The sequence below is a fragment of the Gopherus flavomarginatus genome, chromosome 24, assembly GCF_025201925.1.
Source record: "Gopherus flavomarginatus isolate rGopFla2 chromosome 24, rGopFla2.mat.asm, whole genome shotgun sequence".
In the NCBI taxonomy this organism is placed as follows: Eukaryota; Metazoa; Chordata; order Testudines; family Testudinidae; genus Gopherus; species Gopherus flavomarginatus.
The window spans coordinates 1258027-1329640 of NC_066640.1; the positions used below are offsets into that span (position 1 = coordinate 1258027).

The 71614-nt window shown below is 46.3% G+C and overlaps 2 protein-coding genes and 1 pseudogene across 4 annotated transcripts in view; 2 read left to right on the plus strand and 1 right to left on the minus strand.

Moving 5' to 3' along the window:
• Positions 1-48, plus strand: part of LSM7 (LSM7 homolog, U6 small nuclear RNA and mRNA degradation associated) — a 10964-nt gene extending 10916 nt beyond the window's left edge. For both annotated transcript variants that reach the window (XM_050933844.1, XM_050933843.1), the window contains exon 4: positions 1-48. This exon is cut by the window's left edge and continues 344 nt beyond it. The gene's annotated coding sequence lies outside the window, so the exon portion shown is untranslated.
• A 3525-nt stretch (positions 49-3573) lies between these two features.
• On the plus strand, positions 3574-14765 carry LOC127040024 (kelch-like protein 23). Of its 2 annotated transcripts, none has more exons than XM_050933761.1 (3): positions 3574-5871; positions 6915-7326; positions 12844-14765. In XM_050933761.1, exons 1-3 carry the CDS (start codon positions 4950-4952, stop codon positions 13067-13069), a joined length of 1560 nt encoding a protein of 519 aa, XP_050789718.1. In that variant the 5' UTR covers positions 3574-4949; the 3' UTR covers positions 13070-14765. The 2 variants fall into 2 exon arrangements, with proteins under 2 accessions (XP_050789718.1, XP_050789717.1); XM_050933760.1 differs by having other exon boundaries at positions 3575-5871; positions 12394-14765.
• A 1623-nt stretch (positions 14766-16388) lies between these two features.
• LOC127040390 (ceramide synthase 4-like) lies at positions 16389-54878 on the minus strand (annotated as a pseudogene).
• Positions 54879-71614: the final 16736 nt, after the last annotated feature.

The following is a 71614-nucleotide window of genomic DNA, read 5'->3' on the forward strand; positions in this document are numbered from 1 at the left end:
AATAAGATCTAATTTTGTTCAATAAAGAAAAACTTCATTACTGCTCTAGTCAGTGTTCAGATTGAAGTCTTAAATGGTACAGGGATCCCTTTCTCTATTCTGGGTTTAAAATGACTGCTTGGAACTCATAGTAGTGGTAGCCAGCAGGTATGCGTGAAGACTGGGTTTAAAAGACTGACTAAATAGCCCCCAAACCAAGTTTTCATAGTAGGGAGACAAAGTGGGTGAGATCATATCTTTTATTGGACCAATGTCTGTTAGTGAGAGACAAGCTTACACAGCTCTTCTTCAGGTCTGTTTTTTCCATTCTGTTCTTGTTCCTCTAGGCAGCAGAATTCATAGGCAGGGACCATTTCATAGAGCATCTTGGGCTCTGTACTAGTGATTTCTTACCTTCTTGCCCACTCTGATACTTACAGGGAAACAAATCTGAGTGTTTACTGACTTGTTACCATTCTTTATAAACAACAGAGCTAAGAAGGGAATCTATCAGTTTCTGGTTCTTGTTCCAAACCTTGCCTTTGGTGGAATTTCTAAAGTCAGTCTTCCCTAGAAACATCTGTGTTGAGTGCCCCAGAAAATTTCAGGCTTGGCTAAGTGACCTAAAACCTACTGAAGTTACCTGTTTTCTTCTATATGGTAGATTGGACCACGGAGAAGGAACCTTGGTTTTGTCCTGTATGCTTTATTTTAAAATTTAATTTTCTACTGCAGGCAGTCTAGTAGTACTAGGTTACTTTGTACCTTGCACACATACTCCCACTTGTGATTTCTTCTTGTTGACTTTTAACTATGCATTTCTAAACTTTATACATGATATGTGGGAAAACTTAAGAACAACTGTGAATAAATAAAAGCTCTTATGAGGCTAATTTGCTGCTGTTGTGCTTATCATATTAATTTTAATCTGGAAAGCCAGTCTTGTAACTCAGTAGAGCATAGAAAAGTCAGCTAGAGTTCTTTCTGGCTCATGCAGCATCAATAATAACAATGCTGCCCATATATGTGAAAGCACAGCTTGGTCTGGGCAGCTCCATTGAACATAATTTTGCATAGCTCTGAAGGTAAACTTTGTTCTTTAATTAGAACTTGGTTATATAGTATTGCTAAGATAGGAGCTGAAATAGAATTACTCTGGATTTTTGGCTGCGTGGACTCTGTATTTTGAAGGGGGGAGGGTTAAATCTCCCTTTTTTTTGTCACAAGAACGTTGACAGTCTCTGAATACACATGTGAAACTTCAGGGAGAAGAAATTCCCTGTTGGTATACCAGTAAAAGGATGTTTACAGAGGGGTGAAGGGGTTGGATTTTAGTTTTTATAAGCTTTTGCTAGTTCTTGATCAAAGCTGTGCCAATTATTTTTTTAAGTTCTTTTCTGTAATTGTGATACTTTTCAGTAGTTGACAGGAGTTTTACCTATATAACATGCTATGTTCTAGAACTCACAAATGTACTGGGACTTCTGCAGAAAATTCACAAAACTGGTTCTGTCCTACAGACTTATGTAGACTAATACACACACACGACTTTGGAATCATATGTGATGCAAACCTACCAAAGCAAGGACATGAAAAGTTAAGCTACTTAACAGTGCATGCCTGCCTTCTCCAACAACCACCAGGCACCTCCCCTGCTGACTGTGCACCAGAACCTCAACTCTGCCACGTCTCTGCATAGATCTTGGAAGAGCATGCCAACCATGTATGGCAGTGGTGAAGAAGGCATAGAGATGTTTGCGAGAAGAGAGGGTGGAGGGGAAGGTGAAAGACCAAGTCTGATGTACATATGGACTGATGTGGGGCCACCACTCCATTTGGAGATGGAAGTCAGTGGAAAGATGGCTCCTATAGTTGCTGAGAAAACTCCCAGAAATGAGACTTTCCCCGTCTCCTCTGCCCCATCTTCATTCTACATTTGTGGGACTGAGTGAAAGAATAAGAATCACTGCTTCTCCATGACCTTGGCTCTGTTTAATGATGGAAAATTTGGTTTCTGGAAAATCAGCTTTTTCCATGGAAAATGTCAATTTTGCCTACAAGTATCCATTTTTCTAATGGAAAATTAAAACATGTAGTTTCAGGAGGGTTCAGCGTTTATCTATATCCATCTAAACTGCTGCAGTGTCCCATGGTGCATCATGGGAAAGTTAGTCTAGCAGGGGACTTTGGCCTGTAAAGAAGAATAGGAGCATGAGCCAGACTGTCATAGTATAATTCCCAAATCTGAACCTTAGCGTCCAAAATATGGGTACTAGCATGAATTTTCCTAAGCTTAATTACCAGCTTAGATCTGATAGGCTGCCACCAATCAGGACTTAGGTAGAGTGCCTGATAGACTCTGGTCTCCCCAAACCCTTCCCTGGGGACCCCCAAGACCCAGACTCCCTGAGTCTCACAACAAAGGGGAATAAACCATTTCCCTTCCCCCCTCCTTTCTTCCCCGGAGAGAGATACGGAGATAAACGCAGAGAGCAGGTTTTTCTTCCCTCCTCCCTTTCCTTTCTCCCACCAATTCCCTGGTAAGTGCAGACTCCCTTCCCTGGAGTTTTATAAAAGATAACCAAAAAATCAATTAGATTCTAAAAAAGAGGAAAACTTTAATAAAAGAAGAAAAACATAATAACTTGTCTCTGTAATCAAGATGGTAAATACACAGGGTTTCTATAGCTTATAAACAATAGAAAGAAGCTTTCTCCAGCAGAAACACAATTTAAGCTACTTCCAGCAAGTACACATCTGCAAATAAGAAAAACAAGTTAAAAGACTATAACCGCCTTTGTACTTACTAACTATTCTGAATAGATAAGAGACTGTAGCAGGGAGATTAGCAGAAACCTGGTTGCACCTCTAGTCCCCTCCAGGACCCCGAGAGAACAACGCACAAACCCAAAACCCACAAACAAAGGCTTCCCTCCACCTAGATTTGAAAGTATCTTGTTTCCTGATTGGTTCTCTGGTCAGGTGTTTGGGTCCCTGTTTGTTAACCCTTTACAGGTAAAAGAGACATTAACCCTTAACTACCTGTTTATGACACGGACGAACTACACACTTGTAGGAGACTCCAGGGCAACTCAAGCAGGCACCAGTTAATATTGACTCTCAATAATCAGATATTGCCAAATCAAACTTTTTCTGAACTTTTTGTTCTTCTAAAAGTTTTGATAGTTTGACTTTTTGTCCCAATTGAGGCTGAAAACATGATGGAATACTGGAATTTCCCGGGGACAGAAATTGTTTTCCAATCAGCTGTAACCATCCCATCCTGTCCCTTGACATGGATAGATGAAGAAAGTTAGATCAGTGTGTGGAGAACTACCTGCTTCTGGTTCTTTGAAAGGCGCTCATATACCGTGGTGATGAGCCATAGTATAAGTATTTAGGTGGACCTACTACTAGACTAGCAATATGACAGAGAATAATATTATTATTATTCTAGAGAATAATATTGCCTTTGTCAATGCTACGGGCAACAGCCAAATCCACCTCAGGTCACGTATCTTAGAATCTGACCATGTCAGCTGGGAGCTTGTGCACTTTACATTGGTTGACAAATTAGAACTGCTCTCTGGAGCAGCCCTTGTGTTATTAATGAGGGATTGGGTTGGTAGAAATGGATAGCGTCAATGCTAAAGTGCAGAATCCCAGTCTCTCCAAGCTGTAGCAGCCTGGTATGAATTCTGCAGAGCTCAATTTCAAGGATTGTAACAAATCTGGAGGCAGACTTGCATCAGAGCACCCAGCATCATTTAAATCCAAAATGTCAGATTGATTAGTGTGAGGTTCAGAGTAGGAGACAGTTGAGACCTAGTACCAAGGTCCTTAGAAAAGGGCTCTTAACTGCTAAAGAAGCATTATTGTGAACCTCATGCTAGGAGACAGTTTCTCCTTAGCTGGAGGAACAGAGCGGGGACTTTCTACTGCAGCTGACTTTCTGAGCCACATTCACTTTGCAGAAATACCTCCATCTGTGAAGACCTAGGTAATTGGGAACAGTGAGGGAGGGCATATTCACACTACTCTCTGTGAGAAGTAGAGTGGTGCGGGTGGGATCTGGATCCATTCCAGGGCACCTAGATTTGCGCCTCAGTTTAATTGGTTGCTTGTGTTTATCCAGTATTAAGTTGCAGATTGAACTTCTTCATTTAGAGAAAGACCTGGGAGTTATGACTCTTAGTTCTTGTTTTGTTTTACAACAGACTTTCTGCAGTTGAGAAAACCGGCTGGCTCCTTTTGGTTTTACTTTGTGAAGCCCACATCATTCTGAACTTCCTCTGCTTTCCAGAACTGCAGAGAGATCTGATGGTTTAAAATCACACAATTAATTTCTCAGCTGTAGCTTAGTCAAACCATTTAACTGCATTGTGGTGAAAACAAGGACTGGGAGTTCTGGGCTCTCTTGCTGAATCTAAGATTTATCCTGGGGGCCAGGACAAATCACCTCACCTCTCTGTGCCTCAATTTCTTTGGGAGTAGAGATCAGCTGCCTGTCCACCCACAGAGAATGGTTAGGGTTAGTTGAATGAAAACCACTGTATAACTGCCAAGTATTTATTTATTTCTTATTAATTTATGGAATTTGTCTAGGGTGTGCAGGGTTTTTTTCCATTCAGTCACTCACCATTAGGCTTCTGAAATCCATGAGCCCCTTCAGAGAGGCTTATTACCCCTTACTCTCAAGGTTTATAAACTAGCCACAAAACCTCAGTATTGATTTACAGCCTTACTGCGGCAGCTGCTGAGGGGTCTGAGAGAAGTGAGGTGGTGGCAGAATAAGCTTAGTGAGAGTGGGAAAGACAGTGGAGCCAGACAGGGGCGTAGGCAGCATGGTCTATTTTTAGGACAAGCCTGGCATATCCCATATTTATTAAAGTCACAGTTCCAGATTCCTCACATGAGCAGAGGGTGCTGAAGGGCTGAGTTAATTTTAACTCCTCCAGCTGACAACTAACATGGACTGTGCGCAGGAACCAGAAGGGCTGGGACTTCAGGCAGAACCAGTTACCGACACCATTCTTGAGATTGGACAGAGACTTTTCAAGGTCAATCGTGGTGCACTATCTCTCCACAGTCGCTATTTTGAGGCCATGTTTTTTGGGGGCACTAGAGAGAGCTCCGAACACCACATAGTGATCAGAGGAGTAGATGCAGAGGCTTTCCAAGTGCTCCTCGAGTTCACTCGCACAGCCAAGGTGCTCATAACTCTGCACAATGTCACCCGCCTGCTGGAAACAGCTGACTTCCTCCAGTTTGAGAGAGTGAAAAGGATGTGTGAGAAGTTCCTGGAGAGGGAGCTGCATGTTTCCAACTGTCTGAGCCTGATGGCCTATGCCCAATGCTTTGCCTGTCCAGAGCTTCATGCATCAGCTCTCAGTGTGGCTCTCACGCACTGGACGGAAGTGACTTCTCAGGAAGAATTTAAGAAGCTTCCCAAAGAAATTTTACTGCAGCTCCTGCAAAACGATGACCTCTTTGTTCCCCGAGAGGATGTCATTTTTGATACTGTGATGAAATGGATAATGCAGGACCCAGCATCTAGGGAGGAGGCCTTCTTGGACTTGGTCGGGCAGGTCAGGGTAACCTTTCTGAGTCTTTCCTTCCTCGATACCTTGGTGAAACAAAGCAGATGCCCTGGAGAGAAGGATACCTCTGCCAGGCTGCTAAAGAAGTTAGACAGCTGCCCTCCGCTCAGCTGGAGGAATGTGGAGCTGTCTCATTGCACCAGCAGAAGCTATGAGATCCTATATGTTCTGGGAGGGAAGCATGATAAGGAACAGCAAGAATTGTTTCAATTTCAACCTAAATCTGGCACCTGGCATCTTTGCTCCCCACTGCAGCGCAGGAACCTCATCCAGTATGCAGTGGCAGCAGTAGGTAACTCTCCCTGAGATGCATGTGTACTCAAAACTCTTTGCAACAAATGGTGCACCTAGCAAGAACTGGGCAAACTCAGAGGAAGTCAGGGGTTAAAGTCTTGATTGCCATGGGCTCAGATTCTCTCCGCCCCCCATTAAACTAGTGCTGTTAGTGACTTAACTCAGACCTAAAGTTGTCTTTGGTTCAAAGACCTGTTAGTCCTTGTGGTTGGGCTGTAAGGGGTTTGTATGGGGACTTGACTGAAAAAAGGAAATATTCATTCTTTCTGAATTTGATGACCATGGGGCATAAACATTAAAGCTCTGACTCTACTGCCACTTACATCAGTTGTGCAGAGTTAACTCTATTGTATCGCTCCCTTCTTAGGGCCCGAGCCCTCTCTGTCACAGTGACGATCTTCAGAATTAACTGCCCAGACCTGACTCTGTTACACTGAGTGCATTACTCTTACGGGAGACTTGCTTTATTCTGTTAGTCTGACACATCTGAGCAAATACTGAAACAAATGCTGTAAACTGGTATGACATTTAGGGCAAGTTAAAGGGCAGATTAGCTCTGTCTATCTTTGCAGCCATTTTGTGATGGCTTTGGGGTGATCAAGTCGTAATTGGAGGAATACTTATGGAATGCACATTTTAAGCTTAGTTCTCTATAGAACCTTATTTTAAGAGTTAGCTTCCTCCTATCAGGGAAGAGAAACAAGGCCATCTGACTTACATGACCAATCACAATGCAGGCAATGCAGCTAAATTTCAAATACCGAGTGTCAAATATTTGCAGCAAACTGTTCATCATCACTCATCCATATTAGAAGCTGAAGGAGAGATTAAGACTCCAGTCCTGCACTCTGGTCTACACGGGCAGACCTCGTACCTACCACTGAGTCCAAGAACTTGCTCAAGTGCAAGGGACTCCATACATCAGGCTGCAGGAAGGAAACCTAAATGTGCAAATTGCTTGAGGGGAAGTGGGCAGCAGGATATGCATGAGGATGGCTGAGAGATGCCTCTGCCTGACACTTCTTTCCATTCTATCTCCAGGGAATTTCCTTTTTGTGACAGGAGGTTATTTCCGAGATGAGTTTGTGTGGTACAGCGTGGACTGGGTGTTGATCTATGATTGCTGGGAGAACAACTGGCTGGAAGGGCCTGCTATGAAGCAGTCTCGCAACAGTCATTGTGCCGTAGGGGCTGGGCTCTATCTGTATGTGCTTGGAGGGAGCACAGATGAAGGCATAATCCCAGATGTGGAGCGCCTGGCATTAATGGACTCGCAATGGCAAAACATGAGCCCCATGGTTCAGCCTGTGGAGAGAGCAGGTGCAGTCAGTGTGGGGACCAGGCTTTACGTGGTCTGTGGCCTGGATGAAAAGGGAGATGTGTATGGTGGAGTGCAGAGACTGGACTTGGAAAAGGATGTTTGGGATGTCATCTCCTTTTCACCACTTCCCAGGTGAGGAACTCTGCTCTGGAATGTGACTCCCTGCAAAAGATTTCACGGGGATTTCATTGACGTCAATGGCAAAACTCCTACCGACTTCAGCAGAGCTGAATTTCACCTCTGGTTGGTCTAGTATGATCCATCTGATCATGCTGGTTTCTGTTTGTAACCTGTATCTCTTCAAGCTGTTCCATCTCTTGAAGGGATAAGATGATGTCCAGGATAGGTTCCCTAGCAGCATTTAGATTGGCCTCTATTTTCTAGGGTCACAGCTGTTCCTCTTTTTAAAAGACAAAATTAAATTTATTATTGTTCATACTATTCTGACCTTCTTGTAAAGCACTCGCAGATAAAAAGTGCTATATAAGAAATAGGTATTATTGATTGATTTTATTTATAAATTTCTGTTTCAGTGACACCACAGGCTGCACTCAGATCAAGCCTCAATGTGCAGGGTGCAGCTCAAACCTCTAATAAGAGGCAACCTCTGCCCTAAAGAGCGTACACTTAATTTAACTCTAGATGCACCAAGTGAGTGTTACAGACAAATGTGTGGAGGGAGCAGGAAAGAGGGGGCGTGAGTCAGACCCATCTGCTTCTGCCCAGAACAGTGCATGCAGTTTGCTGAGGGTTTATTTACTTCTTTCTTTAGAAATAAACATATCAGTAGTAGAAGTTCCAGCTCAGCCCCCCAGCCATTGTTGTCTGGCTCTCAAATTAGTGTGAATCAGAATCAATATAAAAGGGACAATGCCAAGATGAAAATCACATCACAAAGGTTTGCAAAGTAAAGAATCACATAGCATTTAGTTCAAGGGTCCTCAGACATTTCATTGGCTGCCTTGACAGTATTTTAACAGATTCTCTCGTGGACACATCCTCTATTCACCATCCTGTGAAACACGTCCCCTCCCATTCGTGGGTCCATAAATTTCATGGCCAGAAAGGACCACTATAGTCATGTAGTCTGTCCTCCTGCATTGCATAGACCAGACAACCTCACCACTCCTCTTCATATCTAATCCAGCAACTTTTAGCTGAGCTACAGCGTAGCTTTTAGAATGACAGCAAATCCTGATTTAAAGACTTGAAGTAATGGAGGATTTACAACACCCCTTACTGACTTGTTCCAATGGTTATTCATTCATTGTTAAAGTAGGCATCCTATTTCAGTTAGAACTTTGCTAATTTCAGGCAATGGCTTGCGATTGAATTAGAGCATATTTAATAGAAAGACTGATCCAGTCTTCATTTAAAGGCTTCAAATGAAGGCAAATTGAGCACATTGCTAATTTGTTCCAATGGTTAATTACACTCACTGTTAAAAATGTGCATCTTATTTCCAGTTAGAATGTTGCTGACTTCAACTTCCAGCTTATGTATTTCTGCTAGACTAAAGAACCATTTAGTATCAGGTGTCTTCTCTTTGTATAAGTCCTCGCTAGACTGTAATAAAACACGTAATCACCTTCTCTTTCATAAATTAAATAGACAGAGCTCTTTTGAGTCTCTGAGTGTAAGGAGTATTTTCCAGACCTTGCATAATTCTTGTAGCTCTGCTCTAACCCTTTCCAATTTGTCAACATCCTGTGTAAAGTATGGGCACCAGAACTAGACACAATGTCCAGTAATGGTCTCACTGGTACCATATGGAGAGGTAATATTCTTCATCAATATTCCCTTGTTTATACTCTTTAGCTCTTTTAGCTGGACTATTGCACTGGGAGTTCGTGTTAAGTTGATTATTTATAATGAACCCCTAAATCCTTCTTGCAATTACTGCTTTCCAGGACAGTTCCCAATCCTAGAAGTACAGTCCACATTCTTTGTTTCTAAATGTATGACATTGCATTTAGCTATCATTAAAACATATATTTTTTTAATTGCATCCAGCTAACCAACTGATCCAGACTGCTGTATATCAGTGACCTGTCTTCATTGTATGAACACACTCCAGTACTGTTCTCTGTAAGCTTGCTTGCAAGATAATCCTGTTGTCTTCATACATCAGCAAGTTGGTAGCCATATCAATGGATAATCATTCTTGCACTGTGCTAATCTGTGTGTCCTTTGCTAGATCTTTCGGCACCAAACATAACTCAGAGTCCTTAAGCTGTTCTTGTCAAATGTCCTCACAAGAGTAGGCAGAGTCTATTCTAATTGCCCTCACCCAGCTGAGCGCATCTGCAACCATATTTTGCTTTCCAGGTTTATGGTCAACTGTGAGTGTATATCCAGAGAGTTTGTGAATCCATCTGCACAGGCATCCTTCTGGGTGGTGCTTCATAAGGAGCTGTTACCCAGGGTTTTTTAAATACAAAGCTTTTGGTGACTACTTTTTGTGAGGTGATATTAGGAAATAAATTAATGAAGGCGCAGCATGTTTGTCTGCTAGATGGTTGGCATAAATCATACAAAGGGCTTGTCTACACTTACTGGTGGATCGACACAGGGTGATCGATGCATCAGTGGTCGATTTAATGTGTCTAGTGAAGACCCACTAAATTGATCACAGGTCGCTCTCCTGTTAACTCCTGTACTCCACCTGAATGAGAAGCACAAGGGGAGTCAACAGAAGAGCATATCTAGTCGACATCACGTAATGTGGACCCTGCAGTAAGTAGATCTAAGTACATCGACTTCAGCAACGTTATTCATGTAGCTGAAGTTGCATAACTTAGATCCATCTCACCACGTAGTGAGACAAGGCCAAAGTTAAGTGCTTTTACTTAAAGCCTTTACTTTTATTTTAGTCTTCAGCACTTTTACAGGAATGCCTTTACTTAAAGCTTTTGCTTTGTTTAATCTTAAGGGGATACAAACACAGTAGGTTACAGCATTATCCCACAAGTCTGGAGCAGTTTTTGAGTGTTTTAACAGCAGAGTTTTGGTGGCCAGCCTTCCGTCTGCTGCTGGAGATTTTTTTAATGTGTTCACAAAGCAATCTGCCTGTCTCAGACCCTTAATTTTTTTTATACGTAGAAAGTTACAAAGATATGTTAATCAAAAGTGTTACGTAGCTGACCAAACAAAATCAACTGTTGGGCAAAAAGCAGGTGTTACAAAAACATGTTACTAAGAAAAAAATGGTTAAACAAGCAGTTTGGAGCTGTTTGGCTGGCAGCTAAATTTTCCCATAATGACAGTTTTAAAATATATTCAGACTTCCTGTTTTTTTACAGACACTTATCCTTGCGTATTAGGGAGGACAGAGTTAGGCTAACCTCTGGTGATTGTCTTAACCCCTCCCTCCCAGCTTCGCCTTAGTAATGCTAAGTTCCTGCAAAGGCCGACTAAATGCAATAAGGAGAATAATTGATAGTCCATTTTAATAATTGGCAGTGACTTGGACTCCTGGCTGGTTGCTGAAAATGTCCCTCATCAGAGCCACTGCAGGGCACTGTGCCCTGTGTACACTGTGAATTCTGAGTAGGGAAGATAGGCCTTGAAGGCCTCCACACTAGACACTCCAGTTCTGTAGCCAAATCCTTGATTTCGCTCTCATTTAATTTGTGACCTCCAAAATCCACCAGTCCGTACCTACCGAGCTCATCAATTTGTTTAAGTGCAAATCCCACAGCAAACTTTGAGGCATCACAGGTTACAAGGAATGGATGTGATGGATCTGAGAAGTTAAGCACAGCATGGTTTAGAAGTCCTTCTTTCAGTGACTCAGATGGTTTTTGGTGTTGCTCAGTCCAGGCAAAGTTGTTCTTAATTAGCTGGTATAATGGCGCTGCTGCCCATGCTGCAAAATTTTGTACAAATCTTTGTAGAATCCACAGAGGACTACAAATGGTTGAACCACCTTCTCCTGGTTTGTTGCAACCGTTCAGTCTTTTGTAACATTCAGTTTCCAAGGTGGGGGCTCCTCACTGACTATATGTCCTGGGAAGGTGATGTGACTCCTTGTAAACTGATATTTGTGTCCCAAAAATTTAAACTCTGACTCCTTACAAAGCTTTAAGATCCTTTCCATTCCTACCAGATGTTCCTTCCATGTTTTGTGGGAACAAATGAAGTCATCTAGGTATGTTAGTATGTCTTCAATTACCAAACTTGGGTTAGACTATTTGCTACCCTCTGAAATGTCCTTGATGCATTCATGAGCCTGAAAGGTGTTCTGCAGAACTGAAACACCCCCTACAGTATCACAAAGGCAGTTTTTTCTCTATGCTTAGGTGCCCCTTTAATCTGATGACAAAGGTTGAAATTTACCCCTGTGACGGGCCAGCACAAAGCTGATGCACTGGTGTGAAGGTCTTATGCTGTCCTCTGCACAAGTGAATTTCATTCCTAGAGCAGATCTGTTGAGAGAGATTGTAAAAACAGCCCCAAGTTGCTGTTTTGAACAATCACCACACTTTAAAATATGATCACCAAAGGCTGGCGTTATTTCTATTGTTTACTTTTTTACTTTCACTGGACTTGGACAGTGACACTAGACTGCTCAATTTCTAGTCAGTTTCACTATCTAGTGCTCTTGCCCTAGCATTTCCTCTTGTTTGGGGCTGCAGGGGGATATTTAAATGCAAAATACAAGCAGTATTCATTGAATTAAAGAAGAAAAGATAGGCAATTGCTATTAAATCCCAGGCCCTAAACTACCTGACAGTGTCCTGGGAAAGATTAATAACTATTTGAAGGAGTCAAGTGTCAGAGGGGTAGCCATGTTAGTCTGGATCTGTAAAAAGCGACAAAGAGTCCTGTGGCACCTTATAGACTGACAGACGTATTGGAACATAAGTTTTTGTGGGTGAATACTCACTTTGTCAGATGCATGTCTGACCTCTGATATTTAAAGGAGGTGATTTTTCCCTGAAGTGGATGGTTGTTATTGAAAGCTAAAGAGTAGCAACTTTTCAGTTAACTTCAGATGCAAGTAAAGCAGAGAGTTGATTAGTAAGAATATTACAGAGAGGGTCTGAGATCTTCACTCACCATCATCAAACTGAGTTATTCTCAGCAACAATACAATTTGTTGAATGGTTTTCAGTTTAGAGGAAACTGGATGCATGCTGGGGGTGCTGACCTTTCTCTTTGTGTCCTCCTGAGATCACCAGTTTTCCTTCTCCCTAGGTATGACCTCTGTGTTACAGCTCTGAATGGAGCGCTCTACACCATAGGAGGTGGAGCCTTTCGCTTTGATATGGACACAGATGAATGGACCCAAGTGGATGAAGAGTGCCTGACTCAGAAATTCTTCATGGGATGCAGCACCGCGAATGGCCAAATTTATCTCCTGGGACAGAGGAAGGGGAACATGGCTGTCCCCAACATGGTGCTCTTTGACCCTTACACTGACACATGTCAGGTGGTAGATAGCAAATTCCCTTGCCCCGTTCCTATTTATGGGTGTGTCTCTATACGAAGATTTGACACATGAGCTTAAGCAAGGCTGGACCCAGGCCACTATGCAGAAAGGGAGTCCAGCGTGTTAACGCTTACAAGGGCTGCTATTTATTGTCTGTAGAACTTATAGAATCTTGAAAACATCATTTATTCCTCTCCTGATTTTATCTTTTTCAGTCTGGCAAATGCTGGTGTCCTTTGTCCTCAAGGAGCCAACATGGCAATGGAAGATTTGCTCCTTTCTTTATCAAGATATCGCCACTGGTGTCAGCATGATTCCATGGAAATATTAGTTAGCAAACTTACTAACTTGGCCTCTGCAGCAGCAGAAGGAATAACAGCTTTGCAGGGTCAGTCAGAAACATGGCTGTTGGTTTTTCGTTTTTTTGATTTTTCCAAATGACAGGACAGCAGCTTCTCAAATGCTGAAGAGCACTCCAGGCAGTAGCAGGTGGAAGGCACCTGTCCAAAGAAAACCAAATTTCAGTCATTGAAAATTGATTCTTTTATTTTCAGTCCATAGGGATGACAATACCTAAAATGCAATCAGAGCCATTGGGGAGACTATAGAGACCTGAGCCACTTCATGCTTCACTCCTCTGGGTTCCTAAGGAGCCTGGGCAAGGTGCTGATTATATTTGGAAGGAAAAGAGCAAGCATATGGTAGGATTTAAACTGATTCTTTATTCAAGCCAATGCCCTCATCACCTCTGTGCTGAATCAGCTCTATGTGTAAAGTGTCACTCAGGTTTTAGGAAGAACCTAGGGAACCCTGTTCAGAGATGCTGTTGATGGCTATGGAGATAGTTCTACAAATGACAAGTGGCCATCGGCTAGCAAATAGAAGTTGAGCTGCATACACTTTGCACTGGTCTAATCTTACGACGCTCAGTCGGGATGAAATGCCAGCCATTGATGTCAATGGAATTTTGCAGTTAGCTACAAGAGGCCAAGATTTCACTCAGGATGACTACATTGTCCCTCCCCGCTGCAACATTTCAGTGCATTATTATGCATGAGGCTGCTTGCTTCACAGCTGGGTGACATTTTCTGACTGAAACTGTTTCTCTGCAAAAACTGATTTGGTGTCACTGAAATGTTTCAATAATTTGTGAGACAAGGTGGGTGAGGTAATATCACCAATTTGTGTTAGTTTCACTGAAGTTTTAATTTTGAAAACAAACCCAACAAACTTCAAACAAGTCAAACATTTTCTTTTGACATTTTCAAAACAAAATATTTAATATTTTAAATTCAAAATAACTTTTTGTTACAAAATTTCCTTCAACTGTCTTTTTTAAAAGTTTTATAAAAATGCTCAAAATCAAAGTGAAATGTTTTGTCTGAGGCCAAATGATTTTTTTAACCTCTCAATTTGCCAAAAGTATCAAAAAATTGTTTTTGGGTCAATTCAACATGATTTTAAAAAAAATGGAACTGCCACCAAACCAAAAAATCAGTTATTTGCCCAGCTCTGCCCATGACATGTATAACGAGAGAAATAAGACCTGATTCCTACTCATGTTTGAAAATTTACCTGCACTTTGTGCACCAGCTGCTCCCTAAGAGAGACACTCCAATGATATATGAATATGATAAATGATATAATTTATAATGTTAAACATTATGATCTAGAGCAGCGGTAGGCAACCTATGACTGACTTTCAGTGGCACTCACACTGCCCGGGTCCTGGCCAGCAGTCCAAGGGGCTCTGCATTTTAATTTAATTTTAAATGAAGCTTCTTAAACATTTTAAAAACCTTATTTACTTTACATACAGCACTAGTTTAGTTATATATTATAGACTTAGAGAAAGAGACCTTCTAAAAACATTAAAATGTATTACTGGCACGCAAAACCTTAAATTAGAGTGAATAAATGAAGACTTGGCACAGCACTTCTGAAAGGTTGCCGACCCATGATCTAGAGCTATGCTGGATAGAAAATTAATTAGCCATAGAGCAACGCATGTGACTGTGCATGCATGCAAGCAGACTTCAGGTTGGCTGGGTAAAGTACAAAACCTTTCTTTCTGTATTCTGAATTGTGCTGTATTAATCTTTGGCTAGTAATCTTTGATTAAATACATTCTGGTTGAGATGGTTGTCTGACATCTTGTATTATCATTATTTTTAAAGTTCAACTATGTAACAATGGTTTGGAGGGTGGATAGCAGAATGTGGTTCTTGGCTCTGAACTTTGGGGGCAAGGAGTGCATGTGTGTGAACCTGGGGGCGAGGGGGGGAGGGCACAGATGCTTTGATGTCAGCGATGTGCCTTTCCTTACAAAAATATACCTCCATTTGGCCAAGTTCACACATGCTTAGTAGGGGTTGTTAGAGGCTGGTGCTATGATTACAATTCCACCTCCCGTGAGCACATGCCATTCTCACACAGTTCTTCCAGGGCAGCAAGTGCTGACCAACACTTCCCTTGCAGTTGTGCTTCCTAGTGACCAAAGGCCAATGTGGCGAATTAAGGGGGCTGAATTAAGGTTTCTTGGACAACAGAAAAGCCAAGACCTGCCTGGGCCCTGGACGCTAAACCACCCGTAGAAGGTGTCACCCCAGAATAAGGCTGAGCAGGCAGCCAGGGCAAGGCAATGCTTGCCTCCTGGCAGATGAACAAGAGACTCCATTAGCCAGTGCTAAAGCAACACTTGTTTACAAGCTGCCACTTATGGCTATATGCAAATTATTTGCAAATATAGACTCATAGACTTTAAGGTAAGCATTTCATAGACTCATAGACTCATAGGTCAGAAGGGACCAATCTGATCATCTAGTCTGACCTCCTGCACAAGGCAGGCCACAGAACCCCACCCATCCAATTTTATAACAACCCCTATCCCAGGACCGAGTTATTGAAATCCTCAAAAATGGTTTGAAGACCTCAAGCTGCAGAGACACCACCAGCAAGCGACCCGTGCCCCACGCTGCAGGGGAAGGCGAAAAACCTCCAGGGCACCTGCCAATCTGCCCTGGAGGAAGATTCCTTCCCGACCCCAAATATGGCCATCAGCTCCACACATTCACATAGACTCTAGCCCGCTCCACACATTCACATAGACTCATAGACTTTAATGTCAGAAGGGACCATTATGATCGTCTAGTCCAACCTCCTGCACAATGCAGGCCACAGAATCTCTCCCACCCACTCCTGTAACAAACCTCTAACCTATGTCTGAGCCACTGAAGTCCTCAAATTGTGGTTTGAAGACCTCAAGCTGCAGAGAATCCGCCAGCAAGTGACCCCTGCCCCATGCTGCAGAGGAAGGCAAAAAACCTCCAGGGCCTCTGCCAATCTGCCCTGGAGGAAAATTCCTTCCCGACCCCAAATATGGCCATCAGCTAAACCCTGAGCATGTCGGCAAGACTCACCAGCCAGCACCCAGGAAAGAAGTCTCTGTAGTAACTCAGATCCCATCCCATCTAACATCCCATCACAGACCACTGGGCATACTTACCTGCTGATAATCAAACATTAACTCATGAAGTAATTTTCATAAAATGTCACATGGAGCTGCATAAAGCCAGGCAGCTCTGTGCTGGCCCTCTCCACTGACCTTGGGCACTTTTAAATATCAGCTTATATTGCCTCCCAAATTCATAACCCCTCCCCCATCACTGCACCGATGACACTCAGACAAGAGCTGGACAACACTTTTAGAACAAGTAATTTATTTACTGGAAAATGTAATTTTAATCAGAAGAATGTCCAAGTGATCTTCTCGGAAACCCTTCCTCTTTCATGAGCAAAAGAAGGAAGAAAATTCCAGAAGTGAGCTGCTGGGTAGGTAAGTAGTAGAGTGTGGAGAGTTTTGGTTTTGTGGAACATTGGTCCACCTTCTGCCCCAATCTTCTTGGGGATAGGCCAGCTAGAGTGGTCAGGAGGGTGTTAAACTACCAACAAAAGGGGAGGGTGACAAGAGGGAAGATATTCGCACTATGTAGCACCAAACTGACATGTTTAGAACAAAATTAATCAAGGAACCAAAGAACACAAAGAGAAGAAATTATTTAAGTCCCTATGTACCCATAGTAGGAGCCTGGGTAACAAAACAAGAGGAACTGGAATCACTCATTTCTGTGCATAAATTTGATCTGTTTGGTGTCACTGACACCTGGTGGGATGGTTCAAATGACTGGCAATGTTAAAATCATGGTTGTAACCCAGTTAGGAAGGATAAGGTGGGCAAGGGAAGCGAGGGAGAGGTATTCTGGCAAAAATGGCATTACCTGTTTCTGAGTCACTGACAGCTCAGAAGAAAATGATCTAGCTTGCTTATGAACCAATGTCCTAACAGATAAACCTCAAGATGGGGTATTAGCTGGTGTCTGCTACAGACCATCAAATCACACTCGGGAACAGGATGACCTCTCCTTACACACCTAGTTATAATGTAATAACTTTAATTTGAGTGATATATGATGAAGGTCTTATGCTACCAGGACAAAACATTCTTGGAATTTCTAATTTTTTTTATAGATGACAATTTCCTTACTCACAGAACTAAAACTTACTGGTACCTTAGGTACAAGTGATCACATCTTGAGCACATTGATAATGAAGTCCAGAGCAGAGATATAGATATACTTGGCTCTTTAAAAGGGCCAGTTTCAAAAAGCTGAAAACAGCTGTGAGCTGAATCAGCTGGGAGAAAGAATTTAAACAGAAAAGCATGATAGATAATTGGGAATTGCTTAAGAACACTTACTTCACTAACTACCCAAAACCCACACTCCCACAGGCAAGGAAGAAGGCTCTATTAGTTAAGTAATGGACCTACTTCAGAAGGGAAGTATCTGCCTGAGACATGTGCCTTTCTTCAGCATGGCTCTGGCATTAGTTATGCTCAGTATCAGTTTTGTGGAAAATACTTATCTGTAATAAGAAGACATCATTGTCTTGTGGGTTAAAAGATTTGCAACTTTTAGTTGCTAGTCTTAAAACTAACTAGCCAAATGGCTGTATCTTCACTAGGGTGACCAGAAAGCAAGTGTGAAAAATCAGGACGGGGGGGGTGGGGGCGGTAATAGGAGTCTATACAAGAAAAAAACCCAAAAATCGAGACTGTCCCTATAAAATCGGGACAGCTGGTCACCCTAATCCCCACAGACCTACACAGTGACCATGACAGTTCCTAAGGCCACTGGGCTGGTTTGTTGTGGACGGGGGCAGTCAGCAGTTCTGGAGCCATCAGCGCACCCATTAGTGAGATGGGCTCTGCCAGTTAGTTGTTGGGCCACGTCACTTTGGCTGGTTTCAGAGCAGTAGCCGTTACTTTGGCTGTAATTGTTTGTGACATTGCCGAAATACGGGGTCCCATTTTTCTCTTTTTTGTTCTGTTATTGCACCTCTTCACTCTCATCACTTTCTTCTGTGTCACTTCTTGCATCATTTTTCATCTGCAGGAGAGAGAGATTTTAAATCAGAGGCGATAATACATGGAAAGCTGCACAAGAAACAGCTGAGCCACTGGATGACGAGTCCAGCTGCCATTTCTGGTTGTGAGCTTTAGCAAACTCTTTCTCGTGTCCTCCTGGGCTGCCCTTTGGAGAATCTCTCCTTGAAACTGTCTCTGACTGTCCCTCTGTCTCACTCGAGGGGTGACCCAGGGACAATCCCAGTCGACGCCAGGAATGGCTGTATGGTCATGAAGCAGCCTGAGGTCAAAGGAGCACATTAAGTTCCTAGGTGGGGAGGATTTACCTTCCAAACACTCACAGCTGGGCAGGACCGGCACTAGTGTTTTTAGTGCCCTAGGTGCACGGCCATTTCGCCGCCCCTCGTGCTGGTCCCGAGGCTCCAGTGGAGCTGCCGCAGGAATTCCTGCGGAGAGGGTCCGCTGGTCCGCGGCTCCAGTGAAGCTGCCACAGCCGTGCCTGCGGGAGGTCCACCGGAGCTGTGGGAGCAGCGGACCGTCTGCAGGAATGCCTGCGGCAGCTCCACTGGAGCCGCGGAACCAGGGGACCCTCTGCAGGCACGACTGCGGCAGGTCCACCGGAGCTGCCTGCCACCCCCCGCCGGCAAAATGCCGCCCCCCCGAATAATCCTGGCACCCTAGGTGATTGCCTAGGCAGCCTAAATGGAAGCACCAGCCCTGCAGCTGGGCTAGACGTGAGGAGGGGGCTGAAGGCATGCTGGCCTGTGGTTTTGCTTGGGCTTCCCTGCTGTGACAGCTGGGGCCCCTGAACACATTTCCTTTCTAGGTTCAGAGAAGGGTAACAAATCCCTGTTTAATGGGGCCAGAGGAAAGGAAAAAAGAGCTTTCTGCAGCTGGCTGGGCTATGCAGAGCCTCAATTCCAAGGAGGGGGAAGAATTGTTTGTGCTGGTCTGGGGGTAGAAGAGGAGAGTGGCATGGTTTGGAGCAACAGGATGAAATTCAGCAAACAAAAGGGTTTCCTAGCACTAGGAGCACATGGGCCAAACCCCGAGGTCCTTCCATGGCAAGTCTATTGATTGCGGCACATTGTGTGTGAATAAGGGCTTCAGGAGGCAGTGGATAGAGCATTGGACTGGGTACAGGAGACCTGGCTTCTGCCCATTCCACTCCACGGTGACCACTTCTGTCCCATCCCCAGAAACCTGTTCCAGTCACAGATCATCCCCACTGCTGCCTCCTTGTCCCAGTGTCTTTTCCTCAGCTAGCCAGTACCAGTCTCATTCCAGTCTCCTTGTCCTGCAAGGCTTCATCTCCTTCCACCAGTCCTAGGCTACTTGTCCAGCTATTCCCAATTCCCCTACAAGGCCCCAGCTCACTGTTTCCTTCCCCAGCCAGTGCCAAGCAGTCTCCCCTTTGACTCCTAGGCTCTCTGCCCTGCCAGTTCCAGTCTCCCCTGGTTCCCAGTTTCCTCCTCAGGTTACAGTTCCAGGGTCTTTTCCCACCCAGTTCCAGTCTCTCCTTCACCCCAACTCCTAGTCACAATGTGCATCTCCCCCATCAGCCTCCAGACCCAGTCTCCTCATTCTCCTTTTCCCAGTCTGGCCAACCCCTCCACCCCAGGTCAGGCTATCACCTCTCCATTTGAACTCACAGCTTCCTCCTCCATATTGCCTGGGCCCAGGAGAGAAATCACTGAGATAGCACAGGAGAGACAGGCTCCCTGCTTTCAGTTAAAATGTAAGAACATAAGAATGGCCAGACTGAGTCAGACCAATGGTCCTTCTAGCCCAGTATCCTGTCTTCTGACAGTGGCCAATGCCAGGTGCATCAGAGGAGATGAACAGAACAGGGCAATTTATCAAATAATCCATCCCGTCATCCAGTCCCGGCTTCAGACAGTCAGATGTTTAGGGACACCTAGAGCATGGGGTTGTGACACTCACCATTTTGGCTAATAGCCACTGATGGACCCATCCTCTATGAACTTATCCAATTCTTTTCTGAACTCTATTAATTTCAGTCTTCGCCAGAAGATGTTGTGAAGGCCAAGACTATAACAGGGTTCAAAAAAGAAACAGATAAGTTCATGGAGGATAGGTCCATCAATGGCTATTAGCCAGGATGGGCAGGGATGGTGTCTCTAGGCTCTGTTTGCCAGAAGCGGGGAATGGGTGATAGATCACTTGATGATTCCCTGCTCTGTTCATTCCCTCTGGGGCACCTGGCATTGGCCACTGTAAGACGACAGGATACTGGGCTAGATGGACCTTTAGTCTGTCCCAGTATGGTCGTTCTTATGTTCTTATTGGGTGATCCCTGGTTGCCATGTTAACTGAAAGGTAACTAACACTTCCTTGTCAACTTTCTTCACACTATTCATGATTTTATCCCCTGCTAATAGGCTCTCAGATGAACAGTCCCAGTCTTTTAAATATATCCTTGTAGAAAAGCTGTTCCATAGCCGTAATCATTTTTGTTGCCCTTTACTTTTTCCAATTCTAATACGTATATTTTTGAGCTAGGGCAACCTCAATTGCATGCAGTATTCAAGGTGTGGGCGAATTTATATAGTGGCATTATGATATTTTCTGTCTTATTTTCTTTCCCTTTCATAATGGTTCCTAATATTCTCTTAGCTTTTTTGACTGCTGCTGCACATTGAGTAGACGTTATCAGAGATCTATCCATGTTGTCGCCAAGATCTTTCTTGAGTGGTAACAGCAAATGTAGACTCCACTGTTTGGTATGTATAGTCAGGATTAGGTTTTCCAATGTGCATTACTTTACATTTATCAATATTGAATTTCATCTGACATTTTGTTGCCCAGCCACCAGTTTGATCAGATCCCTTTGCAACTCCTCATACTCTGCTTTGGACTTAACTATGTTGTGTAATTTGTATCATCTGCAAACTTTGCCACCTCCCTGTTTATCCCTTTTTCCAGGTCATTTATGAATATGTTGAAGAGCACTTGTCCCAGTACAGACCCCTGGAGGACACCACTATTTACCTCTCTCCATTCTGAAAACTGACTATTTATTCCTACCCTTTACTACCTTTTAACCAGTTTCTGATCCATGAAAGGACTTTCCCTCTTATGCCTTTGCTTAAGAGCCTTTGGTGTTAAAGGCTTTCTGAAAGTCCAAGCCAGGTCAAAAGCAGCCAGGAGAGGGCTCACAGGGCAGGGGCCCAACATCAAGCTCTGGCAGGCCAAGGGAGATGAGAGGACGGGGAACACCCTGCTGCAGGACTCACTGAAGAAAGCTACAGACGCAGAAGGCAGAGCAGTCTTTTCCTTTGGCAGCACATGGCAGAGGACATGCAGGATGGGCAACCCCATATGCTGGGTGAGCATACCAGACTCCACTCTGTCCTGTAGTCCAGAAGATCTCCAGCTTTGGAAACACCTGACAGGACCAACCTCCGGCGCAACAAGGGGACCTCCACCACCTGTGCCACAAGATATGGATTGTGGAACAGGGATTCAGCAAGGAGCTTTAAACCCTCAGTGGCCACAATGGACTTGGTTTTGGAGATCAACTTCCAGATCCTGAGGCGGTCCTGGCAAAACACCGGCAACAGTGTACCCTTGTTGCTAAGAAGGCTAGTGACATATTGGGCTGCATTAGTAGGAACAGATCGTGGGAAGTGATTATTCCCCTCTATCCAACACTGGTGAGGCCACATCTGGAGTATTGCGTCCAGTTTTGGGCCTACCACTACAGAGAGGATGTGGACAAATTGGAGAGAGTCCAGTGGAGGGCGATGAAAATGATCAGGGATCTGGGGCACATGACTTACAAGGAGAGGCTGAGGGAACTGGGCTAGTTTAGTCTGCAGAAGAGAAGAGTGGGGGGGATTTGATAGCTGCTTTCAACTACCTGAAAGGGGATTCCAAAGGGGATGGAGCTCAGCTGTTCTCAGTGGTGGCAGAAGACAGAACAAGGAGCAATGGTCTCAAGTTGCAGTGGGGGAAGTCTAGGTTGGATAGTAGGAAAAACTATTTCACTAGGAGGGTGGTGAAGCACTGGAATGCGTTACCTAGGGAAGTGGTGGAATCACCATCCTTAGATGGCTTGACAAAGCCCTGGTTGGGATGATCCTGCTTTGAGCAGGAGATTGGACTAGATGACCTCCTGAGGTCTCTTCCAACTCTCAGATTCTATGAACTCAGAGAGGTCTTGAGGGAGAGCTCTTGGATGGAGATAAAAGAGTTGCCGGTCATATCACAGTCTTTGGAGGTAGCGGAGGAAGTCATGCTCTAACTGGCTCATGAAGAGAAGGCTGCCAGGGCCAGGACCAAGGGGTTCCTCCAAAGTAGGGCTGGAGTGAAGTGCAGAAGGAGAATGGGGGGACATCAAAATAAGCTTGGCACCAAGACTGGGATTGGTGGGAAGATGGTCATCCCTGCCTGGGTCAGCTGGTGTCAGACCCAGGTTCCAGATCTCCCCCAAGTTTTTTGGAAGGCTCCCAGTCACAAAGTCCACCCCACTGGCAACCAAGGAAGAAATCTCAAGCTTAGCACCAACTCGGGGGGACTGATGTTGACAACAAGGAAACCCCACTGGCAACTTCCTCTATCATGGGCTCCTTTAATGAGGGGAACAGCAGCAATAACACCCCCCCAAAAAACCTCCTCCTCAGCCAGCTCCACCCAGTGAACTTTCCTGGGGACACTAAATGGGGTGTAGCAGAAACAGCAGCTTCCCCCCAAGAATGGTAAAGGGGAGGCTTCCTCCAAATCTGAAAGCAGCAGCTGCCCCCCAGCCTGGTGCTTCCCCTTAACTCTGCACCTGTCCCCCCTCTCCCTGCCTCCCCCCCACAGACCATCTCCCAAGCAACCTTATCGAGTCAGCAAGCAAGATAGCATTTGCCAGCAGGGCCAGTGGCAGCACCTTTGGGTCTCCATCTTCCTTCCCAAGGGGACACTCTCCATCTCCTGCCACAGCCACCTCCCACTTCAAGCCTGTGCACACCAGCCATAATGCTTGTCGGGGTGCAATGGAAAGGCCATCCCAGGCACTTGAGTTGGCTCAGAAGAAGGCTCTGGGGAGGGGCTGACCCAGATGTCATGGTTACAGTGGCTCTACTGGTGCCTTTCTGCACCATGGGCAGGGTGGGGGGGGGGGGAGAGAAGGGATTGAGAAGCAGGGAGGGAGAAGCAGGGGAAAACCTGTCCCCCTTCCTCCCCCCCAAGGGAAAAGGGCTCCCTGGGCAGGGGCTGAGGAAGCTGAAAAGGGAAGGGAAAGGGAGCACAAGGGAGCTGTCTTCCCAACAAAAGGGAAGGGCAGGAGGAGAAAAAGGGGAATATGGGTGGGACAAACAGACCAAGCAAACACAAGAGGGGAAGGGAGAACATCAACCAAGCCAAAGCTAACCTACAACAGAAGGGGCAACACTGCCAGGACAGGCCTCCTCACACTCCGGAGCTAGAGAACAAGGCAAGAAAGCTGCTGCTGCAGGCAGAATGGAACCAGGTGGGGAGCGAGCAACAGCCACAGCAGCACCACCCTTCCCCTGGAAAAGCAGCAGGAGCAGAACAGCCAGGGACCCTCCTCCAGCTCCAGTAGCCAGCTGCAAGCCAGGCCCAATTGCATAGGATGGACAGTGTATCTGAGTGCTTCACCAACATTCACTTATTTTCACAGATCCCCTGCACGATGAAGGGAATAGGACCCCCAATTTACAGATGGGAGCTTGAGGCACATAGAGATTAAGGTTAAAAAATATCCACTAATTTTAGGTGCCTGATCTGAGATGCTTAGGACCTGATTTTCCAGAGTTATATAGCATTATATAGCACTTTATCTGTGCCATGGACATTAGCTGCACCTGTGAGTGCCCATGTCTGTAAGTCAGACCCCAGGGTCTCAAGCTAGACACCTGAAAAATAGGGAACATTCAATTAGTGACCACCTGTGAAAAGTGGGGCTCCCACAGACAAAAAGTTTTCTTCTGTACACAGACTTGATTCATGCCTTGAGCAACATCCATTCTGTACCCTGAATGCAGCTGGAGATCTTATGGAAAAAGTAGTACAGACTGTACCATATCATAATGCATACAATAAGGGGACTGAATTAAGGTTGCACAGGCACTGGCTATACCGTGCCATTGACGAATTTGTAGAGCATGTGAATGATTAGGCTGGCCCAGAAGACATGCAGCAGCTGCAGAACCATCAGGAGAGCATTCATTAAATAGTATCCGAAGTAGGGCTGGTAGAACTCCATGGAACCATAGAATGAAGTATACAGCACCCTGCAATATAGCAAGAGACAAACACAGTCACGAACAGGCATGAGATCTAAACAGAAAGAGCAAGAGGCAAACCTCAGAGAGTTCAGTTCCAGGTCTGGGTGGAAGTTCAGGTCAGTTTTGTTGTGCCAGTTGTGGTAAGTACACTGGATGAATGTCTTAAATTGTCCAAAGCAAATGAAAGGTAACAGACAATTAGGTCACCCTGACCTATGAAACTATTTATAAAATGAGCAAAAGTTGAAGAAGATACAAAGCCTGATAAAAATGCATTTCTTAGATTTTACTGCCAAAAGGGACCATAATGATCATCCAGTGCATGGGAAGGCCATAGAACCTCACTCAGTAAATCCTGTATCACATCCATAACCGAAGCATGCGCCTCAGAGAGCCCTCCACTCTTGAGTTAAAGACTTTCAGTCACAAAAAATCTATCAACTCTCTAGGCAATTTGTTCCAATGGTTAATTATCACTTAAATATTGGTACCTTATTTTCAGTTTGAATTTGTCTATCTTCAACTTCCAGCCACTGGATATCATTACACCTTGATCTGTGAAATTTAAGAGCCCTTTGCTATCAGAAATCGTTTCCCCATGTAGGCAATTGTAGACTGTGCTCAAGTCATCTCTTCATTTCATCCTTGATTAGATAGATTGAGCTTCTTAAATCTCTTACTGTAAGGCAGATTCTCCAGACCTTGAATCGTTCTTGTGACTCTTTTCTGAACTCTTTCAAATTCTTCAACATCTTTTTGAAGTGAGGACACCAGAACTGGATAGAATATTCCAGGAATGGTCCCATCAATGTTGTGTGCAGAAGCAATACCACCTCCCTACTACCTGACATTCCTATTCATACATCACATTAGCCTTCTTACTCACAGCCAAGGGAGTTTAAGCCAAAGAAATAATTAGGAGTTTTCAAGGCTCTTAGTAAGGGTAGGAAATTGCTGTAGCAACAAACCAAGATGGTGTGAAAATTACACAAAAGTGTCCAGAGATACTGGATGTATGTTTTACTTGGTTAATTTTAATGGGACAAGATTGCTAACCCTTTATGAACATTGATTTTCTGGTGGTCACTTAGGGCTAGTTCCACAACAGGACATAGCTGCTGAAACATCTTATTTTTAGGTACCCTGCGGCCCAGTGGAACTGGTCACCCAGACTCCCTATACAAGGTATGAGGAGAATTAGGCACCTAAGAAAAGGGACACAGAAGACAGCAAGCTGAGTGGGGATCTACCTAAATCAGCCAGGAGGAAATCCCAGAGAGGGGTATGACCAAAATCCCACTCTTAAAGGTAGTTAGGTGCCTAACTCTGGGCTGGAGGGAGGTGCTTTGCTTGGGGCCCACAACCATGAACCTTTTCCTGGAATTAGGAGCCTAAACCAGGTCAGTTCTCTCTCTCCAGAAGCCACAAGAAGAGAGAGATTGTTACCCCTACTCCCCTTATAGCCAACAGCCCAGTGATTAGGGCAGTCATCTGGGATATGGGACACCTGTTTTCGAACATCTGCTCTGCATTATTTGGAGCAGGGACTGTAATTTGGATCTCCGATCTCCTGGCCACCAGGCTATTGGTGCCTCAGAATTGGTTCTGTTTCAATCTCTCCTGTTGAAGTTGTGTTTATACAAACAAACAAGGGACCAGACCTTGGAGCTCCAACATGTCAGTATTAATGGAGAAAAGTCAGAAGTGTTCAATAAATATTCCTGCTCTGTATTTGGGAGGGGAAATGGTGTAGTCATGTCAGACGATGAAACTGAAAACTTTCGATTTCAGCAGTAACACAGGTGGATATTAAACAGCAGGTACTAAACTTAGACATTGTTAAACTGGATAACTTATATCCAAGAGTTTTATAAGAGCTGGCTGAGGAGCTTATTGGCCCATTAATGTTGATTTTCAGTAAGTTATGGAACACTGGAGAAGTTCCAGAGACTGGAAGAAACCTAATGTTGTGCCAAAATTTAATGAGAGTAAATGGGATGACCTGGGTAATTATAAGCCTATCAGTCAGACATCAGTCCTGGGCAAGATGATGCAGAGGCTTATATAGGACTCATTAATAGAAAATTAAAGGAATGTAATACAACTAATGTCAATCAACATTGTTTTATGGAGAATAGATCCTGTCAGACTAACTTGATATAATTTTTTATGAGATTACAAGTTTGGCTGATAGTGTTGAAAGAGACTTCTGTAAAGTATTTGAGTGGGCATCATGTGATAATTGATTAAGAAATAGAATGATACAAAATTAACATAGCACATATTAAATGGACTACAAACTGGGTCACTGACATAGCTAAAAGTGTAACTGTAAGTGCAGAATCATTATCAACTGAGTTATTTCTAGTGGGGTCACGCAGGGACTGGTTTTTGGCCCTGTGCTATTTAACACTTTCCTGAATAGCCTGTAATAAAACATAAAATCATCACTGATAAAGTTTGTGGATGACACAAAAACTGGGGGAGTGGTAAATAATGAAGAGAGCAAATCACTGATTCATTGTGATCAGGATCACTTGGGAAGCTGGACCCAAACAAACAATATGCATTTTAACACAGCCAAATGTAAGTGCTGGGAACAAAGAATGTCGGCCACAGTTACTGGGGGGGGAAGGGAGGGGAGGGGAGAATTCCATCCTGGGAAGCAGTGACTCAGAAAAGGATTTTGGAGTCATGGTTAAGGCTGAGAAAAATCAGCTTTTTTTTTTAATTCACGCTAGTTTCCCGAGTGAATGCTGGATTTTCATGGGATATGCACAGCCATTGAGGCTGTCCTGTATTGCTGCATTTTTTCCCCCAGCAGCAGGAAGGCAGAGTGGGCTTCCCCCTTCCCACCTCCATACTGAGGCTGTGCCTGCTCATGGGGGTTAGCAGGCCGGTTCCATTGCAGAGATGGATGAGGAGGTGGCAGGCTGATCCTCTCCTGGGGAGTAGCAGTGTGGGTCACTACATGGTGCTGGCCGGCTGGCTCAGCTCAGCGCTGGCCCAGCCAGCTGCTGCTTCCTATCCAGTCAGAACTGTAAACAGGGGATTTTGCGTGGGAGTTGGGAAGGGGGGGGATTGTGTAGTGTCCTGGTGTTTTTTGGGGTTTGGGTTTTTGTGTTTTGTTTTTCTTTTTCCTTGACAGGACTTTAGGTGGGAAGACTGTGACGGACACGGAGGCAGGAGTGGTAGTGACCCAAGTAATGCAAGAGACAAAGAAGAGGACCAGAAGTGGAAGCTGCAGCATGTACATGATCTTAGCGCAGGTACCTGAAAAGAGCTTTGTTTGCATCAAGTGCCACCTGACAGAGCTGATGGAACAGAAGATCTGAAGTTTGGAGATGCAGGTGGTAACTAAGGTTCAGTTTTAAAGGGGATTCAGGGAGATGATGGAGGGATGGCAAGACGAGGCTGAAGGGAAATGTCAAGACTTTCAGATGCAAGCTGGACTGAAGAACTGTGAGGGGAGACTGCTGGGTGAGGAAAGGGGCCAGTGAAAGCATGTCACTACAAGAACCAGACAGAGAAAAAGACTGGCTAATGAAGGAGAAACAAAGCTCAGGAGCAGGTTTGCTGAGCTGGAGAATGAAGAAGGGGCACAGCAGCTGCTAACAGAAGGTGGGAGGGCCAGGAGGAAGAGAAGAGCGGCTAGCCCTATAAGAAGAGGGGAGGAGTCAATGGAGATAGCCAGAGTTTGGAGTCCCAGGAGGACAGAGGATGACTCACAGAAGATTGCAAATAAGAACAAAATACAAGAGGACTTGCAGCCTGAAAGAACAGGAGGAAGACTGGAGAATTGCATCATCACCAGGAAGAGGCAGGTCTATGTGACTGGGGACTCCCTACTAAGAAAAACTGGCAGCCCTGTCACCAGAGCTGATCCATAGAACAGAGGGGTGAGCTGTCTGCCAGGAGTGAAGATACGGGATGTGGACTTGAGACTGAAGAGAGTCCTAATGGGAGCAGGAAAGAATTCACTGATTGGTAATCAATGTATGGCTCAGGCATAAGGAGGGCTTTGGGATGTTTGACCACTGGAAGACATTCATGGACAAATGACTGTTCTCATGGGATGGACTTCACCTGAATAGAGAGGGAAATAGACTTCTGGGATGGACGTTGGCACAACTGATTAAAAGAGCTTTAAACTAGGAACATGGGGGAGATGCTCATGTAATCTCCATGTCTGATTTTAACATGGAGAGGGAGAAAGATCAAGTAAGAGAGGATACGGCAATGGAGAAAGGAACAGCAGTGGGTGGGAGAATGGACATCAGAGGAAAGGTTGTGCTGATACCAATGACACTAACAGTCAGGTAGGTGATACTGTCTGTAGAATGACTGTACCCAAATGGGTGAGGAGTGTGAGCGAAGTCAAGCAGCAACTACTAAGATGTCTGTACCCCAGTGCAAGGAGCCTGGGTAACAAAATGGAGGAAATAGAACTACTAGTGCAGGAAGTAAAACCAGATATTAGAGGGATAACAGAAACATGGAATAGTAGTCATGGCTGGAGCACAGGCACTGAAGGGAATGTGCTGTTCAGGAAAAACAGAATAAAGATAAAGGTGGTGGAGAAGCTCTGTATATTAATGAGATAGAAATGATGGAATGGATAAAACAGAGTCTGGTTCAGCCAAAATCACTTTGGGGAAGAAAGTTACTAGAGGTTCCCCTGGGCTATGCTTGGGGTGTGCTACAGACCTCCAGGATCTGATCTGGATCTGGATAGAGACCTCTTTAATGTTTTTAATTACATAAATACTATTGGGAATTGTGTGATTATGAGAGGCTTTAATTTCCCAGATATAGATTGGAGGACAAATGTTATTAATAATAGTAGGGCCCAGATATTTCTGGATGTGATAACTGACAGATTTCTTCACCAAATAGTCACTGAATCAACAATAGGGGCTGATATTTTAGATTTGGTATTGGTGAGTAGTAAGGACCTCACGGAAGAACTGGGGGCAACCTTGGTTCAAGTGATCATGGCGCTAATTCAGTTTAAACTAAATAGAAGAATAAACAAAAATAGATCTGAAACTAAGGGCTTTGATTTTAATAAATTAAGGGAATTCTTAGGGAATTGGACTGGACAGAAGAACTCAAGGATCTGAATGTGGAGGAGGCTTGGAATTACTTTAAGTCAAAGTAGCAGAAGCTAGCTAGAGCCTGCATCCCAAATAAGAAGAAAAAATTCATAGGGAAGGGTTGCAGACCAACCTGGATGAATAAGCATCTTAAACAGGTGATTAAGAGAAAGCAGAAAGCCTACAAGGAATGGAAGATGCGATGGATCAGCAAGGAAAGCTACCTCTTGGAAGTCAGAAAGTATAGGGAAAAAGTGTCAAGTATCAGAGGGGAGCCGTGTTAGTCTGGATCTGTAAAAGCAGCAAAGAGTCCTGTGGCACTTTATAGACTAACAGATATATTGAAGCATGGGTGCATCCGATGAAGTGGGTATTCACCCACGAAAGCTCATGCTCCAAAACGTCTGTTAGTCTATAAAGTGCCACAGGACTCTCTGCTGCTTTTAGGGAAAAAGTGAGAACTGCCATAAGCCAAGCAGAGTTGGACCTTGCAAAGGAGATTAAAACCAACAACAAAATGTTCTATACTCATATAAATAAAATGAAAACAAGGAAAGAAGAAGTGGGACTTCTAATCGCTGAGGATGAGGTAGAGATTAAAGATAATCTAGGCATGGCCCAGCACCTAAATGAAGGGAGGTTACTAGTGGAGTTCCTCAGGGACTGGCCTTGGAACCAATCTTATTTAACATGTTCATTACTGACCTCGGCACAAAAAGTGGGAGTATGTGAATAAAATTAGCAGATGACAGAAAGTCAATGCAGAGGAGGACCAGAATATCATACAAGAAGATCTGAATGATCCTGTAAACTGGAGTAATAGAAATGTGATGAAATTTAATAGCGCAAAATGCAAGGTCATGCACTTAGGGACTAAAGGCAAGGATTTTTGCTATAAGCTGGTGATGCATCAGTTGGAAGTGACAGAGGAGGAGAAAGACCTGGGTCTGTTGGCTGAACACAGGATGACTCTGAGTCCCCAGTGTGAAGCGGCCATGAAAAAGGCTAATGAAGTCCTAGGATGCATCAGCAAAGTATTTCCAGTAGAGACAGGGAAGTGTTAGTACCATTATACAAGGCACTAGTGAGACCTCATCTGGAATACTGTGGGCAGTTCTGGTCTCCCATGTTTAAGGAAGATGAATTCAAACTGGAACAGGTACAGAGAAGGGATACTAGGATGATCAGAAGAATGGAAAACCTACCTTATCAGATGAGACTCAAAGAGCTTGGCTTGTTTAGTCTAACCAAACAAAGGAAAGAGGGATAGCTCAGCGGTTTGAGCATTGGGCTGTTAAATTTAGGATTGAGAGTTCAATCCCTGAAGGGGCCATTTAGAGATTTGGGGCAAAAAATCTGTCTGGGGATTGGTCCTTTTTTGAGCAGGGAGTTGGACTAGATGAACTCCTGAAGTCCCTTCCAGCCCTGATACTCTATGAAAGGCTGAGAGGAGATATGATCACTCTATACAAATACATCAGAGGGATAAAACACCCAAGAGTGAGAGGAGTTACTTAAATTAAGTGCCACTGTGGACACAAGAACAAATGGATATAAACTGGCCATCAAAAAGTTTATTCTTGAAATTAGACGAGGAAGATCAGGGGCTATGAGGGGATCCTGCCATGGCTGCTGGGGAAGCAGGGTAGCAGCATGGATCCCAGTCTCAGCTCCTTGGCATCTGGTGCTGTGGTGTCTCCCTCACCTGGATTAACCAATGTATTCAGATTACAGCTCTGACCCTTAGGGTACGTCTACACTACCCGCCGGATCTGCCAGATTGGCAGGTGGGGATCGATTTATCGCATCTAGTGTAGACGCAATAAAATCAATCCCCGATCGCACTGCTGTCAACTCTGGAACTCCACCATGGTGAGAGGCGGAAGTGGAACTGACGGGAGCAGCAGCGATCGACTTGCTGCCATCCTCATGGCTAGGTAAATCAACCTAAGATACGCCCACTTCAGCTACGCTATTTGTGTAGCTGAAGTTGCATATCTTAGGTCGATCTCTGCCCCAAGTGTAGACCTAGCCTTAGTCTCTTCCCTATGCATTGTTCACTCCTGTCCACTCTGCTGCCTGATCTCTGATCTGGAAGAGCCTTCAGCCTATAGCCACACACAAGATCTTCTATACAGGATCATCTACCTCAGGTGTCCTTTCTCTGAGATGCCAGTATGAGAAACTCCAAAGTGGGAGAAATGCCAACATTTCTTCCCAGCCCCAGGCACTCAGATTGTCTTATTCTGGATAAGTGTCTGGGAATAGAGCAGGATTTCTCAAACAGGGGTAGGTAAAGCCCCTGGCGGGTGTGTTTACCTGCCCCGTCCACAGGTCCAGCCATTCGCAGCTCCCACTGGCCATGGATTGCTGCTCCGGGCCAATGGGAGCTGCTGGAAACGGCGGCCAGTAAATCCGTTGGCCCATGCTGCTTCTAGCAGCTCCCATTGGCCTGGAGCAGCAATCCGCAGCCAGCGGGAGCTGCGATCAGCCGGACCTGCGGACAGTCAGGTAAACACATCGGCCCAGCCTGCCAGGGGCTTTCCCTACACAAGCAGCGACCGCTGTTTGAGAAACCTTGGAATAGAGGGAGCAGAGGCTGCACCTAGAGATTCAGGGTTACATGTGTTTATTTATCAAAGGGAAAATAAATCATTTTTAAAATTATCCCAGATTCAACAGGGTCAAGACCCAGTGGGATCAACCTTGTCCCCCAAGGAGCTTTGAACTACCTGATGGAAGCTGGACAAGCCAGGCAAGTCCCTGGTGACTCTGGAAAGCTCCATGGGAGGCACGTTTGAAGAAAACCTGAAGAAACCTGCAGTAAAGCCAAGGCTCACCTGCATGGGAAAACGATGAGCCGAGTAACAAGGAAAATGGATGAGAAAATTAAGAAGAGAAGGTGGCTTGTGCGTCTCCAGTTCAAGTAATGAAGCAGCTTGGTTAGCTGGAGAAAGAAGAAACAAGCCATTATTGTCAGCCAGTGTGTGATGGCACCGTTAACACCCACACAGACAAGTGAGGCACAGTGTGACATTCAGTCCTCAAATCAATCTCAGAGGCCAAAGATGGGTCATAGGAATCGAACTCCCCTTTCAGACCTGCAGGCAGCACATCCTGGACAAGGTGGAAACCCTGAGTACAGGAAGTTGCATTTCTTGAGAGAGGGGAGGAACTCTTTACATACTATGCCCTGAATTTTATTTAATAAAGTACTTTCAGGTTTTTTCCAGAAAGTTTTTCCTGCTCCAGGGACAATGTTTATCTAGGTCTTTTCAGCAGCGAGAAACTGACTCTCACCTGCCTGATCTGCTTGTTTCTTCATTTACCCAATGGCAAAATGCGTGTACAATGCTCTGAGATCAGAATGGCAGCATTTTGCCCTCACTTTGCACGGGTATCACTGGTGACACAAGGTGCCAGGCACGGAGAATCAGACCCAATAACAGTAATTCCTTCTAAAGCTGCTACTTGTCTAGAAAAAGCACCAAATCATGAATCACCAAATGAGCTAGAGAAGTAGTAATATGTACCCATAAATTCTTTCAGTTGATAATTAACACAGACTTTATACGTCTATAACCTGTAAGGCAGGCAAGGGCGGCTCTATTTATTTTGCCGCCCCAAGCACGGCAGTCAGGCGGCTTTTGGTGGCGCGCCTGCGGGAGGTCCGCTGGTAACGTGGATTCGGTGGCAAGCCTGCGGGAGGTCTGCTGGTCCTACGCCTTTGGTGTACCCGCCACCAAATTGCCGCCAAAGCTGCGGGACCAGCGGACCTCCAGCAGAAACACTTCCAAAGGCAGCCTCACTGCCGCCCTCATGGCGACCCGCAGGCCGCTCCCCGCAGCCTGCCACCCCAGACACGCGCTTGGTGAGCTGGTGCCTGGAGCTGCCCCGAACGCAGGTGACAGCCTGGTCATTTTAATTCTAATGCTTATAAGAGAGAACATGCCCAGGTTTGTAAACTGTGTGTCTAAACTACAGTGAGTCTGCTGTGTAATGTTTGCTTGGGACTGTACTACATGTTTACCCAGCTAACTAGAAACAAGTTTCAAGCTCTTGGTGATTGCTAGGTATTCTGAGACTTTGAACTGCGTCCATGCAGTGTGCATACACCCACTCTTTGCAGAGAGGGACTCAAGGCAGCATGCACAGTAAAACAGAAGGAAACATTCCTAAGGCTGCACATCACCAAATTTCCCAGTGGCCACTGATTTTGGGCATCCAGCTTGTGACACTTGATTCTGATTTTCAGAGGTCATGAATGCCCACAGCCCCACCTGAAATCAATGGGAGCTGCAGGGGCTCAGTAACTCTGAAATTCAGGGGTTTAAAGTTAGGCACCCAAAAACTGGGGCATGCATAGTCAGTGGTGACTTTGGAAAATTTGGGCCCAAGTATCAATATAATCTAACCAAATGACACCGGAAGCTGTCACCACTCTTAAAAAGATAGTGACCGTAATTTGGAAGTTCTAGTAGAGATTCCATAGTGAAGATTGTGCTGAAGTTTACACTCAAAGCAGGACTAAAATCCCTCTATTTCACAATTTAATAAATAAATTCAATGTCTAAATTTGACATCATTGCTCATCGGAAGACAGTTGAATCATCTAGGTTATTTCTTTGGTGAAATACTCTTACTTTTGCAGAATGAAAGTTGAGTTAGTTGGAAGTAGAGTCACTTGTGTTGCTAAGCACATGTATAAGAGAGTGCAGGATCAGAACCTAACATTGTCCAACACAAAATGCTGCTTAGAGTTCTTTTTAAAACTTTTCTCTTAGCATTTTTTTTTTTAGAGATAAAATAAAATGCAGGGGACTGGACTAGATGACGTCTTGAGGTCCCTTCCATTCTTACCTTTCTATGAAAATAAACCAAAAAAATGGAGACAGCATGGGAGGGATATTGCAATGTATCCGCTACAGTGCAACAGGAGTATATGTTCTAAGAAAGGAAGCCAAAGTGCACAGCTATTTTATAACCAGTGAATAACCTACCTCTAGGAGAAAAGTGGAAGAAACATGGAGCAACATCACCAAAGACCCAATCCGGACGTAATTGGCACAGTATGAGTAACTGATAAGGATGATGGTAGCTGCGTGGTGCACCATTTGTTCCTTAAAGTCCTGGAATAAGACAACAGATTGAGAGTTCCAGTTTTGTGACAAACTGCAGGTATCAGCACAAGGGATACCGCTGCGTTTCCAGTGTTTAGAAACTGTCTCTAGATAATCTAAACTCTCTCTAGATGAACTGGGATCTCACCTGGCTTCCCAGAACATGACGTGTTAAATGCAGAAAAATGACTGAGAGTATGGGCATGGCTACACTTGCAGCTGTAGAGTACTTTGAGTTAAACCAGCCCTCGGAGACTGCAGCAGGGAAAGCACTGCAGTGTGTTCACACTGTCAGCTGCAAGTGCACTGGCACGTCCACATTTGCGGCACTTGCAGAGGCACTGGGAGCGGTGCATTATGGACAGCTATCCCACAGAGCACCTCCTCCCATTCTGGAGCCATGTCTTGTGGGAAGGGGCACAGGAGGTGCGGGACATTCTGGGTCCTGTTCCAACGCCCCGGGATGCATCGCTTCACATCCCAGCAAACCCTGTGCTTCCGTCCACATTTGGCGCCATCTTTCAGTGTTTTTTGTACTGTGCGCTCTGTCTTCCCTTTCGGTCTGTGGGAATGGATCCCGAACTGCTGAGGAATATGCTGATGGGTCTCACCAGCACGTCATGAATTGAAGTCAAGTTATTCCTTAAGCTACAAACTGACAGTGAGGAGTCCGATGATGATATCGACACACAACGCATATGACATGAGATTCCTTTTGGCATTCACAGACATGCTCACCACCGTGGAATGCCACTTTTGGGCTTGGGAAACAAGCACTGAGTGGTGGGATCACATCGTCCTGCAAGTCTGGGATGATGAGCAGTGACTGCAGAACTTTCGGATGAGGAAAGCCACTTTCATGGGACTGTGTGCAATATAAGGACATGAGATTGAGAGCTGCCCTGCCGGTGGAGAAGCTGGTGGCTATTGCAGTCTGGAAGCTGGCAACTCCAGACAGCTACCAATCGGTCGCTAACCAGTTTGGAGTGGGAAAGGCGACCACTGGAATTGTGCTGGTATAAGTGTGCAGGGCTATTAATCGCATCGTGCTCAGAAGAACCATGACTCTGGGCAACATGCGTGACATTGTGGCTGGCTTTGCTCAAATGGGTTTCCCTAACTGTGGAGGGGTGATAGATGGGACGCATATTTCAATTCTGACACCAGACCATCTAGTATGTTAATCGTAAGGGCTATTTCTCTATGGTTCTCCAGGGGCTGGTGGATCACTGTAGGCGTTTCATTGACATTAACGTAGGCTGGTCTGGAAAGGTGCATGATGCACACATCTTTCGGAACGCTGGCCTGTTCAGGAAGCTGCAAGCGAGGAGTTTCTTCCCAAACCAGATGATCACCGTAGGTGAAGTCAAAATGCCCACTGTGATCCTTGGAGACCCCGCTTACTCTTTAATGCCACGGCTCATGAAACTCTACACAGCGAGCCTTGACTAGGGTGACCAGATGAGAGGGAGAAAATATCAGGACACATGGGGCGGGTGGGGGTGGGGGTGGGGTGTCCACCGGCAGAGGAAGGGGAAAAAAAAAAAAACGGCAAGTGCTGCCGGCGAAGCAGCGAGGGGGAAAAAAAATTGTTAGTCTTTAAGATGCCACAAGTACTCCTCATACAGACTAACATGGCTACCACTCTGAAACCTGTCTCTTTGAGTTAGCTCAGTCCCACAGAATTATATGTCTTGACATGAAATTAAAAGCTTTTCTCTGCTGAAATGGATAGATTTGCCCTCCTGTCAACACTGAGTGGGGAAAATTAACTCTCTAAGGAAAGGGATCATTTCTGTCTGCATCTGTCTATTGATCCATACTGAACTTACCACACTAGAATCTAAGCATCTCCCAAGCTGGCCTTTGAAGGGAGGGTCACTATAGGATGTAGAGCATTTAAAACAGATTGGGGTAACTCTCCCCACAGCCTGAAGTGCGGGTCACTGACAAACTGATGAGGCAGACAGGAGACAGTTGTGAGGGTGCAGAGCTGAAAGAAGTGGGAGGGTGCTGCATAGGTCCCTGACTTTGTTATTTTGCATTGGACCCCAGAGAACCTCTGGTTGGCCACTCACATCTCTCACATCACTGTCTAGAACCTAAGTACTTCCTCTCACCTTTCTTTTCACATCAAAGGCCATGGTGAAAGTCAGTAACAAGGCAAAGGAGAATTCCATCATGTAGTACCAGTACACAGAGCGCTGTAGTGGCTGCAGCAGCAAAACAAAGAGGCTTAGTTAATGCATAAACCATGGGGAAGAGCAGATAGCTGCAAAGAGAACCAGAGCTGAATACGTTTGCTGTGTCTGAAACGATTTACTTGGGCACAGAGAATCTGGCAAACAGTGAATCAGTAGAGCTGTGTGGGAAATTGTTTAGCTGTTCTGTGAAAAACTGAGATTTTAAAATCCCTCCCCCCAATCTGTATTGAGATGAACCTGACCCCTTTAGATGGAAAAATATATTTGAGAGGGAGATTGTGTTGAGATGTCCCTAAAGCAGACTGGAGAAGCCTATGTCCACAGCACATCCTCCAGCAGCTGGGAAATGACACTGTTTGCCTTCCCATGCTCTAAGAGATCTTTGTGAACCCTGACGAAAGTGACTTGTTTTTGTTTTATTCACCATTAACAGGATCCTTCTTATTACCTCAGCTTAGTTTGTCCCCCATTGCTTGCAGGAGTGCAGAGCTGGCTAAGTCCTGACATGGCCACAGCCCTTTTACATCTCTCCCCTCTTGTGAATGTCTGAACAGCCATTACACCAATGGGATGCAGACCTGCAGAAGGCCCAGCTATGTTCAGCGCCATGGGGGAAATGTACTTGCCCTTGGAGGTGATTCTGCCTTTACCACGTAGGATCTTTTTATTATACTGATTTGAACAAACCGTCTGTGGAAGTGGGTGTCTACACAGAGTCACACCTCTGCTGAACTGAAGGGTTAGCCTACCTGTTGTCAGGTGATTGCATTCTCTGGACTCAAGCCTAGACCTGCGATGCTTACCAGTCTGTCCATGACACATGCTGTAACTTACCTGTAAAGAGCCCTCCGAGGTCTACCTTAAACAATACAGGATAAGGGGTGCATCCAGCTGCTTGGCACAGGTCCTGACAAAGGCCAAGAGACTATGTGAACCTTCTGAGTTGCTGTTACATGGACCAACACGCCTGGATGACTTACCTGCTGTGGATACCCCACCCAGCATTCTCTTGGGTCCCAAAACCAGGGCTTCTGCAAAGAAACAGTGTAATCTAACTGTGAGAGTGTCAGAAACATTCCTCTCTCAACCAGCTGCCTAATGAATTGGCCTGTTCCCGTTACAGATTATACAATAGTACAAAATGGAGGTGCTTGTTTTGACCCCATCATAAAAAGATGAATTCTGAAACAGTCTTACAATAAGATTTTCCATCAGACTACATTAAGGTCCTACTTCTTTTAATATGTGGATGGCCTCGCAGGGTGAAATTTCGGTGTTAGCTTTTCTGCCTTTTGAACTTCCTGTGTAGTTTTTGGGTTATTTAAAAATGTTTTCCCCTAGTAGATGGACTGGAAAGTACTTCATCATCCTTATGTGACACAAATACATCATCCTGCTTCTCTCCAAGTACAGAATAGAAATATTTATTGAACGTTTGTCTTTTGTGCATCATTGCTAGCAAGGTAGGGTGGGTGCTGATTACATACTCACATCGTACAAGACCACAAGTCCAGTGCAGAAGGAAATGAGGTAACACAAAGAACTCCAACTAAAAGCAAGTAAGAAAAGAACAAAGGAAATTAGAAGTTCAGAGGTCAGGCTCAGCCCTTCTGGCCACACCTAGTGTCAGTCATTCGTGCAACCACTGACCTTAGCTAATAGATACTCACACAGCATGTAGCACTGAAATGAGCTCCACTTGATAGCAGAGCTCTGGGTGCACTTCATTCCCTCATTCACAAAAAAGGAGCAACATGTAATACTGTATATAACTGCTTATAATGCACATTAGTGTATCTCGTATCACTTCCATCAGCCTTAGTCCGCTATTCCATATTCTCTTCTAATAAGCCCAGTCTAAATGTCCTTAGCCCTGGTACATACCATCAGACTGAAGCACTGCTGATAGGAACTGTCAGAAACGGTTGTGAGCTCACCATGGTTTAAATGAAAGTATAGACTAGAACACACCATATTCACCACTGGTTGAGTTGCCACTCTCATGACAATTATAGTCATCAGTGGTTCTATTACACAATGTAGACAAGGTCTTAGGGGGCAGTTTGGGGTAGGTCTTGGTATATTTTGGTTTCAGAAGCACCAGGCAGCCAAGTTTCATTTATGGAGGATGAGGTGGGAGTGATCACCTGTGTCAAAGGCAAGCAGACAGATGAAGGAGATTTGGTGGAGAGGATGCTGTTAGGATTGGCAAGGAGGCAGCATGGTTTCTTGGGAGCCAAGAATGTCTGTGCTCTAGTTCTGTGCAGCTGCTTACTCCTGCTCAGAGCAGATGGAGCCCAAGCTGGATGGGAGTGCAAGGAATTGGTGATCATGCCCTGGCCAGGACAACTGAAATGGCACAGGACATGTTGCAATGTGTTGCTGGTAGAGGCCAGTAGTGAATAGGCATTGCTGTGGAGTACACCCAAGGGGTGTCTGAGGCACAAGCCTTTCTGGGTGGGGTGCAGTTTATGCAGCACTCCCCCACCCCAGCTCATAGCTGTGCCTACAGGTACTGCATCATGAATGGGAGGAGGGAAACAGCTGGTAGTTGGGAAGACAGGTGAGGTCAAGAGGGATTTTTCAGGCTACAGCAGGGGTCAGCAACCTTTCAGAAGTGGTGTGCTGAGTCTTCATTCATTCACTCTAATTTAAAGTTTTGCATGCCAGTAATATATTTTAACGTTTTTCGGTGGTCTCTTTCTAGAAGTCTATAATATATAACTAAACTATTGTTGTATGTAAAGTAAATAAGGTTTTTAAAATGTTTAAGAAGCTTCATTTAAAATTAAATTAAAAAGCAGAGACCCCCCCGAACCGGTGGCCAGGACCCGGGCAGTGTGAGTGCCACTGACAATCAGCTCTTGTGCTGCCTTTGGGATGCGTGCCATAGATTGCCTACCCCTGGGCTACAGGATAGAATGTGTGTTTGAAAGCAGAACCTGAGGAGAAAACTGAATTGAAGGTAAGGGAACCTGGATGAATTATGGGTGAGGAGGGTAAAAGCAGGTGGAGACAGGGCAGGCAGGGCTGGCCTTACCATGAGGCGAACTGAGGCGGCTGCCTCAGGTGTCAGACTCGGGGGAGGGAGGTTGCCATTAAGACCCAGAGTGTAGAAGATTGTGTCTGGTGCTGGTGCATATGTATTCTCTCTGCTCTAGATGCACAGAGATGGTGGAGTGCTGTGCTGGAGGAAGGAGGGCACAAGAGACATAACAGGCAGGCAGGAGAAAAGGTGAGAGGGAATAACAGAAAGCAGCAGGAGCTGCAGAGAGAGAGAGGAGGAGGAGCCTATTATGTACCTCTTGAGCACGTCCAGGAGCCTGGACTGATTCACACCAGCTTCTCAGGGAGCTTCTTGTTTCCTGCTGCTTCCCTAAACCCACTTGAGGAGAACAGGTAGTCACCTGAAGTAGGAGGAGCCAGTTAGGCCCTTAAGACACTGATATCTTCCCTCACTCAGACCCTTCTACCAGCCTGCTTATTTGTCCCCTTCAACTGAGTGTTGAGAGCCACCACAGCTGGCGCAGAACAGTAGTCATGAGTGAAAGAAGAAAATGCCCCTCTGGGGCAGCATTCAGAAAAAGAAAAAGCAAGGAAGCTTTTCTATCTAAGCAGGAAGGAGCTCTCCTGAGATACATAGTGCCAAGGTTCCTCCCCCACTCTGAACTTTAGGGTACAAATGTTGGGACCTGCATAAACACTTCTAAGCTTAACTACCAGCTTAGATCTGGGTTCACTGCCACCATCCAGATTCCTCAGTCTGGAACACCCCCTTTCCTCCCAAAACCTTCCCCTCCCTGGGTAGCCTTGAGAGACTCTCATCAAGTTCCTGGCGAACACCGATCCAACCCCTTGGATCTTAACACAAGGAGAATTTAACCATCCCCCACCAATTCCTGGTGAGTCCAGATCCAGTCCCCTTGGATCTTAAAACAAGGAAAAAATCAATCAGGTTCTTAAAAAGAAAGCTTTGATTAAAGAAAGAAAAGTAAAAATCATCTCTGTAAAATCAGGATGGAAAATACTTTACAGGGTAATCAGATTCATATAGCCCAGAGGAACCCCCTCTAGCCTTAGGTTCAAATAAGGTTTACAGCAAACAGAAGTACAATCCTCTCAGCAAAAAGGAACATTTACAAGTTGAGAAAACAAAAATAAGACTAACACGCCTTGCCTGGCTGTTACTTACAAGTTTGAAATATGAGAGACTGGTTCAGAAAGATTTGGAGAGCTTGGACTGATATCTGGTCCCTCTTAGTCCCAAGAGCGAACAACACCCAAAACAAAGAGCACAAATAAAAGCCTTCCCCTCACCAAGATTTGAAAGTATCTTGTCCCCTTATTGGTCCTTTGGGTCAGGTGTCAGCCAGGTTACCTGAGCTTCTTAAACCTTTACAGGTAAAAGGATTTTGGTGTTTTTGGCCATGAGGGATTTTATAGTATTGTGCACAGGAGGGCTGTTCCCTTCCCTTTATAGTTATGACCCACGGACACAAATGTTCACGGTGAGCCTTCAGCCTCAGCGAGGATGTGAGTGGTGAGGAGATGCCTGATATTCTAGTTAGTCAGAGTGCAGGTGACCTGGCAGCTGCTGCAGCATCCATATCTCCATCTCAAATGGATGTAACCATGCACATTCCTGAAGAAAAGTGTAGAACAGAGAAGAGTGTGGTGGAGGCACAAGAAACAGCTGCTGCTGAGTTTAGTTCCTTAAGTCTAGATGATCCCAGGACTGTGGACCCACTTGAGCAGTAGCCTGAGGGACTTCCTTGTACTGCATGGGCCACAGCAAGTGAAAAACTTCATGTTCCTCAAAGACAATGAAAATAGAAATTTCCATCCAACATATTACTGGTGTGAAATCCCCAACGGTGACAAAGTTGACAGGCCATGGCTTATGTAGTCAAAACCCCAGAATGCTGCATACTGTTTTTGGTGCAAACTCTTCCAGTCTAACGTTCAAGCCACATTGGGTTCTAGAGAAACAAAGCACTGGAAAAATCTGGCTAGAAATCTGGCATGCCATGAGAAGGCAGCAAATCACCAGAGAGCATTCCATAGGTGGAAAGAGCTTGAGATGAAACTATGGTTAAAGGCCACCACATCAAGAGAAGATTGCATAAGAGTCTCTTTACTGGCAAAATGTTCTGAAAAGGCTCATTGTCATTGTGAGAATGCTTCCTACCCAAAACCTAGCACTGCATGGCACTTCAGATCAGCTGTATGTGCCAAACAATGGAAACTTCTTTAAAATTGTGGAACTGATGGCTGAGTTTAATGCTGTACTCCAGGAGCATCTAAGAAGAGTCACCACCAAAGAAATGTACACACACCATTACCTTGGAAAAACAATTCAAAATGAGATCATACAGTTACTGGCAACAAAAGTCAAACAGAAGATTGTGGCAGATCTGAAGTCAGCAAGATATTACTCTGGACTGCACACCTGAGAGAAGCCATACAGAACAAATTACTTGAATGGTGCGTTTTGTAACGGAACCTAGTGAAAGTGTCCCAGCAATGGTGACTGTCAGAGAGCATTTTCTAGAATTTATTGACACTGATGATACTACAGGAGCTGGTATGACAAATGTACTTCTTAAAAAGCTGGAAGATATGGGAATTACGATAGCTGACATCAGAGGTCAGATAATGGTGCCAACATGAAAGGAAAGAACAGAGGCGTGCAGACACTGATCCCAGAGTTAAACCCTCAAGCTTTTTTTCTCCCTTGCAGTTCTCCTTCACTGAACTTGGTGGTCAGTGATGCAGCATCAGCTTCTAGTGAGGCTGCTGAATTTTTTAATGTAATTCAAAGCATCTATGTATTTTTCTCTGCATCAACTCATCGATGGCAAATTTTGAAGCAACATCTGAGAACATATTCTGTGACACTGAAACCACTGAGTGCCACACGATGGGAAAGTCGAGTGGAGGTGATAAAGCCTATCAAACACCAAATTGGGATGAATAATGATGCCATAGTTGCCATTATGGTGGATAATGCTATGAGAGGAACTGTTTGTGGGAGAACCGTGGCAGAGGGGAATGGAATCATCAGAAACATACATAACTTCACATTTCTGTGTGGCTTAGTGTTGTGACATGACACACTGTTTGAAATAAATGTTGTAAACAAGAGATTCCAAGGTGTTGACCTTGGTATATCTGGAGCAATGGAACAACTGGACAAAGCAAAGTCATACCTACAGTCTTACCGGTCAGATGAGGGATTTCAAAATGTTCTGAAGAGTGCACAGAAGTTGGCAGAGGAACTTCACACTGAAGCTGTTTTCCCACCCATTCAAGAATACAAGAGTCACCGAAGAAGACATTTTGATTACGAGGCACGGGATAATCCCATAAGAGACCTCAAACAACAATTCAAAGTTGAATTCTTTAACCAGGTGCTAGATTGTGCAATACGTTCAGTTGAAGAACGTTTCTTGCAGCTCAAGGAACACCGCAGTATATTTGGGATGTTGTATGATATTCCAAAACTCCTCATTATACCTGAAGAAGACCTACACCAGCAATGCAGGGCACTAGAAACAGTGTTGACACATGATGACATGCACGATATTGATGCAAGTGATTTAGGTGATGAACTGAAAGCCCTTTCAAAGTACATTTCAGCAGGATCAACTCCAAAGGCTGTTCTGGAATATATGTGCACAAATAAGATGACCACCCTCTTTCCAAATGCTTTTGTTGCTCTCCGCATACTTCTAACAATTCCTGTTGCCAGTGGAGAACACAGCTTCTCCAAGCTGAAGTTAATAAAAACACATCTATGCTCCACAATGACACAGGAGAGGCTGGTCGGCCTTGCAACCATCTCAATAGAGCATGAGCTGGCCCAGACTGTGGACCTTCAGCAGGAAGCAGTTCAAATCTTTGCAACCAAGAAGGCATGGAAAGCACCACTTTTATTATTCAAACAGATAAAAATGCCAGTGTTTACTATGCAGACAAGAAAAGTTACATTTGCTGTTCAGGTGTTTGAAAGTTAAGTATTACTTAAAATATTTGAACAAGGCATTTTAAGTTGTTAGTTCTCCTTTATTGGGAGGTAGCAAAGCAGCACCATGAGAGGAGTAGAACAGGAAGAAGGCAGAATTGAGACCTTTCAAAGTTTTGGCCCAAGCGTGGGGGCGTCATTTGAGCTCCCTGCCTCAGGTGCCAAAATGTTGTGGGCCGGCCCTTAGGTCGGGGTAGGAGGAGACAGTTCAGAGGCTGAAGGTGGAAGGAAAAGTGAGGCCTCTGATTTAGGGTAGGGAGGCAGCACAGGAGGGGGGAGACGAAGCAGAGGGGCAGCAGGAAGGGCACATTCCAGCTGGGACCCGGAGATGCTGGGAGGCTGTGCACAGACTGCAGAGCTCAGACCCTGCTGGAAGATTGAAGTGACCCAAGGCCTCTCGCCACATCACTCACCTCACTGAACAGAATTTTGTAGTCAGGCTGGGTTTGTCCTGGTTCCGCCGGTATCGGAACCACGTCTCCACCTTTCTGGTGGGCAAGTCACACTGCTTGGATAAGCAGATCAGCTCCCCCTGGAAAACAACCAAACAAACAGGACTCACACTCCCTGATGGCATAAAAAGCAGAAGTGCCCAGCCTTCCTCACTAATCCCTCTTCCCACCTGGGGCAGGGGCCAGAATGAGTCCAAGGCTTGGTCAGTTTACAATCTACAGCTACAATCTCAGATCACAGGAATAAAGACACTATCTGTCCTGTTCTGCCCAGGGCTCTTTGGGCCTCACCCATGCCTCCTGCTAGCTCCAGGAAGCATTTACACTCGCCTGGGTGAGAGTTTCCTGAGCAGAGGCTCCAATAGCACCTAACTGTTCAATGGTTTGCAGTTGGAGTGATCACGTTCACTTGGACGAGTGGAAGATTTCCTCAGAGGCCTGTTGATTTATGGTAGTTTGGTCAGTGGGAGCCTGTCCAAGCTCCAGGAACCCACACTGATGTTACCAATCAATCATAAAAATCTATTTAAGCCATTGTTAAAACTAAAATGAAACCCCCTCCAAAATCCCTCAGAACTAATATCATCCCCGTCCCTTTCATACACAATCTGCTCCTCCCCCTTCCACTCACAATCCCTACCGCCACTTCCACACACAATCCTCCATCCTGCCCCTCCCACAGATGATCTACCCCACCCCCACAACCTGCCCCCTTCCCAGTCCCCCCACAATCCGCCCCCTTTCACCAGGGGTGGCTCCAGGCACCAGTGCAGCAAGCACATGCCTGGGGCAGCAAGCCAGGGTGTGTTTGTGTGCCAGTCGCCATGAGGGCAGCAGTCAGGAAGCCTTCAGCGGCATTTCTGCGGGAGGTCCACCGGTCCCGTGGCTTTGGTGGCAATTCGGTGGCGGATACGCCAAAGGCAGGGGACCAGCAAATCATCCGCTGAACAGCTGCGGAATCCACGGGACCGGTGGACCTCCTGCAGAAATGCCACCAAAGGATCCCTGACTGCCATGCTTGGGGAGGCAAAATACATAGAGCCACCCCTGCCTTTCACACACAACCTGCCCTCATGCCCCTTCCACACACAATCCTCCCCCTGCCCCTTTCAGTCACCATCTCCCCCAGCCCCTTCCACACACAATCCTCCCCCTTCCACACACAATCCCCCTCCACCCATTCCAGTCTAGATCTCCACGATCCCTTCCAGTCACAATCCCCCCTCCCACTTCAACACACAATCCTGCATCTTCCACACACAATCCTTCCTCCTGACCCTTCCACACACAGTCATAGAATCAATGAAGATTAGGGTTAGAAGAGACCTCAGGAGGTCATCTAGTCCAGCCCCATGCTCAAAGCAGGACCAATCCCCAACTAACTCATCCCAGCCTGGGCTTTGTCAAGCCAGGCCTTAAAAAAATCTTGAAGGATGGAGATTCCACCACCTCCCTAGGTAACCCATTCTAGTGCTTTACCACCGTCCTAATGAAATAGCGTTTCCTAATTAGGGTGACCAGATTTTATAGGGGCAGTCCTGAAATTTGAGGCTTTTTCTTATATAGAAGCTTATTACCCCCCACCCCATCCTGATTTTTCACACTTGCTGTCTGGTCACCCTACTCCTAATATCCAACCTAGACCTCCCCAACTGCAACTTGAGACCATTGTTTCTTGTTCTGTCATCTGCCACCTCTGAGAACAGCCAAGCTCATCCTCTTTGGAACCCACATTCAGGTAGTTGAAGGCTGCTATCAAATCCTCCTTCACTCTTCTCTTCTGTAGACTAAACAAGCCCAGTTCCCTCAGTCTCTCCTCGTAAGTCATGTGCCCCAGCCCCCTAAACATTTTCTTTGCCCTTTGCTGGACTTTCTCCAATTTGTCCACATCCCTTCTGTAGTGGGGGGTCCAAAACGAGTGGCAATACTCCAGATGTGGCCTCACCAGTACCTAATAGAGGGGAATAATCACTTCCCTCGATCTGCTGGCAATGCTCCTAGTAATACAGCCCAATTATGCTGTTGGCCTTCTTGGCAACAAGGGCACACTGCTGACTCATACCCAGCTTCTCGTCCACTGTAATCCCCAGGTCCTTTTCTGCAGAAGGTCATGTTTTCTAGACCTTTAATAATTGTTGTTGCTCTCCTCTAAGCTTTCTTCAATTTGTCCACATCTTTCCTGAAATGTGGTTCCCAAAACTGGATACAATACTCCAGCTGAGGCCTCATCAGTGCTGAGTAGAGTGGAAGAATTACTTCTCATGTCTAGTTTTCCACACTCCTGACAATATATCCCAGAAAGATGTTCACTTTTTTTGCAAAGTATTGCATTGTTGACTCATTTTTAGTTTGGGATCCAGAATAAACCCCAGATCCTTCTCTGCAGTACTCATTCCCAGGCAATCATTTCCCCTCTTTTTATCTGTGCAACTGATTATTCCTTTCTAAGTGTAGTAATTTGCATTTGTCCCTATTGAATTTCATCCTATTTATTTCAGACCATTTCTCTAGTATGTCAAGATCATTTGGAATTCAAATCTTGTCCTCCAAAGTTCTTGCAACCCCTCCCAGCTTGGTATCATCTGCAAAATTTGTACTTTCCATGCCATTATCCAAATCACTTATGAAGATATTGAATAGAACTGGACCCAGGACAGATCCCTGCAGGACCCCACTCGATATGCCATTCCAGCTAGACTGTGAACAATTGATAACTACTCTCCGAGTATACTTTTCCAAACAGTTGTGTACCCTTCTTATAATAGATTCATCTAGGCTATATTTTTCAAGGTTATTATGAAAAGGTCATGTGAGACAGTATCAAAAGCCTTACTAAAGCTGAGATATAGGACCTCTACTGCTTCCCCCCATCCAAAGGCTTGTTACCCTGTCAGAGAAGGATATTAGGTTCGTTTTACATGATTTGTTCTTGACAAATCGTTGTTGACTGTTACTGTATTACCTTATTTCCTTCTAGATGCTTACCAATTTCTGGGTACTGAAGTGAAGCTGACTGGTCTATAATTCCCTGGATTGTCCTTATTCCCCTTTTTTATAGAGAAGTACCATATTTGCCCTTTTCCAGTCCTCTGGGCTCTCTCCTGTCCTCCAGGAGTTCTGAATGGCTCAGAGATCTCTTCAACCAGTTCCTTAAGTATTCTAGGATGTATTTCATCAGATCCTGTTCACCTGAAGACATCTAACTTGTCTAAGTAATTCTTAACTTCCTCTTTTCCTATTGTAGCCTCAGATCCTATCCAATTTATGCCGTCATAGTCATCTGATCCCTGCTAACTTTTCTGGTGAAAACTGAACCAAAAAGGCATTTAAAACTTCAGCCATTGCTGCGTTTTCTGTTATTGTCTTTCCTTCATCATTAAGTAATGTCCCTACCCTGTCTTTGGTTCTCCTTTTGCTTTGTAAACTATTTTCTTGTTACCCTTTATGTTCCTAGCTAGTTTAATCTTGTTTTTTTGCCTTGGCCTTTCTAATTTTGTCCCTACATTCTTTTGTTGCTTTTTAAAATACTCAACATTTGCAATTTGACCTAGTTTCCACTTCTAGTATGACTCTTTTTTTGAGTTTTAGGTCATTGAAGATCTCTTGGTCAAGCCATGGTGCTCTCTTACCATACTTCCTATCTTTCCTATGCATTGGGATAGTTGTGCCCTTAATAATGTCTCTTTAGAAAACTACCAGCCCATAACTCACTAACTACGGAAGCCCAGGAATCAAAGTGTATCACAAAGACCATGGTGAAATCACTTTCTAATGTTCTGGACTTCTGTCTCTGGCACAGTGCTGGGCAACAGCAGCACACTCTGGTCACTGTAACTCTAAGTACATGAGAGCAGACCTCATTAAGAAGAGGAAGCAGACAGAGAGAGGGAGAAAGAGATTGCTCTTCCCCATTTGCCACAGGAGCTGAGGGCTCCCTAAGACGCTAGCAGTATGGCTGTATATTGCAGAAGGGTGGTGGGAACCACCATTGTAAATAAACTGCACTGTGTGCTTTGCCAGCATAAAGGTGTCCGAGCTCCTTTGTGGACGTGAGAAGAGGCAGGAGCAAGTGGGCCCTGCCACACTGTCCATTACTTAACTAGGTAACGAATGGGTACAGCAACAGATATTTGTTCAATACCTTCATTAATGATCTGGAGGATGGTGTGGACTGCACTCTCAGCAAGTAAACTGGGAGGAGTGGTAGATATGCTGGAGGGTAGGGATAGGATACAGAGGGACCTAGACAAATTGGAGGATTGGGCCAAAAGAAACCTGATAAGGTTCAACAAGGACAAGTGCAGAGTCCTGCACTTAGGACGGAAGAATCCCATGCACTGCTACAGACGAGGGACCGAATGGCTAGGAAGCAGTTCTGTAGAATAGGACCTAGGGGTAACGGTGGACGAGAAACTGGATATCAGTCAACAGTGTGCCCTTGTTGCCAAGAAGGCTAACAGCATTTTGGGCTGTACAAGTAGGGGCATTGCCAGCAGATCAAGGGATGTGATCATTTCTCTCTATTCGACATTGATGAGGCCTCATCTGGAGTAGTGTGTCCAGTTTTAGGCCCCACACTACAAGAAGGATGTGGACAAATTGGAAGGAATCCAGTGGAGGGCAACAAAAATGATTAGGGGGCAGGAGCATGACTTCTGAGGAGAGGCTGAGGGAACTGGGATTGTTTAGTCTGCAGAAGAGAAGAATGGGGGGGGATTTGATAGCTGCTTTCAACTACCTGAAAGGGGGTTCCAAAGAGGATGGATCTAGACTGTTCTCAGTGGTAGCAGATGACAGAGTAAGGAGTAATGGTCTCAAGTTGCAATGGGGGAGGTTTAGGTTGGATATTAGGAAAACTTTTTCACTAGGAGGGTGGTGAAGCAGTGGAATGGGTTCCCTAGGGAGGTGGTGGAATCTCCTTCCTTAGAGGTTTTTAAGGTCAGGCTTGACAAAGCCCTGGCTGGAATGATTTAGTTAGGGATTGGCCCTGCTTTGAGCAGGGGGATTGGACTAGATGACCTCCTGAGGTCCCTTCCAACTCTGATATTCTATGAACAGCAAAATCTAAAAACTCATTCTTCACAGAGAATTAGCATTAAATGCAGAGTGAGATGAGTCATTACATGAAGGCAGAACTGGCCAAAATGTTTTGACTAAAACATTTTCCTGCTGAAAATTGGATTTCATCAAAACCAAAACTTTTGTGGAAGATTTCATTTTATGATAATTTTCTATGGGAAATTTTCATTTCATTCAGTTTTTGAAAACAAGGGATTTTAAAGTTTCAGATATTTGTTTTTCTTTGTCCCTATTTTATCATAACTTCTCACTGAATTCAATAAAACAAATGATGTTCCCTTCCCCCCCCCCTTTTCCATTCTTTAACTTTTCAAAACTTCAACTCTGGAAAAGTTACAGATTTTCTTTTTGCCACTTAAACTTTTCCAAAATTGGAGAAGTTTTGCAATTAAAGACTAGAAAAAGAAAACAAAATAAAGTGGAAAAACAAAACCACCTATGCCTCATAGGTTGGGGGGAGGGATAGCTCAGTGGTTTGAGCATTAACCTGGGTTGTGAGTTTAATCCTTGAGGAGGTCACTTAGGGATCTAGAGCAAAAATCTGTCGGGGAATTGGTCCTACCCTGAGTAGGGGGTTGGACTAGATGACACTCTGAGCTCCCTTCCAACACTGATATTCTATGATCATTAATCTTGTTGCAGAAATAGAGAGAACAAACAAAGGGGTAGAAAGAGGAAGGAAAATTCAAAATTTGTAAATATTTTCATTTGAAAAATTTTATGAAAAAAATGGATTTTTCAGCATTCTACATGCAGGTGCCACCTGCAATGTACAATGTGACTATGGGGATTCATAACTAGCAAATGAGAGCTCAGTTCAATTAAATTGTAGCTTACTAGTGATAAGAAGGTGCCTGGATGCAAGGGTCTGAATCTAAGAGGATGGTAGAAGAAGGAACTCACCTCCTTTGGCTTCTTGCTGTGAGTAGCGTAGAAGGTTTCCAGCACAGGATTGGGTGGAGCGTTCACTCTCACCTTGTCCCTCACCCCCAGCTTTCTGCCCAGGGGCAGGGCTATGAATCTGCAAGAGACCACAAGTAGGTTTCAGCCAAGTGAGGTGTCAGTCAGTCCTGTAGGTGTCACGGTATTGCTGATGCACATTTAATCCCACTGATCTGGCATAAAGACACTGTGGTCACCTGGTGATGCCACATAATGTCCAAGTACAAACATGCATTTCTGGTATCACCATCTGACCAGAACTGTGACATGCTCCAGTGCCAAAATAATACACTCAGTATCGAATGTGCACTCAATTAAATATACATATGAAAACAGTATGGCCAACCCCAAGCATTGAAAAAATGGTGAGTCAGACCATCAAAATTCAAGGTTGGCTTCAAAATCATGAGATTTTTAATAATATGGATTTGAAGTTTTTTATTTCTCTTCTGTATTTTGCACACATTTGCCAGCATTTCTCTAAAACCACACGATCTCTATAACCACTGCTAGAAACTTGCTTTTTTTAAAAACATGGAAGTGGGGATTATGATGTGTCAGTGACTCCAGGGTCTAGAGTGGTAAGAAAAAGGACTAACTATCATAAAACCCATGATGAAATCGTGAAGTTTGGAGTGTTCCTACTACACCCCGCCCCAGGAAAGGAACAGTGAAGTTGGGTCTGCCTATAGATGCCTCACAGAAGCAGCCAGTCGGAGCCCAGCAGGCTCAGATAAAAAGGAGCCGCAGAACCGTAGCAGGACAGTTCCTGGATGAGACCAGAAGGGCAAGGAAGGGTGCTCCTCTCTGGCCAAATGAGCTTGAGAGATAACCAGAGTTTAAACTGGGAGAGAGAGAGGAGTGGAGAACTTTAACCTGAGGTAAGAGGTGGTGATACAGGGGCCAGGTGGGAAGAGGCCCAGGGAAGTACAGCAATGAATTGAAGTGAACAGTACATGACTGCTGTTTATAGGATCCCAGAGTTGAACTCAGCATTGTAGGTGGGCCTGCGCTCCTCCAGTGGTCACTGAGAAAGCGGTGTAAACCCCAAGAAGGATGGGGAACAAGCCTAATCTAACCCCGGAGAAGGGAACAAGGTTTGTTTGGAACTCTGAGAGAAGGGCTGAATTTAAAAGCCCTACAGCTGGGGCTAAAGTCCCTGGTGAGGGAAAACAGGACTACTGCTACACTGGAAGATGTTCATTTTGAGTGTGTGACCTGGCCAGAGGGCTGAACGACTGAAAACCTACCAAGCAAGGTCGATAACCTACAGAGGACACCAGGAGCAAGGAAAAGACTGTAGTACCGCACACAGCAGTAGGAGGTGCTCAAGAGATGAGTACCCCCCCCCCATTACAGTTGGTAACACTGAACACAAGTTCACAAACATGGATGAACTACAAACACAGCTGCAAATTGGCACGATTGTGGCACTTCAGTATGAACAGAGGCAATAGCTTAAATAGGGTTAAGAAATAAGAGCATTTGATTAAACAAATAAAGAGAATAGTTTAAAAGCTTTGAGTCTTGAGCAGACACTACAGTGCCTCAGTCAGCTGCTCTGCGCCACAAAGTTGGGTCAACATCAGTTGCCTTATGTCTACCTATTTGTGCACCTGTCTACACTCCAATTTGTCTATGGCCGATGTAAGTGCCCCATTACAATGACACAGTAACACCACCTCCCCCAAGGGTGTGGCGTCATGGCTCATAGAATATCAGGGTTGGAAGAGACCTCAGGAGGTCATCTAGTCCAACCCCCTGCTCAAAGCAGGACCAATTCCCAACTAAATCATCCCAGCCAGGGCTTTGTCAAGCCTGACCTTAAAAACCTCTAAGGAAGGAGATTCCATCACATCCCTAGGGAACGCATTCCACTGCTTCACCACCCTCCTAGTGAAAAAGTTTTTCCTAATATCAAACCTAAACCTCCCTCATTGCAACTTGAGACCATTGCTCCTTGTCTGTCATCTGGTACCACTGAGAATAGTCTAGATCCATCCTCTTTGGAACCCCCTTTCAGGTAGTTGAAAGCAGCTATCAAATCCCCCCTCATTCTTCTCTTCTGCAGACTAAACAATCCTAGTTCCCTCAGCCTCTTCTCAGAAGTCATGTGCTCCTGCTCTCTAATCATTTTTGTTGCCCTCTGCTGGACTCTTTCCAATTTGTCCACATCCTTCTTGTAGTGTGGGGCCCAAAACTGGACATACTACTCCAGATGAGGCCGCACCAATGTGGAATAGAGGGGAATGATCACGTCCCTCGATCTGCTGGCAATGCCCCTACTTATACAGCCCAAAATGGCGTTAGCCTTCTTGGCAACAAGGGCACACTGTTGACTCATATCCAGCTTCTTGTCCACTGTAATCCCTAGGTCCTTTTCTGCAGAACTGCTTCCTAGCCATTCGGTCCCTAGTCTGTAGCAGTGAAGGGGATTCTTCTGTCCTAAGTGCAGGACTCTGCACTTGTCCTTGTTGAACCTCTCCAGCTCTCTTTTGGCTCAATCCTCTAATTTGTCTAGGTCCTTCTGTATCTGATCCCTACCCTCTGGCATATCTACCACTCCTCCCAGTTTAGTGTCATCTGCAGACTCGCTGAGAGTGCATCCTTCAGATCATGAATGAAGATATTGAACAAAACCGGCCCCAAGACGGACCCTTGGGGCACTCCGCTTGAAACCGGCTGCCAACTAGACATGGAGCCGTTGATTGCTACCCGTTGAACCCGACGATCTAGCCAGCTTTCTATCCACCTTATAGTCCATTCATCCAGCCCAGGCTAACTTGCTGGCAAGAATACTGTGGGAGATCATATCAAAAGCCTTGCTAAAGTCAAGGAATAACACATCCACTGCTTTCCCCTCATCCACAGACCCAGTTATCTCATCATAGAAGGCAATTAGGTTAGTCAGACATGACTTGCCCTTGGTGAATCCATGCTGACTGTTCCTGATCACTTTCCTCTCCTCAAAGTGCTTCAGAATTGATTCCTTGAGGACCTGCTCCATGATTTTTCCAGGGACTGAGGTGAGGCTGATTGGCCTGTAGTTCCCCGGATTCTCCTTCTTCCCTTTTTTAAAGATGGGCACTACATTAGCCTTTTTCCAGTCATTCGGGACCTCCCCTGATCGCCAGGAGTTTTCAAAGATAATGGCCAAGGGCTCTGCAATCACATTCGCCAACTCCTTTAACACGCTCAGATGCAGCGCATGTGGCCCCATGGACTTGTGCTCATCCGGTTTTTCTAAATAGTTCCTAACCACTTCTTTCTCCACAGAGGGCCGGTCACCTTCTCCCCATGCTGTGCTACCCAGTGCAGCTGACCTTGTTTGTGAAGACAGAGGCAAAAAAAGCATTGAGTACATTAGCTTTTACCACATCCTCTGTCACTAGTTTGCCTCCCTCATTCAGTAAGGGGCCCACACTTTCCTTGACTTTCTTCTTATTGCTAACATACCTGTAGAAACCCTTCCTGTTACTTTTAACATCTCTTGCTAGCTGCAATTCCTAGTGTGATTTTGCCTTCCTGATTTCACTCCTGCATGCCTGAGCAATATTTTTATACTCTTCCCTGGTCATTTGTCCAATCTTCCACTTCTTGTAAGCTTCTTTTTGCATTTAAGATCAGCAAGGATTTCACTGTTAAGCCAAGCTGGTTGCCTGCCATATTTACTATTCTTTCTATACATCAGGATGTTTTTTTCCTGCAACCTTAATAAGGATTCTTTAAAATACAGCCAAGTCTCCTGGACTCTTTTCCCCCTCATGTTATTCTCCCAGGGGATCCAGCCCATCAGTTCCCTGAGGGAGTCAAAGTCTGCTTTTCTGAAGTCCAGGGTCCATATTCTGCTGCTCTCCTTTCTTCCTTCTGTCAGGATCCTGAACTCAACCATCTCATGGTCACTGCCTCCCGGGTTCCCATCCACTTTTGCTTCCCCTACTAATTCTTCCCGGTTTGTGAGCAGCAGGTCAAGAAGAGCTCTGCCCTTAGTTGGTTCCTCCAGCACCTGCACCAGGAAATTGTCCCCTACATTTTCCAAAAACTTCCTGGATTCCCTGTGCACTGCTGTATTGCTCTCCCAGCAGATATCAGGGTGATTAAAGTCTCCCATGAGAATCAGCATCTGCAATCTAGTAACTTCTGCTAGTTGCCAGAAGAAAGCCTCGTCCACCTCATCCCCCTGGTCTGGTGGTCTGTAGCAGACTCCCACCACGACATCATCTTTGTTGCTCACACTTCTAAACTTAATCCAGAGACTCTCAGGTTTTTCTGCAGTTTTATACCGGAGCTCTGAGCAGTCATACTGCTCTATTACATACAGTGCAACTCCCCTACCTTTTCTGCCCTGCCTGTCCTTCCTGAACAGTTTATATCCATCCATGACAGTACTCCAGTCATCTGAGTTATCCCACCAAGTCTCTGTTATTCCAATCATATCATAATTCCTTGACTGTGCCAGGACTTCCAGTTCTCCTTGTTTGTTTCACAGGCTTCTTGCATTTGCGTATAGGCACTTAAGATAGTTCGCTGATTGCCCCATTTTCTCAGTCTGAGACAGGAGTCCTCCCCTCTTGCACTCTCCTGCTTGTGCTTCCTCCTGGTATCCCACTTACCTCAGAGCTTTGGCTGGGGCATAGCCAGGTTCTAACATCGGGGGAGCAAACACATAAAAAAAGGCGCAACCTGACATATCACATTACTAATTACATACTTTTAAATTCATTATACATATTTATTTTGTACTTGAAATAAAAACACAAGAATGATATAGTTTTATAAGTTTGTGTGTTATTCTGCATTTATAAAAGCGCTGACAAAAGGGCGAAGACAAAATATTTTTAAAAAATGTGGGCCTCTTGGCTCTTGCAAGGGATTCGCATGTTACAAGACTGACTAATGCTGTCGTGGTAAGTGTTACAAGTGTACAGATGACGTTTCTACCACATTTGACTATGTGATGGAAACTACTGCCTGATACCAGGGGCTTTCCTCCCCCCATGCACCATACCCGTCCCAACACCAGATTTGCTGTGTCACAAGACCAAGGCTGGGTCCAAGTGGGGGGGCGCCCCCCCGCAAACCCCTCTGCCAGCTCAGGAGAGGCACCAGAGCTAAGCACTGCGAAGCTGGCCCAGCCCCTACAGCATCCACTCCCTGGCCTGTGGACAGACACACTGTAGCAAAGGGATCAGCTGAGACCAGCTGGGGTGTGTGTGTGTGTGGGTGGGGGGGGGGGCGGGGGAGCTCGACACCACCAGGGGTCTGTCTCTCAAAAGCCCCAGACTCAAACTGCAACCTCCTGGCAGGTGAGTGCTGTAAAGGGAAAGCCCCCAAAGAGGGGCAGGCAGCCTCTGAGGCGGAGGGGACAAACTAGGAGCTTACCCCTCCATGTGAAAAAAAGACTCCGGACTGTCTGGAGCCACCAGATTTCTGCCTTTTTTTAATTAAAAGCTCCAAAGGAGAAGCAGTTTGCTTGCACCAAGGTCTCCTTCCCTGCGTGGCTCCCGGCTGAAGTTTGGGCACAGCAGACCCAGGAGTGGGCTGGGGTCTGAGGATGACCAGCCACTGACTTGATCCTTTGGGCTCTGCCCCTGTTCTCAGCTCAGCGCCCAGATCCACTCCAAGCCCCCAACCTGAGCCCCCAGGATCCCAATGAAAAGGACTGGGGGGCGAGGGGGCTGGTTTGCTTTCTGAAAGGCAAATTCTGCAGGAAGAAAGCAAGTCCCACTGATGTGTCACTGAATGAAGGAGAAGCCCGGAGCACTAGCTCCACACTTGGGCACACCTGGGGTGTCAGTGATCAGGCTTGCTGGACTGGCCCCCAGCCCTCATGCTCAGCTCACGCTGCCTCAGGCCGGGGTCACCACCCAGACGGAGGCAGGGGCAGAGCAGCGTCTCGCTGTGAGGGGGCCATTGCTTGCACGCACCCGGTGGGACAACCTCTCTCATCTCTTCTGAGGGGGCTGCTCTGTAATCTGTGGCCCCTGGAAGCAGGCAGCACACAGAAGCAATGGGGGGCACAGTCCCCCGCATGAGAGAGACAATTGGATAAAGGTGCACAGGGTCTGTTGGGGGTTCGAGCAGGAGAGAGGGGGTAGGGGGCTGCACTGAGAGACTCTCCAGTGCAGCACCTAGCCACACTGGCTCTATGCATCATGAGACCACTTGGGAAAAGGAGGCAGCAAGAGAGGGAGGCTGAGGAGGAGGTGCCCTTCCCCTCCCAGATTGGTCTGAGTGTCCCTGATCTCGCAGAGTCTCAGCACTGCAGGCCCCCAGCCCCCAGGTACTGGGCTGCAGTGCAAGCTAGAGGGGCTGATACAGAGAAGTCAGGACCAGTCAGAGCACTTCCCATGTCATCATGAAAACTCACTTCCGGAAAGCTGGGTGAGGTAATATGGGGGTGTGTGTAATATATATCAAGGTGGGTGAGGTAATATGGGGGGGGAGTTAATATATATCAAGGTGGGTTAGGTAATATGGGTGTGTGTGTGTGTAATATATATCAAGGTGGGTTAGGTAATATATTTTATTGGACCAGCTTCTGTTGGTGAGAGAGAGAGACAAGCTTTTGAGCTTTCACAGAACTCTTCTTCCTGAAGAAGAGAGAACTCTGTGAAAGCTTCAAAGCCTCTCTCTCTTTCGCACCAACAAAAGTTGCTCCAATAAAAGATATTACCTCACCCACCTTGTGGCTCTAATTTCCTGGGAACAACAGGGCTACACCAACACAGCAGACAAAAATGCAAGATTCACATGAACAGCACAGAGTGACCGTCACACCAGGACACTATTTTCACGATTCATCTTAGCATAATGTCATCATCCCATTAAGGAAGTAGCACTATCAGCACAATGAGATAAATACAGCCACATGTGCAGGCCAAAAATTCACAATACAAGCCCACTGGGATCCACACAGCAGGATAGTAGGGTCCGTTTAGCTCTCAGCTTAGTGAGGATACACTCAGGGACTGAGTTCAAAGGTTCAGTTAAACACAAGGACACCTGCAAATAGCTGTACTAACAGCAGGATCTACACTGGCACAATAGGAGGAGTTGCACCTCAGGGCACTAATTCCCAATCCCGCTGCAAGGCAATATGGGCTCCCCTCCAGGCCTTTAGTACCAGAATTTGTACTCTCAGGATGGAATTATACAAGTTACAGAAGGCAATTCCCAAGAAACAACAAGGTCACTTGACCAAATGGCTGGGTGAATGTTAAACAACCATCACCAGCTCTGGTGCGGCAAGTGAATGACAATTAGCAATTCAATGACCACCATCACCAGAGAATTACTCAACCCTGGGACTCAGCAATGTTCCCCGCCACCCTGCCCCCAACATGATCACTAGCCCTTCCCTTAGGAGACAATTCAGGTTTCCCCCTCCTACCTCCCCCTCAACATTATGTCTGGACTTGTGTTTGCCAGAGCACATGGATTAACACAGACCATTACAACAGCCTTCCCTTGGAAGACAATTCCATACACACCCCGAAGGCAGAGATTGCACTGCTAGGAAGGTTTTCCCTGACTGTCTCTTAGGGAGTGCAAGGGAAGAGGCAGTGGGGAAGGGATAGGGGTGGGAGAGGTAGGAGAGGGGAACTGCGGCTGTCACCCAGATGTCAGGGAGGGGGACTAAGTGCACCATATGGACATGGCCACTGTCTCAGAGGCAGGCATCTCTGCTTGGGCAGGGAGGGAAAGCAGGGGGGCACCACACCCCGCAGGAGATCAGGAGATGCCCCCCTGCCCACCATGGTCCAGCTGCCCGGCAGGGGCTGGTATTCTCAGTCTCTCTGTGCTGCGGGGGTGCAGGGGATGTTTTTGGAGATGCCTCTGGCTGAGCCCCCTGCCAGATGCAGAGAGCTGGGTGGCAGCTAGTGGCCCCCCCCCATGCAGACAGCCACCCCGCCAGCAGCCAGGCGCTGGCTCTCAGCACAGCACCCTGGGATGGAGTTTCAGTCCCCTCCCCTCAGCCACCCTCACCACAAGGCCCCCTTTGAAATACACTTACCAGCTGCTGCTACTGGCTGCCTTTAGTTGGGTGAGAGGTTAGGAGCTGCAGAGCCAGAGAAAGCAGGCCTGCCACAAGAAGCAGCTAGGAGAAGGACGTGGGACTGCACCGAACCTGTGGGGTCGCTCAGCTCAGCCCAGCCGGCCCCTGCTCCAGGAGCAGAGTTCCCCTCACTGATTGGCTGGTGGCCAAAAACCAGCTAAACAGCATTGCCCTAGCTATCCTGCTGCCCCCGCCCTGTCCGAACAGCTGATGGCTTGTGGCCCCCATGAGCTTCAAACAGTTGACTGGTGGGTGGGTGCCCCTGCCCCTATGGCTGGAGGGGCATGCCCAGGGGTGGCATGTTTGTAGAAATTTTGGTGGTGCCCGGAACCTGCCCCCGCCCAAACTCCACTGTCACTGCATGTGCTCCCAGGGTCCCTCTCAGGTTCAGGAATCACCTTTGCCTCCCTTGTGGTGGGTGCCAGGGGGTGCGGCGTGCACCTCTTCCCCTGCTGTTGCCCTTGACTGTAGCCTCACTGAGGGATGGGGCTGCCTCCTTGCCCAGCATGGGGCAGGAGCGGTGATTGCAGGCAGGGGGGCCCCCTGTGCTGCTGGAGGGTCCTGCTGGAAAATGAAAGGGTCTGAGGAGGAAGGGTGGGCTCAGTCCGTCTGCCCTGGCAGTGAGATGGGGGCACTAGGACCCTGAGGCAGAAGTTGCTTCCCGGAGGCAGCACACGCAAGTGACAGGGTCGGGAGCCCGTGAAAGGCGAGGTGGGGGCGGGGGCAGCAAGTCGGGGCCGGAAGGCATGAGGGGACACCCGGCCTCAAGTATTGCTGGAGCTGGGCCCCCACCTCTCCTCCTCCCAGGAGCGACCAGCAGCTTGCTGGAGCTCAGCTCTCTTCCCCCAGGCCCTGCCCTTCCTTGCCACTGATCAGCTGGGAGCCATTTATCAGGGCAGCTGGGGGAGGAAGCTTGGCTGCAGGAGCCCAGCGACGGCAGCGCCAAGCTTCAGAGCAGAGTGCAGGGCCGCTGGCGCCATGTTAACCCCTAAGTCGCCACTTTTTGAAGCATGCTTAGTGGGGTAGCGGCCTCTACCCCTACTCCACCCTAGCTACTCCTGCTCCCCCCTAGCTACGCTGCTGTGGTCTCCTTCCCCCAGTGAACCTAGTTTAAAGCCCTCCTCACTAGGTTAGCCAGCCTGCTTGCAAAGACACCCTTCCCTCTCTTCTTTAGGTGAAGCCTGTCTCTGCCTAGCATTCCTCCTTCTTGGAACACCTTCTGACCTACTGAGATTGACACAGCGCAAGTGCCAACATTGCACGGCCTGTCATCCCTAACAGCCCTCCATAGCTGTCTCACAATGCCCCATCCCCTGTGACAGTGACCCCTCTTAGTCAGAATTGTAAACTGCACTGGCTAGGGCTCAGAGACCAGGAGCCACCCCAACTCTAAAATTGTTTTTGAAATGATTTTTTCCTGATTGCACCCTGGTGAGCAAACCTAGCAGCTCATCCTTGTTGTATAGAACTGCCCAACTGCCCATGCCAGCTCCATAAACACAAAGAGGTACTAGATGCACTTTTGCTTGGAGTACACATGAAGAATTGGATCTCCTGGGCCTGTGGGAGAAGTGGCAATGCAAGCACAGCTATTGACTAGCCATAGAAATGTGAACATCTATGAGCAGATTGCATGGGGGATGCAGGCAAAGAAGTATGACAGGGATCAGCAGAAGTGCTGTGTGAAAGCAAAGAAAAGGCATCAGGGGTACCACAAGGCCAGGGAGTGCAGCAATAGTTCTGATGCTAGGCTGCAGCCTGGTGCTTCTACAATGAACTTCATACCATACTTGTCAGAGATCCCACCAGCACTCTGCAGATCCCTGTGGATACCTTGGAGGAGCACAACACAGAGATCCCTGCCATGAACAGCAAGGATAATGGAGAGACACAGTGGGGGGACTCCAGCCATGCTGTGAGCCAGAACTTGCTTGAGACTTCACTGCTGAGGAGACTGATGAAGTGGAAGGGACCTCAGGTAAGTTTGTGCATGCATTTTTCCTCACAGTGTTTAAATTTAAAGATGGTGCCCATCCCATCCCCAAGTTAACAAGATACAAATATTGACTTCTTCACTTTACTTGTACAGTAACTCCTCACTTAAAGTCGTCCTGGTTAACATTGTTTCGTTGCTGATGAATTAGGGAACATGCTCGTTTAAAGTTGTGTAATGCTCCCTTCTAAGGTCGTTTGGCAGCCGCCTGCTTTGTCCACTGCTTGCAGGAAGTGCAGCCTGTTGCAGCTAGCTGGTGGGGGCTTGGAACCAGGGTGGACTGGTAGCCCCCATCAGCTCCCTGCTTCCCTAAGTTCCCTGTGCAGCAGCTGCCTGCAGTTCAGCTGTGTCCCTCCCCCCACTGCCATGTGCTGCTCCCGCCCTCTTCCTTGGAACTGCTCCCTGAGACTCCTGCTTGCTGTGGGGGGGAGGGAGAGGAAGAGGGGGCTGTCAGGGTGTCCCCCTCTGCCCTGTTCCTGCACCCCGATTACCCCACCTTCCATAGAGCAGGGCGGACAGATCAGGACTCAGGATGGAGGGAGCTAGCAGCAGCCGCCTATCAGAAAGCTGATCTAATTAACAAGGCAGCGTACTTAGGTGCATTTCCCTTATCTCCCTCCATTCCTGCTGTCTTGTGTAGAGAGAGAGTTAACCCTTGAGGGCTCAACCAATTGCTAGTTCATCATTTAGAAATAGGGGAAATATCCCACCCTCAGACTCCTCCACCTCAACCAAACTTCACAATCATCATCACTGTGTACCAGTATTAAATTATTTGTTTAAAACTTATACTGTGTGTATATATATATAGTTTTTTGTCTGGTGAAATTTTTTTCCCTGGAACCTAACCCCCTCATTTACATTAATTCTTATGGGGAAATTGGATTTGCTTTACATCATTTTGCTTAAAGTCGCATTTTTCAGGAACATAACAACAACGTTAAGTGAGGAGTTACTGTATGAGAAGAGGTAGCAGTACAACAAACATAGGTAGAGCTGGCATCTGTTTTTCATTCCTCTGTTGGGTCAGGCAGGGGGCTTGTGCTCCACTTTGTTTATGTGCATAGGGAGAGTCCTTAAAAACATAAGAATGGTCTGACCCAGTATGGCCAAAGGTCCATCCAGACCAGTATCCTGTCTACAACAGTGGCCAATACCAGGTGCCGCAGAGGGAGTGAACCTAACAGGTAATGATCAAGTGATCTCTCTCCTGACATCCATCTCCACCCTCTGACAAACAGAGGCCAGGGACACCATTCCTTACCCAGCCTGGCTAATAGCCATTAATGGACTTAACCTCCATGAAGTTATCCAGTTCTCTTTTAAACTCAGTTATAGTCCCAGCCTTCACAACCTCCTCAGGCAGGTTGACTGTGCGCTGTGTGAGGAAGAGCTTCCTTTTATTTGTTTTAAACCTGCTGCCCGTTAATTTCATTTGGTGACCCCTAGTTCCTATATTATTGGAACAAGTAAATAACTTTTCCTAATTCACTTTCTCCATACCACTCATGATTTTATATCTCTCTATCACATCCCACCTTAGTCTCCTCTTTTCCAAGCTGAAGAGTCCTAGCCTTTTTAATCTCTCCTCACATGGGACCCATTCCAAACCCTTAATCATTTTAGTTGCCTGTAGCAGTGCCTTCTCCCAGCCCCTCCACAAACTCAGTCGGAGACTGCTCCAAAGTACATGCACCACTGCTCTTTTATTGTTCGTGCCTATCCCCACCACCTACTATTTATATATCTTACAGACTGTGACAAAGTTCCTCTTCTACCTTGGTGGGTCCTGCGCTTATTGGCAGATTTGCTCACCTCAGTGATCTTCCCCACAGTCTGGATCAACTCCTCCTGTGTCTGATCACGAGTTGAGAGGTTTGGGGGGAACCTGGGCCTGCCCTCTACTCCGGGTTCCAGCCCAGGGCCTGTGGATTGCAGCTGTCTATAGTGCCTCTTGTAACAGCTGCATGACGGCTACAACTAATCAGCAAAGATCTTGGAGTCATCATGGATAGTTTTCTCAATACTTCCACGCAGTGTGCGGTGGCAGTCAAAAAAGCGAACAGGATGTTAGGAATCATTAAAGGGATAAAGAATAAGGAGGAGAATATCTTATTGCCCTTATATAAATCCATGTTACGCCCAGATCTTGAATACTGAATACAGATGTGGTCTCCTCATCTCAAAGATATACTGGCATTAGAAAAGGTTCAAAGAAGGGCAATGTAACAGGGTGCTGGCTAGGAGATCCAAGCCAGGCCCTGTTAACCCAGCTCTGCTTAAAAGGGAGATTAGTTAGGACTGGCGGAGAGGCCATGCCCATATCACCTGAGGGGATGCACCTGTGGGTCTGAGTGGCCAGCCTGCTATATAAAGCTGGCTGGGAGGAAGCAAGGGAGAGACAGGAAAGCAAGGACCTCTAGGTTCCTGCTGACAGGAGAAGCTAGTGGTGTCCCAGGGTGTTGGCCTTGTGACAGACCCAAACCAGTGGGGTACAGGAGTCTGGTAGAGGGCAAATATCCTGGTCACTGAATGAATAGTTTTCTGTTCCCTGAGTGACCAGAGCAGGGGCTGCACTAGAGTAATCAGGAACCTGCTAGAACCAATTAAGGCAGACAGGCTGATTAGAACACCTGCAGCCAATCAAGGCAGGTTAATCAGGGCACCTGGGTTTAAAAAGGAGCTCACTCCAGTCAGGTGAGGAGAGGAAGTGTGTGTGAGAAGCTGGGAGCAAGAGGTGCAAGGAGCTGAGAGTGAGAGGGTGTGCTGCTGGAGGACGAAGGAGCACAAGTGTTATCAGACACCAGGAGGAAGGTCCTGTGGTGAGGATAAAGAAGGTGTTTGGAGGAGGCCATGGGGAAGTAGCTCAGGGAGTTGTAGCTGTCATGCAGCTGTTACAGGAGGCACTATAGACAGCTGCAATCCACAGGGCCCTGGGCTGGAACCCGGAGTAGAGGGTGGGCCCGGGTTCCCCCCAAACCTCCCAACTCCTGATCAGACACAAGAGGAGTTGACCCAGACTGTGGGGAAGATCACTGAGGTGAGCAAGTCTGCCAATAAGGGCAGGACCCACCAAGGTAGAGGAGGAACTTTGTCACAACCGTGTCACACGTGGGATCTAGTGTGCACAGTGCGACGGAAGAAGGAGGGTGCTTTAAAAAAAAAAAGGTAGAAGGTTTTATTTTTTTTCATCACAATGGATGACCTAGTGCAGGCGTTGATACAAGCTACGGCAGCCCAGCAGGAGGCTACCAGTCTCCAGATAGCTGCCCAACAGGAGGCATTGTGGCTGCAACAAGAGACTAATCGCCTGCTGATGGACCAGGCTTCTCAAGACCGAGCTATGTTGGGGGAACTGGTAAACCAGGTAAAGACCCTTACAGAGCTGAACCCTGGCCATGATGGGACGCAGATCATATGGGCCAGCCGTTGGCTGCAGAAAATGACGCAGGAGGATGATGTAGAGGCATACCTTCTGGCCTTTGAGAGGACAGCCCTACGGGAGGCCTGGCCTCGAGATCAGTGGTCTGGCATCCTTGCCTCATTCCTGTGTGGGGAGGCCCAGAAGGCCTACCATGATCTGCCTGAAGAGGCTGCAGCAGACTACCCCGAGCTGAAAGCAGAGATCCTGGCCAGATCTGGGGTAACGACTGCAGTGCGGGCCCAGCAGCATCACGAGTGGAGGTATCAGGAAAACAAAACCCCACGGTCCCAATTGTATGACATCATCCATCTCTCACGAAAGTGGTTGCAAACAGAGTCCCGGAGTCTTTAAGAGATACTAGAGGTTCTGGTCATCAACTGATACATGAGGGGACTACCGTCAGACCTTCGTGCCTGGGTAAGTCAGAACGAACCCTCCACCTATGATGAGGTTGTCGCACTGGTAGAGAGACGAAGGACAGCGAGGGAGCTGACCTGACCAGTTAAGGAAGAGGCACCCCGGGTTAAACTAGCAGCACCAAGCCCTAGAGCTGGGTGACTGGGCCACCAGAAGGGCCCAGGTGGAAAAAGAGAGGGGCTGAAGGCTCACCAGAAGCCACAAAGAGTCGGAGCACTAAGGGAGAAGAGGATCGTGATGTTAGAGTGCCCAAACCAAGATACTGGGGAATTCCTAAGGCCCCATACAGATGTTATGCCTGTGGGGAGTGGGGACATATAGCGGCACAGTTTCCCAATGCTGAGGAACCGATGCAGTGTAACCTGGGGAACTGGGCAGACCCATGCTCCCTAATCCACCTTGTGGGGGGTCTCACTAACCCCACATATGTACACCAGACCAGTAAAGCTAAATGGAGTAGAGACCACGGCACTGGTTGATTCGGGGAGTGCTATCACGCTTGTCTCAGGGAAGCTCATGAAGTGTAGTCAGCTGCTGCGGGCTAAGCGTACGGGGATAACATGCATCCATGGGACAGTTGGTTATTACCCCACTATCCCAGTAAAAATCGAGATTCAGGGGAACGCTACTGAGGTAGCAGCAGGTGTAGTCCCTAAACTCCCATACCCGGTGCTCATAGGGAGGGACTTCCCAGGGTTTGGAGACTTACTCCCAGTAGGAGGATTGGAGAAAGAGGGGAACCCTGAAGTTAGTGAGGCATCCACAGTAGACTGTCAACCCTCAGTCTTCTCTGAAATATCCCCAGATTTATTTTCCATTCACAGACAGGGTAGAAAGTCAAAAAGGGAAAGGAGGGCAGCTAAAGCCTTGGGAACCCGAATACTGACCCAAAGCCAGGGGGTCGCTCTCGTAGGTAGGCGGACCCAAGCAGCTGAAAAGGAGGCCACCCAGGAGGGAGAAGCACCTGAGTCTGACCCCCACCCTAATGCTTCTGAACCAGTAGAGGCAACAGAGACTGGGCCCCTAGATCTTAGGCAGATTATCCCCGGAAGAGGAAATTTTGGATGGGACCAGGCTGAAGACCCAAGGTATGACAACATTAGAAAGGAGGTGACTGAAATAGATGGGTTCCCCGTGGAAGGGAAAACCCAGGGCCCAGGACCCTATTTCATAATGAAGAATAATCTCTTATATCGGGTTGCACCAGTACAGGGGCAGAAGGTACAGCAGATCCTAGTACCTCAAAAACACCAGAATGCTGTATTAAGTCTTGCTCATAGTCATCTTTTTGGGGAGCACTTGGGGGTAGAGAAGACCCTGGCATGAGTCCTACGATGGTTCTTCTGCCCCGGAGTACACGAAGAAGTGCGGAGGTACTGTGCGTCCTGCCCAGAGTGTCAGCTGCACAGTCCCCGTCCCCGCCTGAGGGCACCTTTAGTACCCCTTCCCATCATAGAGGTCCCCTTTGAGCGAATAGCCATGGACCTAGTGGAACCCCAGGAGAAGCTGGCTAAGGGCCACCAATATATACTTGTTGTTTTGGACTATGCTACTCGCTACCCAGAAGCCATCCCCCTGTGGAACATAGCCTCTAAAACGATAGCCAAAGAGCTGGTGGGGATCTTTGCCCGAGAGGGGCTACCAAAGGAGATATTAACAGACCAAGGAACCCCATTTATGTCAAAACTAATTAAGGACCTCTGTACGCTGCTTCATATACATACCCTGAGAACTTCAGTCTACCATCCACAGACTGATGGATTGGTAGAAAGGTTTAACCGAACCCTCAATGCTATGATAAGGAAGGTGGTAAGTCGGGACGGGAAGGATTGGGACACCCTACTACCCTACCTTATGTTCGCTATCTGGGAGGTACCTCAGGCCTCGACTGGGTTTTCCCCGTTTGAGTTATTATACGGGCGTTACCCCCATGGCATACTAGATATTGCCAAAGAGATTTGGGAAGAGGAACCCAATGAGGGGAGAAATATAATAGAACATGTAATACAGATGTGAGACCGGATAGCCCGTGTCACCCCTATTGTACGGGAACATTTGGAAAAGGCACAGGAGGCCCAGAGAACCCATTACAATCGCCAGGCAAAAGTCCAACAGTTCCAACTAGGGGATCGGGTTATGATGTTGGTACCCACAGCAGAAAGCAAACTCTGGCCCAATGGCAGGAGCCCTATGAGGTGGTTGAACCCATGGGGGAAGTATCCTACAAGGTGTGGCAGCCAGGACGCCGAAAACAAGAACAGATTTATCATATCAACCTTCTAAAACCCTGGCATGCACAAGAGGCGTGCATAACTGTCCAAAAAGACCTAACCCAGGAAAACAAGTCTTCCAAACAGGTGAGAGTATCTCCTGATTTAACACCAGACCAGAAGAATGAGTTGTCTGAGATGATCTTCCGGAACCAAGATGTGTTCTCGACAAAACCGGGTCGAAAAACGGAGACATATCACCACATCGTCACGAACCCTGGGGCCAGAATAAGAATGAGGCCCTATCGGATGCCAGTGGCCAAAAAGGAGGAAATAAAAGCAGAAGTAAAAAAAGTGCTGGAGTTGGGGATCATCGAAGAATCCCACAGTCAATGGTCCAGCCCAATCATGCTGGTGCCCAAAGCTGATGGCACCACAAGGTTTTGCAACGACTTCTGGCGACTAAACGAAGTATCCCAGTTCGACGTGTACCCCATACCTCACATAGATGAGCTAGTGGACCGTTGGAGGAGTGCCCGGTACTTGACTACCCTAGACTTGACAAAGGGGTACTGGCAGATTCCCCTTGCAGAAGACGCAAAGGAAAAGACTGCACTCTCTACACTAGAGGGTCTTTTTCAATATACTGTTCTCCCTTTTGGACTACATGGGGCCCCAGCTACTTTCTAGCGCCTCATGGACAAGCTATTATGCCTGCATAACAGTTATGCTGCTGCCTACTTGGACGATATGGTCATTCATACCCCAGACTGGGAAACCCACCTAGAGAAGGTGGAGGCAGTCCTTGATATTTTCAGGCGAGATGGCCTTACAGCAAACCCTGCCAAGTGCGCTGTAGGGTTTACAAAGGCCAAATATCTTGGCTACATTGTGGGAAAAGGTCTGGTAAAACCCCAAGTGAACAAGTTGGAGGCCATCCAAAATTGGCCCCGACCACGTCGCAAGAAAAAAGTCCGGGCATTCCTAGGTGTACTGGGGTATTACAGACGATTTATCCCCCACTTTGCCACAAGGGCAAGCCCCCTGACAGACCTAGTGAAAGCCCGTGGACCTGATCTGGTGAGATGGTTTGACGCAGCAGAGGAAGCATTCACAGATCTACGGACTGCTCTATGCAGTGACTCCATACTGATAGCCCCTGATTTCTCCAAGGAATTTATCCTGCAGACAGATGCACTGGAAGTAGGGTTGGGGGTCATTCTATCACAGATGGTCGGGGAGGAGGAACACCCAATTCTCTACCTCAGTAGGAAACTCCTTCCGAGAGAACAAACATATGCAGTGGTGGGGAGAGAGTGCCTCACCATAAAATGGGCCATGGAAGCTTTGCACTACTACTTGCTCGGGTGCAGATTTTCCACGTGACCGACCATGCCCCTATTCAATGGATGCAGCGGAACAAGGAGAAGAACACAAGGTTGACCAGGTCGTTCTTATCTCTCCAACCTTTCCAGTTCCTTGTGCAACACAGAGCAGGGAGCCGGCATGGTATTGCCGATGGCTTGTCACGCGTACACTGTCTGGCATCCCAAGCTGCCCAACCCCTTGGTGTTGAGCAGGAGGGAGGGATATGTGACAGACCCAGGCCAGTGGGGTACAGGAGTCTGGTAGAGGGCAAATATACTGGTCACTGGATGAGTAGTTTTCTGTTCCCTGAGTGAACAGAGCAGGGGCTGCACTCGAGTAATCAGGAACCTGCTAGAACCAATTAAGGCAGACAGGCTGATTAGAACACTTGCAGCCAATCAAGGCAGGCTAATCAGGGCACCTGGGTTTAAAAAGGAGCTCACTCCAGTCTGGGATGGAGGAGCCAGAGGAGAGGAAGTGAGAGCAAGAGGCACAAGGAGCTGAGAGTGAGAGGGTATGCTGCTGGAGGACTAAGGAGTACAAGCATTATCAGACACCAGGAGGAAGGTCCTATGGTGAGGATAAAGAAGGTGTTTGTAGAGGCTATGGGGAAGTAGTCCAGGGAGTTGTAGCTGTCATGCAGCTGTTACAAGAGGCACTATAGACAGCTGCAATCCACAGGGCCCCGGGCTGGAACCCGGAGTAGAGGGCGGGTCCTGGTTCCCCCCAAACCTCCCAACTCCTGATCAGACACTGGAGGAGTTGATCCAGACTGTGGGGAAGATCACTGAGGTGAGCAAATCTGCCAATAAGCGCAGGACCCACCAAGGTAGAGGAGGAACTTTGTCACATATAACAAATGGTGATGTTGAAAGGTATGAAAGGAAGAAAGACTAAATTAGTCCAACCAAAAAAGCCTACTGATATAATTCAGGGACCATATCATGCTTGACAAACAAGAAAAACGTGGAATCAGAAATCAGTGTCCAAATCTGGTGTGCTGGAAACTAGGCCTAACTGGTGGACAAAATGTGGGGTTCTTTTTGTGGGTCCTTAAAGAAAAAGACTTTGAGAGAAAAATTGTTGTCTATTGGAGAGAGCTTCACTAACAGGCCCATGATCATCGCTGCCACCCCCCACCCCATCATCATCTCCTGGGACCCCAGAGCTTCTTTGTCCTAATCCTTATAACTATCCTGACCTGGTCGGGCCAGAGAGAGGGGTCCAGATGATACCACCATCTCCAGCGGCTCCAATTGAATCCCAACCACCACCTGGGATAGGACTCTAACAACAGCAGAAACAACAGTTCCAGCCCATCCCGGCTCACTTCTTTCTCCCAAAGGATAGTTCTCACCATCTGTGATACTAACTAAGAGACTGTCTGACAAGGGCTTTTCCCCCCCAGCTAAAGACTTTCTCCAGCTAAAGGGAGAGGGAACAAGGGATGTTTTTAAAATGAAAGCCTGATGTAATACTTTACATTTCAAATGCTTTAACTTGTTTTCCCTGCTTTTCTTTATTCTTAATAAAAGATTAAAAGGATTTTTAATGATGTATTTGCCAAGCCATTAAGCAGACTGAGGTCTCTGTATACCAAGGCCTGGCCAATGTAAACCCTGGGTAGTATTTTGAATGTCAAAGGACTATTTTAAACAATATGCCAGTCAAGAAAAAAAACTGTTGGGACAAACAAAATTAAGTGGATGTCCTAGGAAATACTTGGAGGGAGGCAAGTACAAATTCCCACCTCCAGACTCAGTCTTTTGAGAAGAGAATCCAACTTTGGCAGAGAACATTACATCTCTTCCCAGGAGCCCTGGCAGCCACCCCTAGTGGCTGAGCTGGGGCTTGTCACAAGTCCAGCTTCTTGTCCAGCTTTGTAATCACCACAAAGAGAAAATGTCCATCTCTCCTGAGGCAGCCTGGCTTGAGCCTGAAAGGAAACAACGGGAAATGTAGGCCTTTTTACTAGGGGCAGCCTTACTTGCACATGCCCAGGCCTTTGGTGAAATAGGAGCCATGTTCTCTGAGGGCATAAATACTTTCAATCTCATTGGATGGCTTCAATCGTATTGTAAGTTATGGGAAATTGTGGCCATTTTGAATAAGGGCAAATTGTGACTATTGTGGCAAAGACTGGCTACAAGTATCATCAATAAATTGGTTTAATTGCAACCTAATTTCTTCAAATGCACATTTGAAACTAATTTTCCCTATATGGGAATTTGGAAGCATAGCAAACCACCCATTTTATAGCACAAGCAATCTGAAATTTGGGGAAACTTTTCTTTTCAAAGTTCCCATTTTTAATAAATTTTGACTCAAACTAAGTACAAGGTTAAGTTGAAAAACTTCATCAAATCAAATCTTTAGTTAAGATTATCTGACAAAAGTTTTAGGAAAATGCATTGTATTCTTCAGAAAACACAAAGTGGTTGATGGGAAATGGAAAAATTACTTTTAAGTGAAAAATTGAACCTAAGCTTAACGTCCTTCTCATGTGTTCCAGTAAAAAGTTTTACATGTTGCTGAGCAGCAGTGGCTAAAGCAATTTTGTTGAAACTTGGCTTACTTTGTTATCTCATTATGATCAAAGGAGTACACTGAGTTTGAAGGAAATTTCAATGGCTCTGAAGTTATTGGCATTACATTTTTTATGCATGCAAAATTATGACTTTCTGCTAGGTTTCTTTAGATTATGTTATTCAGTCTATACTGTCGATCTGCAGTTCTCAAACTGTGGGTTGGTATCCCAAAGTGGGTCACAACCTTGTTTTAATGGGGTCGCCAGGGCTGGTGTTTAGACTTGCTGGGGCCTGGGGTCAAAGCCAAAGCCAGAGTCGCTCCCCTTGGGGCTGAAGCCCAAAGACTTCAGCCCTGGGGGGCAGGGCTCAGATTACAGGTCCCCTGTCCAAGGTTGAAGCCCTTGGGCTTCGACTTTGCCCCCTTCCCCCTATTCCCCCGCCTGGGACAGTGGAGCTCCAGCAGGCTCAGGCTTCAGTCCCCGCTCCTGGGGTTGTGTAGTAATTTTTGTTGTCAGAAGGAGGTTGTGGTGCAATGAAATTTGAGAACCCCTGCTTTAGACCATTGAGGTGCATATGCACAATAGACTTTGCTGTTCAGTTTAAACAGCTTTGAACGTTAGGGTTGTATGACTCACTTTAGCTTAATATAAAGTGTGAGGACTCAACTCTGCCATGCAGTCATCATCGAGCAGTGGAAAGGGAGTGTCCTGAAGAAAAGCTAGCAGTAAAATGCTAGATGAATCAAGTAAGTGCAATGGGAAAAAAAACTGGCTTACCTTTGAAAGAGGTATCGGACACCAACTAAGAGCAGGGCATAGGGAACGATGTGCAGGAGATCTCGAGGTTTGGGATAGGAGATACTCCCAGATTCCTTAATGTCCTCCCAGGAGAATCCTGGTGGGAACCAGTATTCGTGCCACCAAAACCATTTATCTAGAGCTAGCACCATCCTAGATGGAACAGAAAACAGCATGAGCTGTGGCTACATGAGATCACACAATCACCTGCAGTGAGACAGGAGGTATTACTGTATGGGAATGTAGCAACCAACCATCCTTTTAAAGGAAAGCAGGAGGGTGCAGTCAGCTGTTACACTGTTGAGTCATTAGTAGATTATCAGACAGACATTTTGCAGAAAGTTATTGGCTCAAGGCCTAAAATGCTGAGTTGCATCACGCAAGTGCCCTGATTTTGGCAGAACCATTATCTCCAGCATGAGCAAAGCTGCATTGATACAATAACCCTCACTCTCTAGAACCACATGTCCCAAACTTTTTTGAAAACTAAGACTCCCCCAACCTCTTCAACACCTCTGTGTTAGCAGAGACAGCAAGGACAGTAAGTATGCCCAGTGGTCTCGGATGGGATGTTAGATGGGATGGGATCTG

What these genes read in the sequence shown, in the direction of transcription:
- LOC127040024 (XM_050933760.1), top strand. Translation starts at nt 4,950, where the DNA reads ATGGACTGTGCGCAGGAACCAGAAGGGCTGGGACTTCAGGCAGAACCA. An exon ending in GTATGCAGTGGCAGCAGTAG is followed by an intron (nt 5,872 to 6,914) that starts GTAACTCTCCCT and finishes TTCTATCTCCAG; the next exon opens with GGAATTTCCTTTTTGTGACA. An exon ending in TCCTTTTCACCACTTCCCAG is followed by an intron (nt 7,327 to 12,393) that starts GTGAGGAACTCT and finishes CCTTCTCCCTAG; the next exon opens with GTATGACCTCTGTGTTACAG.